The 72,089-nt window shown below is 33.9% G+C and overlaps 3 protein-coding genes and 1 non-coding gene across 5 annotated transcripts; 2 read left to right on the forward strand and 2 right to left on the reverse strand.

The window, feature by feature from the left end:
* The first annotated feature begins 9,691 nt into the window (after positions 1-9,691).
* Positions 9,692-9,798, forward strand: LOC131180499 (small nucleolar RNA R71). The gene has a single exon (XR_009149266.1). It is a non-coding gene; the product is annotated as a small nucleolar RNA R71 (small nucleolar RNA).
* Positions 9,799-19,296: 9,498 nt separating this feature from the next.
* On the forward strand, positions 19,297-21,381 carry LOC110671039 (uncharacterized). The gene is made up of 2 exons (XM_058147076.1): positions 19,297-20,528; positions 20,610-21,381. Exons 1-2 carry the CDS (start codon positions 19,873-19,875, stop codon positions 20,833-20,835), a joined length of 882 nt encoding a protein of 293 aa, XP_058003059.1. The 5' UTR covers positions 19,297-19,872; the 3' UTR covers positions 20,836-21,381.
* Positions 21,382-23,997: 2,616 nt separating this feature from the next.
* On the reverse strand, positions 23,998-26,086 carry LOC110662450 (NADPH-dependent aldo-keto reductase, chloroplastic). Its single transcript, XM_021821416.2, has 7 exons — positions 25,904-26,086; positions 25,737-25,787; positions 25,456-25,532; positions 25,221-25,308; positions 24,900-25,127; positions 24,440-24,673; positions 23,998-24,299 (listed from the first exon to the last, which is right to left on the reverse strand). The coding sequence occupies exons 1-7, from the start codon at positions 26,021-26,023 to the stop codon at positions 24,288-24,290; spliced, it is 810 nt and encodes a 269-aa protein (XP_021677108.2). The 5' UTR covers positions 26,024-26,086; the 3' UTR covers positions 23,998-24,287.
* A 42,304-nt stretch (positions 26,087-68,390) lies between these two features.
* On the reverse strand, positions 68,391-70,584 carry LOC110662455 (NADPH-dependent aldo-keto reductase, chloroplastic-like). Of its 2 annotated transcripts, none has more exons than XM_058147077.1 (7): positions 70,397-70,584; positions 70,234-70,284; positions 70,071-70,147; positions 69,823-69,910; positions 69,312-69,587; positions 68,847-69,095; positions 68,391-68,690 (listed from the first exon to the last, which is right to left on the reverse strand). In XM_058147077.1, the coding sequence occupies exons 1-7, from the start codon at positions 70,514-70,516 to the stop codon at positions 68,604-68,606; spliced, it is 948 nt and encodes a 315-aa protein (XP_058003060.1). In that variant the 5' UTR covers positions 70,517-70,584; the 3' UTR covers positions 68,391-68,603. The 2 variants fall into 2 exon arrangements, with proteins under 2 accessions (XP_058003060.1, XP_058003061.1); XM_058147078.1 differs by having other exon boundaries at positions 70,234-70,300; positions 70,397-70,564.
* Between the last annotated feature and the right edge of the window lie 1,505 nt (positions 70,585-72,089).

The raw sequence follows: 72,089 nt of genomic DNA on the forward strand, positions 1-72,089 counted from the left end.
GAAGAAAAAGGGTAAAAAGGATTCAAAGCATGAGAATATTTTCAATCTTGAAAACATAAGGTACACTTCTTACTTTTTTTATTTTTCTTTTTTTAGGAGAGAAATACACAATGAGAATTTTCAAGTGCTAGCATATTATATAAAATACATAAAATGGAGGGACACTTTGATACTTTAAACTTGAATCTTGTATTTTCTCTTGATGATTGTCCCTAAAAATGCCACCCCCAAACTCATTTTCTTTAATTACTTTTGGGTGGATTTCTTTCAATTTGAATAACAATAGTGAAAAGCATGTATACTAGCACTTTTACAAGATGACAAACATTTCTTCTCCTTTTCATTATTATATATATATATATATTGAATATGAGTATAAAGTGTACCTAATATTATAAATAATTATTCTCATGAAAAGGATTGGAGTGTTTGGTTTATTGGTTAGGTAGTAATAAGGGTTTCAAGAACAATTAGGAATATAAAAGCTCAAAGAGGTTTACAAGGGTTAATTTTAATTAGGAAAAAGGCTAAAGGTTTAAAATGAGAAAGTTTAAATCAAAGAATGCCTAATCATCTCTCTTTTCAAGTACAAGCTGGTATTTCGCGTTCAAAGGTTTAGAAAATTTATTCTAGGATTGGTGAAACATCACTTGACTACCTTATATCCAATAACTCTCTCTAAACACTCTAATCTCTAAAGGACTAGTTGGGTGGCTTTTTGGCTAAGAAGATATAGGCAAGAGATAAACACTTCAAAACTTTGCACCTCTTAGGAAACTTTCAATCTACAAACCCAACTTAAGGTAAGTCAAATCATTCTCATAGGCAACTTTTCAATACTCAAGGGATTTGGCAAAAGATTTTATTTCATAATGCATGATTTCTAAAAATGAGCAATGCATTAACTAAATGGTGGAAATCTATTTGTGTGCAATGTGTACAATTTATAAGTAATGTATAATGTGTATGTGAATGTGTTATGTATATGTATGTATGGATGTGTATGTAAATGGAATGGGATGAGATGTTCCTATACTCAAAAACTTGATGTGAAAAATGTAACAAAAATCAAAATACACACACCCCCAAACTCAAAATTGGACATTGTCCTCAATGTCTAAAGAAGTTCAGCATGAAAACTCAAAGCAAAGAGGAATAACCAGGAATAGTTAAATTTAAAAGCAAAAGAAAGAGTTACCTAGTATAGAGCAATGTTTTAACATCTAAAATGTGAATTCAAAAGATGATGGTGATGCATAAGAAAGTCGCATGTGTTATGCAGAATATATACTTTACAAAACAAAGCATAAAGAGAGTGCATAAGTCAGGCAAGATGGCATGAGTTGCGTAGGGATTGTATAGGCTATGCAGAACATTTCCATAAGGAGTTTCACACTGTAGTATATTAAAAAGTCAAAGATAATGATATATCAAGGAAAACTTGCAAACACCAAAGAGAGGTATGTAAATATATATAGTGTATTGACAAGTATGCACAAAAGGGCAAAGAAAGGCAATAAAAGCAATGAAAAACCAATGGAATAGCCATCCAATTGTACTTCAAGAAAATAGAATTCAAGACAGACTAAAATTGTTCTAGCACATCTAAAAAGAAAAGCTCCTAGAAGTTGAACAAAAGCAAGATAAAAACTAATCTAATTCTATGGTTTTGCCCTTGTCCAAAGGTGCTGCTAGAGGACTGGATGGAGCTGGTTGCTGCTGAAGGGGTGGTTCTGGAGGAGGTGATGGAGGTGGAGGTGGCATTCCTAGAAAAGCCATGAGCTGCTTCATCATATCTTTTAACTCTTTCTGTTTGTCTCTGGTTTCCATAACGAGATCAAAGAGTTGATCATGACGATCCTTAAGGGTATCTAAACCAGATTCAAGCTTCCTATCCACAAAATATACATCATCACTAAGCCTCTCAAGATAAGTGAATAAGGCTTTAGTGTTGAAAGGAGGAGGTGCTGTGGATGAAGAGGGTCCAGCTACAGATGGTGTTGGCTGTGCAGATTCTGCTGGGGTATCCTGTGCTGACTGAGTAGGTGGTGCAGGTTCAGCAGAATGCTGTTGGAATGCTAGTACAGATTGTGCCTCTGGTTGTGCAGATGGTCCTATATCTGCTACTGGTTGTGCAGTGTCAGATGGTGGCAAACTGAATCTAGTTTTGGATAAGTGAGTAGCATCAAAATATAGAGTGTTTGAAAGTGCTGGTAGAGGATGCTCTTCCGGATCAAAACCAAAATGTTTAGCTATAACAGTTATGAGCCACCCATGACTATATCACCTACAAATTTGGTAGCAATGTGCAACACATGTTCACAGAAGAAGTAACCAGGAGATATTTTGACTTTGTGAAAAGCACACCATAGCATGAACAAGTCAGATTTTCCAATAGCACCGGAATTAGTCCCTCGACCCAAGATAGTGCTAGTAATAAGCCTATAGATAAATCTAAGTGCTGGGTCTATTATTTGGGAGGTCTTGGATCTGCCAGCATAAAAACCCTGAGATTGGTTTGTAATACTTCTCCAAAACTAAACAGCATTCCAAACACTTTTATTTGCTACCTCTATGCCTGTATATGGGACCCTAAAAAAAACATCAATAGCAAACCCAAAGATACTGTGAAATTGGTCTAATGATAGCTCTCTATTTTGCCCCAAGCATCTAAATTTCATAGTTGGCTTGTAATCTATCTCATGCAACTTCAGAGTAGCAGAAAATGAGGAAATAAATTCCAAAACAAGGGCTGAATAAACTAATTCTTGTTTATGCACAAATTCCATCCAACCTAGACCATCAAGGTAAGCAACAACATTATCAAACAAACCAACAGATTGGAGGGCATCTGCAGAAATATACCTAGTGTGTTGCACTTTTCTGTCCTTTAGCCTCTTAAAAGTTGCCTTATGGGTTGCATCAGGAAGAGGCCAAGGTAGTTTGGATACCTGTGTTGCCGCTGCTGAAGGTTGCTTCTTGCTAGAGGAGGGAGATTTAGCTTATGGGGTAGAGGTAGAAGCACCAACCCCTTGTCATGTGGAAGCTGAAGTTCTGGGGTTTTTGGGTGTAGGCTATGAAAGTGGAGTAGCAGGTGGGTCTTTTCGTTTTGCGGGAGGTGGTGCAGAGGCCATGGGTCGGGTTGATTTAGACCGAATTCACCTTTTATAGGTGGATGTAGGAGGAGGTGGAGGGGTTGGTTATGGAGGAGAATCGGGATTGGGTGCTTGAATTGCTAGGGGCATGACTTGGAGAGGAGAGCCTTAAGGGGAAGTGGGAGGTGTTTCCATGGTGGTGGTCAACGATGGTGGGAATGGAGGAGGGAAGAAGAAAGTAAAAGAGATAAAGGGATATTAGGGTTTCGGTGGACGAAAAAGGGGTGTGGGGAGAAGGATTAATGCCGAGAAAAATGAACAGGAGGGAGGTTGTGAACAGAAACGACGGGAAGTGGGAGGTGGAAAAGTGGGGTTCCGAAAATTTTGATTTGCACAGGATGTATGATTTTCTGCATAAGGGGAGAATAGGTGTGCATAAGTTATGTAGGTTCTTATGCAAGTTTCGGTAAGAATGGGGAGTGTGAAAAGTTGGTCGTGCAAAAGTGCATAACTTATGCACTCTCTTATGCAATTTTCGGTAGAATTGAAAGTGTGAAAAGTTGGTCGTGCAAAAGTGCATAACTTATGCACTCTCTTATGCAAGTTTCGGCAGAAATTGAAACCCCAGAAAATTTGGTTATGCAATAATGCATAAGCTGTGCACTAGGTTATGCAAAATTCGGCATAAATGAAAATGCAGGATTTGAAGTTATGCAAGAGTGCATAAGTTATGCACAAACTTATGCAAGTTTCGGCAGAAATGAAAATTGGCAAAAATTTGGTTATGCAGGATTGCATAAGTTATGCACACCCTTATGCAGATTTCGGCAAGAAATGAAATGGAAAAAATTAGTTATGCAGGATTGCATAAGTTATGCAAGAGCTTATGCAGGTTTCAGCAGGAAAGAAAAAATGGCAAAAAATGAGACTTGAAAGCTGCATAAGTTATGCAGTTACTTATGCACATTTCAAAAAGTTTCAGACATAATAAAAATGTTTTGCAAGTTTGAAAAATACACTAGAATGAAAAAAATGTAACCTGTGAAGTATAAATCATGAGAAATTATCACCAAAAACACATCAATATATGTAGAATCCATCACAATTGCACCATACAAGCTTGTAGAAGTAAGTTCTGCATAAGAGACATTTGTGAATTATGCCATTTCAGCTCAAACCCTGCAAATCAACATTCTAGCACATTAAAGCTCAATAAAAATCTACACAAAGTTACACTTATCCACAAAAGAAAATAGACTCTTCAAGTTATGCCAAGAGAATGTAGCATGTGCACATTGAATCACACAACCCAAATAAGTTCAAAACTACTAAAATAACCCACTTACCATCATATTAACATGATAAGCACAAATATATAAAAGATACACACCCAACCTCAACAAAGAAGCAAATAGTATATGCTGCAGACCCTTTTTGCTAAAAAATTTTCTACATAAGCCAAGAAGGGGTCCTGCACAGGTTATGCAATGAAAATAAACCAATCTTGGGAGAGTTAATGGATAAAATATCAGATTAAGAGTTACTCCCCAGCAGTGCAACAACCTTCATCCATTGAAATACATCTACAAAGAACAAGATTCAACAATGTCAAAAATTGAATTTGGGGAGATTTAAGACAAAAATAAAAATAATAAAAGTAAATTAACAAAAGCAAAATAAAAGAACTTGGGGTGCCTCTTAAGAGCGCTAATTTATAGTCCTTAGCTGGACTCTTCATGCATTTCACTAAAAAGGAGGTGTGGAATCAGAGAGCTTGTAACAGCTTGCTCCCTTTATTGGGTCTCCAGTTATATAATATTTCAATCTATGCCCATTGACCTTAAAATTTCCAGATTTTTCACTCCAAATTTCAATTGCTCCATAAGGGAAAACTTTAGAAACTCTATATGGACCAGTCCACCTTGATTTAAGTTTTCCTGGGAACAATTTCAATCTTGAGTTGAGCAATAAAACTGAACCACCTTCTTTAAATTCCTTTTTCCTAAGATGCTTATCATGCCAAACTTTAGTTCTTTCTCTATAAATACGGGCACTTTCATAGGCATCCATCCTCAATTCTTCAAGCTCATTAAGTTGCAATAACCTCTTTTCACCAGCTTGCTTGAGATCAAAATTCAAGGTCTGAATGGCCCAATATGCTCTATGCTTTAGCTCCACAAGTAAATAACAAGACTTATCATACACCAACCTAAAGGGAGTAGTTCCTATAGGGGTTTTGTAAGCAGTCCTATATCCCCATAAAGCATCATCTATTTTGGTAGACCAATCTTTCCGAGAATTGCTCATTGTTTTCTCCAAAATATGTTTGAGTTCTCTGTTAGAAATTTCAACTTATCCTGAAGTTTGAGGATGGTATGGGGTAGCTATCTTATGCACTACACCATACTTTCTCATTAAGCTCTCAAATTGCTTATTACAAAAATGTGAACCCCCATCACTAATTACAGCCCTTGGAGCTCCAAATCTACTCAAGACAAATTTCTTCAAGAATTTCACTACTACCTTAGCATCATTAGTTGGAGTTGCAATAGCTTCTACCCACTTTGACACATAGTTGACTCCAACTAGAATGTATTTATTACAATATGAAGGAGGAAATGGGCCCATAAAATCTATTCCCCATACATCGAATAATTCCACCTCAAGAATATCATTTAGGGGCATTTCATTTATTTTTGACAGATTTCCACTCCTTTGACATTTATCACATTCTAACACAAATTTCCTCACATCCTTGAAAAGTTCTGGCCAAAAGAAACTAGCCTGCAGAATTTTACTAGTTATTTTTGAGATTCCAAAGTGTCCTCCATAATCAGAAGCATGGCAATGATGCATAACGCTCTCTATCTCCTCATCAGGAATACATCTTCTTATTAAACCATCACAACATCTCCTAAAGAGTAAAGGATCATCACATCTATAAAATTTTGCCTCATGCAAAAACTTTTTCTTTTGTTGCCATGTCATTCCTAGAGGTAAAACTCCACAAGATAGATAATTCACCAAGTTTGCATACCAAGGTAGTTTAGCAACAAGAGAGAAAAGTTGTTCATCCAAGAAAAACTCATTAATAGGGACTTCATCCATTTCTTCATCATCCAATTTCAACCTACTAAGATTATCCGCAACTACATTTTCAGCTCCCTTCTTATCTCTAATTTCCAAATCAAACTCTTGTAGCATCAGAATCCACCTAATAAGCCTAGGTTTAGCCTCCTTTTTACGAAGTAAATACCTAATAGCAAAGATGATCTCAAAATATAACCATCTTTGAGTCAATAATGTAAGGTCCGAACTTTTCCAATGCAAAGACAATTACCAAGAATTCCTTTTCATTGTTGCATAATTTGTTTGAACCTCATCCAGTGTTCTACTAGCATAATAAATAGCATAAGCCCTTTTGTCCTTTCTTTGACCAAGAATAGCTCCAATTGCATAGTTGCTAGCATCACACATAATTTTAAAAGGTAGACTCCAATCAGGCGGTTGCATGATTGGTGCAGTGATAAGAGCTTGCTTCAACCTACAAAAGGCATCCAAACACTCTTGGTCAAATACAAATATTGTGTCATGACTTAACAAATTAGACAAAGGTTTGGCTATTTTAGAAAAATCCTTGATAAAGCGCTCAGAGAACCTGGCATGCCCTAAAAAAACATCAAATTCCTTTGACATTGGTAGGAGGAGCCATCTTCTCTATCACTTCAACCTTGGCTTTATCAACCTCTATTCCTCTGTTAGACACCAAATGTTCAAGCACTATCCCTTCTTGAGCCATGAAATGACACTTTTCCCAGTTTAACACAAGGTCAATATTTACACATCACTGCAAAACTTTAGAAAGGTTAGCCAAGCATATGTCAAATAAAGATCCATAAACAGAAAAGTCATTCATAAAAACCTCCATTATATCTTCAATGAAATCTGAGAAGATTGCCATCATGCACCTTTGAAAAGTGGCTAGTGCATTACACAACCTAAATGGCATCCTCCTATAAGCAAAGGTTCCATATGGACAAGTAAAAGTGGTTTTCTCTTGATCATTTGGATGGATAGGGATTTAGAAAAATCCTGAATACCCATCTAAATAGCAAAAATAAGAATGCCTAGCCAGTCTTTCTAACATTTGATCAATGAAGGGAAGTGGAAAATGATCTTTTCTAGTGGCAATATTTAATTTTCTGTAATATATTAATTTTCGCCAACTAGTCACTGTTCTAGTGAGAATTAATTCGTTATTTTCATTTTTAACCAATGTCATTCCACCTTTTTTAGGGACAACATGTACTGGACTCACCCAAGTACTATCTGAGATAGGATATATGATCCCTGCATCATGCAACTTCAAAATTTCTTTTTTAACAACTTCTTTCACGTGTGGGTTCAACCTCCTCTGATTTTCAATAGATGGCTTACAATTTTCTTCCAAAATAATTTTGTGCATGCAAAAATGTGGACTTATTCCCTTAATGTCATCTATGGTATATCTTAAAACTTTCCTAAATTGTCTCAACACTCTTAACAGCTTATCAACCTCTAAAGTGCTCAAGTTTGCATTTACAATTACTGGATAAGTGTTATTGGGGCCAAGAAATTCATACGTGAGCTGAGAAGGAAGTTGCTTAAGTTCTACCTTAGGTGCATCTTCTTCCTTGAATGATGGTTGCTTAGATTCGACTTTTTCCTTTCGTGTGAGTTGAAAAACTGGAGCAGAAATGAATGGTGGACTACCCTCTAAATGTTAAGCATATGCAGCCACATAAGGGTTGTCATATTCTATGCTTCCTCCATGAACCAAGCAATTTTGAAGTGGATCTTCCGGATATCTCCTTCTAAAGTGTTCTTCAACCAGCTCATCAATGATATCAATTCTCAAACAAGTATCAGCTTCAGAATGATGCTTTTTCATAGTGTTATTAATATTGAAAACCAATTGATCTTCACCAACTCTAAGAGTCAATTTTTATCCCTTAACATCAATCAATGCTCCTGCTGTAGCTAGAAAGGGCCTTCCCAAGATAATTGGGATATTAGAATCCTCTTCCATGTCCAAGATGACAAAGTCAACAGGTATATAGAACTTCCCAACGTTCAGAGGCACATTCTCCAAAATCCCTTCAGGATATTTAATTGATATGTCAGCTAAATGAAGAAAAATGTGGGTTGGCTTAAGATCTCTCATATTAAGCTTCTCATAAATAGAGAAGGGCATAAGGCTAACACTAGCCCCTAAATCACATAAAGATTTTTTAGAACATGATACCCCAATGTGGCATGGAATTGAAAAACTCCCTGGATCCTTGAGCTTTGGAGGAAGTTTCCTTTGGAGGATAGCACTACATTCTTCTGCCAAAGCTACAGTTTCATGGTCTTCAAGTTTCCTCTTGTTTGAGAGAATTTCTTTTAAGAATTTTGTATAAGAAGGCATTTGTGAAAGAGCATCAATAAAAGGCACATTTATGTATAGCTTCTTCAAAACCTCTAAGAACTTCCCAAATTGCTTATCAAGCTTGGCTTTTTGAAATCTTTGTGGAAAGGGAAGTTGTGGTTTGTAAGGCTTTGGAGGTATATACTTCTCTTCCTTCTCTTCAATTTTCTCTTTACCTTTTTCTGCACTTTCTTTCCCACTTTCTTGTTTTTCACTCTCATCAATTTCTTTCTCATTTTCTCTCTTCTCACTATTTTCACTTTTCTCATTTTTTTCACTCTTCTAATTATTTACAACCTTCCCACTTCTTAAAGTAATAGCTTGACACTGCTCTCTTGTGTTTTTCGGTTGACTTGGAAGTTTTCCAAAAGACTTGGTACTTGAGAAAGATGCTTGTTGTGTAATCTGATTTTCCAACATTCTGTTATGTGTTTGCATCTGTTCTAGCCTTGCTTTCATCTCTTTCATCTCTTCATCATGCTTAGTTTGGTTAGCAAGAATCTGTTGTAATAAAGCTTCTGTGGTGGAACTTTGCTCTTGCTATTTTGGTGAAGGATTCATATGTCTCTGCTAAAAATTAGGCAATGGTTACCTATTTTGCTGATATGGAGTTCCTTATTGCTGTTGTGGTTGAAGATTCTGATTTGGGACTTGATTTTGCTGATTTCCCCATGAAAAGTTGGGATGATTCCTCCAAGTTAGATTATAAGTTTGAGAGTAAGGATTCCCCATTTGTTTGTTTCCACGATTACCAACATATGCAGCTTGCTCTCCATAGTTTACTCCATAGTTGGTAGTTCTTTCTGCATAAGCAACTTGTTGTGAACTTCCAGATGATGATGATGAACTAACCAACATACTTAAATCATCCATCTTCTTAGCCAAAACATTTGTAAGTGCATCAAACTTTGCATTAATCATGTTGAATGGATCAAGGTCATACATTCCAGCAGCTTGCCTCTTTTGAGTTGGAGCTGGTCCTTTTAGGCTACTCCAAAGATGAGTATTCTTTGCAATTTTCTCCAATAGCTCATAAGCTTCATCTTCATGCTTCATAATAAATTCTCCTCCTGTTTGAGCATCAATAATCCCTCTAATTGCAGGAGTAACATTGGTGTAAAAATTCTGATTTATCATCCATTTTGGAATGGCATGATGTGGACATTGTCTCTCTAATTCCTTCCATCTCATCCATGATTCATAGAGAATTTCATCTTTTCATGGTCTGCAAGCTGTCATTTGATTCCTCAATTCTTGAGTTTTTCTAGGTGGAAAATATTGTGCAAGAAATGCATTAGTCAGTTGCTCCCAATTTGTAATAGAGTTGTGAGGTAAAGAATCAAGCCAATCCAATGCTCTATCCTTCAAAGAGAATGGGAATAGCTTCAATCTTACTGCATCATCAGATACTCCAGGTTGTTTTTGCATATCACAAATCATAGCAAACTTCTTTAGATGTGTGTGTGGATTTTCAGAAGGATGTCCACCAAATTGGGAATTTTGAATCATTTGAAGAACCCCAAAATCCATCTTGTAGCTGTTTGCATCAATTCCTGGTCTTGCTGTACTCTCTCTCAAGTCATCAAAACGAGGAAAAGCATGATCCATCATACTTCCCCTAGGCACATTAGCATTTGCAACCTCTTCACCATGAGCTGCATTTTCATTGTTTCGATCATTTTCAGCATTATCACCACCAAATCTAATTTTTTCATCAGCCATTTCTGCTTCAATTTCAGCTACTCTCAAGGCTTCTTTTCTTTTTCTGGTTTTTTTCTTGTTGGCTCTATAAAATTTCTCAATTTTAGGATTAAACAATAAGGATGTGTCACTTGTGCTTCTAGCTCTTCTCCTAAAAGATTAAGAGTACCTAAAAAAAAAAAAAACAGACACAAAATGAAAAGATAACAAAGATAAAACTATAAACAACTAAAATAATAAAAAATTCAATCTTAAACAAACAACTCCCAAGAATACGCCAAAAACTTGATGTGGCCCAACCGCAAGTGCACGGTCGCATAAGTAATATAGAAAAAATATCATTCCCACGAGAAGTTGTGTTAATGATCGAATTTTTGATATAAAAATTGACTAATTTGAATATTTTTTGTGAAATTAAAGCAATAAATTGATAGATATTGAAATGTGAAATCTATATATATATATAATTAATAATCTATTCAACAATGCAATGATTTAACTAAATTTGTATCAAATTAAAATAAGCAAATTGAAATATAGCAAGATTTAAAATGGCAAGTAATTAAATTCAATTAGAAATTAACAATGATGAAAAAGGCGATTTCGGAGTTCGGGAGTTCATATTCAAGCTATTTTGGGATTTTTAAATTGGTTATCCAATCTTATGGAACTTATGGGTTTTAAGGAAATTAATTCTTAAATCCTTTGAATACGCTTTCGAGTTGGAAAAAGAGTGCCTTAATCAATATAATCCTACTTTCGTGGAGTTAAAATTAATCAAGACCCATTAAGTTCCTTAATTAATCTGTAAATCCTCTTAATCCTTAGTCTATTTCTAGATCTAAGTTAATTAAGTTCAATTTCTTGATTATCTATCACAAGGTTTTCTCCTTTCGGTGCTTCAACCATGGATTAAGAACAACACTTAATGGGATCCTACACTAAGCATGTCATTGAGCACACAAGAAATGAATAAAACTCATTAAAACCACAAATTATGGATTACCCAATCAAAATCTACAAAATATCTCAAATATTACATCCCTAATCTAGAATCTAATGAAAACTACTCACTATCCATAATATTTACAAGAAATTCTGAATTAATATGGAAATTAATCTTTAATCTAAGCTAAGAACTAAGAAACCCAATACAAGAAAGGTAGGAAATATGCAAGAAAGGAAGAAAACTCCAAATCTGGTCTAGAAATAGAGAGGTGACGTTTTGCTCTCTATTTTCTGACTCTTTCCCTCCTGCTGCTTCCTTTTATGTCTCCTCCTCTTTTCTAAAATGAGATAAGGGCCTATTTATATCTTTTTCTGACAAGTAGCCCTAAAATGGTGTGTTTGAGGTATAGTTTTCATGTGGAAATCTTCTGCCAGCTCAGTATGAAGACTCTATAAAATTGCATAAGTGGTCTGCATAAGTTATGCAGTCCCTTATGCGCTTTGCATTTTGGGCTTTCAGGTGAAGTCGCATAAGAAAGGAGTAAGTCCGCATAAGTCATGCAGTGACTTATGCAGATTTCGGTAGAAAAAGAAAAATTGCTTCTTCTTCCTGTGCAGAACTGCACAAGTTATGCGGCAATAGAAAAATTGCTTCTTCTCCCTCTGCAGAACTGCACAAGTTATGCGGCAAGTTATGCGCAATTTGGCCAATGCATACTTCAACTTTGAAACTTGTTTTTGATATCTTTGGCTGTAGAAATCACTCCTTATTGGCAAAATTTCTTTTTTTAGTCCCTCAAAAACACCATTTTTCCTACAAAATAAAGTAAAATTACAAATTAATCCAAAAATTGGCAATCATGAAAAACTATCTAAATAACTAATGAATTAGCTAAAAGTAACTAACAATCAAATAAAATGGCCATGAAATTAAACCTAAATGACTATGTAAAATGCATGTATCAGTACATATTACAAGTAGATACAACATGCAACGCACGTTTAAAAACTAGTGAAATATAAAATGATGAGAAAATAGTGGTTAATTTTTAATTTTTTTTAAAGGAATGGTCATATTTTAAATTAATTTCAAGTTAATTATAATATACAATAATCGAATTATAATATGTTTCACAATTGATTTGAGTATTAATTGAATTATAATAAGCAGTTGATGCGAGATCTACTTCATATTATTTTGATGTACTAATTATATAGAGTTAAGGTATATATTAGCACATTAAATTATATCTAATTTTTTTAAACGTACATTACATGTTATCTATACTCGTTGTAAATAATTTTATAACTTAATTTATTTGTATATAATTTTTTATTAATTTTTTGAATATAATATAATGTAATATTATATATTATTTTAATTACTAAAAATTTGAGAAGACATTTGAAATAATATAATTAAAAATATAAAATAATATAATATGAAATTCATTTTTATTTGATTTTTTAATTTTTTTTATTACATTGCTACATCAGATTTGTTGACATCAGTGTGTAAATTTATTGCAGTAATTAAATCATTAACAACATTCATGCGTCTATAATATATTATTGACTTATAAATATTTTAGTTTTGTAAAAATGTAAAATATGGTAAACATAATAAATTATTTTCACTAAAAAATAAATAAAAATAAAGAATAAATATAATTACCACTAAATATTAAATAAAATTAAATTTATAATTAATAAATATTATAGAAAATATTAATTAGGTTTTAATTTTCATATGAACTCTCTATGTATTATAGGTAGGATTCCATATAAAGTTATAAATGTATTATTATATTTGAAATTTATTATCTGATAATAAATTTTTAACAATTATAATAGAGTATATATTATATACTGTATGAAGTGTATATATATATATAGGGAAAAAAAATCTATAACTAAATTTAATATTTTTTTTATAATTAAACCTTCTTTAATTCATTAAGTTTTCTATATCTTCACATAAATAAAATATAAAACTTAATAGGCAAAACATGAAGTATTCATAATCGTAGACATGGGTTTTGCAATGAAAAACGATGAAAATATTTTCAAGAAATAGTTCCATTGTCATACAACCCAAAAATAAAAAAATTTGAAGCTGCAAACTTAACTTAAATGTTTGTTATTAGTGAGAAATTATTCGTTTTCAAATATTGAATTATTTTACCAATTCTCAGCATTTGCATTAAAGAATTTAATTCTTTTTAATTAAAAAAATAAAAATAAAAAATAATTATATGAGAATTCAATTAAATTCTTTTTTTATATAATATTACAAAGAAAACCAAAAGCACAAGCTACAAAGAAAGAGCTAGGGCTAAGAGTGTACAATGAAATCAAAAAACGACAAACTTGAGTAAACCAAATAAAACTAAACAAAAAAAAAATAATGGTTTTAGACGATTATATATTGATTTTGGCTAATAGAAAGCAATAAACCAAAGTTTTGATTTGATTTTCATGTCTGATAATAAAATTACTCTAACCCAACCCAAACTGAGTACCCTTCATTATAAGATTGCACAGTTTAGATTCTTTTAAATAATGACTTACTAAATGACACATACATAACCCTATTCTACTTCTACCTCTTGCCTCCATTCCTATTTCCATTTTCTCTCAACTGCAACCTATGTAGCACGGAAACGGCTCCGAGTGCCGCTTTCCTGTCAAAACGCTTCCGACAGTGGAAACGAATCGACACGGCTGAACGTTTCCGGCCGCTTCAAAAATCAAAATCGGAAACGCGTTTCTTTAAAGAAAATTAAAAAAAAAAATGGGTAGGTTAAAATCGATTACTTCACACTCACAGTTCACAACATTCACCAACAACAGAAAAGAAAGAAGAAGAAAAAGAAAAAGAAAAGGGAAAGGGGTACCTTCAAGGCTTCAACGGGCAGCGTCGCCGTCGGGTAAGAATCGCAAGATTCGCAACACCACATTTCTGATTTCTCTTCTTTTTTCTTTGATCTGCCATATTAACTCTTTTCTCTCTTATCAACACTCAACAGAAGAAGAAGAAGAAGAAGAAGAAGAAGCAGAAGAAGAAGCACCAGCAGCAGTCGCCGATTCTCCCAGGCAGCGTTTCCCTTTTTTTTTTTCCTTCCCGATTTCCCGATTGTGAAATGAATGAGGGCTGGGCTGGGTAATTAGGTTTATTATATTGGGGTGGTTTATTAATTTATTATTATTTAATTTATTATTTTCTTTATTATTATTTTATTATTTTCCTTTTCTAATTTTTTTGTAAAATAATTTTATCAAGTAATTTTTATTAATTAATTATAATTTTATTCTATTAATTAATCATAAATTAATCATATTTAATATCAATTTTTTTTTCTCTAAATGTATATTCCATAATTAGATTTTTCTCAAACTAAATTTGAGGAGTTATCATAAATATTTTTTTTAAAAAAAAAGATAAAAAAATTTTTCCCAAATTCACTAAAAATTTTCAAGATTTGCCATATTTTTACAATCAACATTTTGAAGGAAATTAATGACAAATGTAAATATATTTTTAAAGTTATTTTTAAAATTATAAAATTTCAAGTTTAAATTCTAATTAATGATAAATAAAAAAATTCCAACATTCAAAATTTGTATTTTATATTAATATATTTTATATTTTTGTAATAGTTTATATATAATGTGTTTAATATAATTTGTTTTAATGTATCGTTATATTATATATTAAAATTTTTCATAATATAGTCAATTTATTCAATTCTATTATTTAATTCTTTAATCATTTAATATATAATTTACATTGTGCTTTAATCCTTAGTATATAATTTGTTTAAATAATTTGTAAATTGTATAAAATTGCATTTTCTTTTTGTCATTTTGATAGGATAATATTTGAATGGATTCTTTAAACTCAAATTCTCCCCAAGCAAATAGCACTAGTGGCACTTCTTCAAAAACTAGGGAGGAAGAATTTAATCCTCTGTGGAGATATGTAACTAAACTAGAGAAAACTAGAGAAGGAGGGGGTAATTGTAAATGGATATGCAATTTTTGTGGACAAGAAAAGCAAGGGACTTATACTAGAGTGAGGGCTCATTTATTGAAAATCACTGGAAAGGGGATTGGTGTGTGTAAAAAAGTGATGAATGATAGTATTTCTGAAATGAGGAAACAGGAGGATGAGGCAACAAACAAAATTACCAGTTCACAATCTAGGCGAGTTTCTTTGCCTATTAGTATAACTTGTAACACCCCTAAGTTCTAGAGTGCTGCTCACTGCTCCATGACCAGTGTTGTCCTGACAGCTATGATCCCTAGAACCACACTTCAAAGATAGACACGAGACATACAATAATCAAAACAAAGAAAATAAAGTACAAGAAAAACAAAGGAAAAATGATTGCAAAGAAATGTGATCAAGTTAAACGAAATGAAACCTAGCGATGGGTGACCGCACCGGGAAGTCACGGCGTGGACCGTTGACTAGCCCTGGACTGCGTGGAACCCTGGGAAACATTTTTAGGACTTAAATAGACCATTGTTGAAGAGTAAATATCATTAGAAAGATCAAAGAAAAATTAAATAATTAGTACAAAGAAAATTTATAAATCGAAAAACAGACAAAATACTGTGTTAACGAAAAATCGTGAAATCCACCCTAACAGGGGCATTATGGTCATTTGACATCCCGAATTGTCTTTTGACCTAAATGTCCATTAAAAATAAATAGTATTACACTTAGAAAATGAAATGAAAAATTAATTTGATGGTACCTAAAATAAATAGTGGAAATAATGGGTTAAATGTGGATTAATAGAAAGTTAACTTATAATATGTTTTAATTTTAGTTAGTGGACCACTATAGGATTAATTTATCATTGAAAAATGGCTGATATGGTCCACTCACCATCTGAAATTCCATCTTCCTCAAAATTCTCTCAAATGGCCGAATTGAAGAAACCTTGAAACTCCATTGATGTTTTTCTTTGAGCTTCATTTCCTCTCTCCATTTCAACTCCATTCTCTTAGGTTCTTTCATGAAAAATGGTCTACACACCACAAGGAAGATATTGATACTAATTTTGAGAAGTTTGGTGAAGGTTTAGCAAGTTACAAATAAAGGTAAGTTTGCATTTTTGAGAAATCCTTTGTTAAAGTTTTTATGCATGTTATGGGTATTGGTTTGGTGAAGGAAAATTTTGAGTTTGAAGGGTTATTGTTGTTGCCATTTTGGACAGCCATGGGTCACGTTTTTGATGAGGTATTTGTGTATATAATTGATGAGAAATAATGTTAATCATGGTGATTTAGTAACCTAGTGATTTAATGCATGTATATATGGTGAATGATGCACTTTGATGGGAATTGGCATATGGTACGGCAATGTGATGTTGATGAATGAATTGTGGCAGCTTGTGGACACTTGAATAATGGTGTATATTGAAGGGAGTGTGGGCAGCATATTGACCTAGAAGGATTGATGATATGTATGTCAATTTACATTGTAAAGTGTATGTAAAGTTTGTAATGTTTAGGTGTGTTTGTAATGGTACTTAGAAATTGTAATTGTGAATGATATTTGGTGTGTTGAGGGTGATTGGAATCTGCCCAAAATAATGCTTATGTAATGTAGAAAATGTTGTTGGTAATGTGCCAAAACAGTTTGGTAGGGTATGGAAGTAAACCTTGCAAAGGTAAGTGTGTGTTTGAAGTTGGGATGTGAATTGCATATTGAGGGCAGTGTATATTTTAGCCTATAACCTTGAATGTGTAACCTCAATTGGTATGAGACCAATTTGAGGTGAAACTAGGCACAAAATGTGCCAACTTTCATTGAGAAACCATGCCAAAATTCTGCTTGCAAGGTGACCTAAAAATGACCAATTCGGATTAGGTGCAATTAGGACCTGAAAAATGACCAATTGGGCAGCAGTGAGTGTTTAGGCCATAACTCACTCAAACCAGGTCCAATTGACCTGAAATTTTGACCAAGAATAGTTAAGACCCATACCTACAAGTCTTATGAAGACACCAAAGCCCAGAAATGACCATAAGCAAGTCAAACAACTTGCACAAGTTCGGGTCCAAAAACTGGCCGAACCAGAATTGACCAATTTGACCTAAAATTGACCTAAAATGGTACCACTTGACCAGCAATAGTGTAATGACCATAACTTGGTCTACTTAACTCGGATTGACCTGAAATTTTGCACCGTGCAATAAGACCTAGATCTACAAGTTTGTAGTTTCGACCAAGACCGAAAACCGAGGAAACTAGATCGTCGGTTAGGTCAAACCAGTGTTCCGGAATCCAGCAATTTGCATTAAAATGCACTAAGCAAGGAAATGACTTTGGTAAAACATACCAAACCTAAAACCCTATCAAATGTGACATATTAACGACACTAAAACCTAATTTACCTAAAACGCAACGAGGGTCGGTATATTAGGTGATTAAGTGAATAATTGAGTTCTGTGCATTATTTACCAAACACCATCGATAGAGACAGTTTATATTAGTAATCAAACACTTCAAATTGTGTTTCTCATTACCAAAGACTCAGAAAAGGGAAGGAAACACCGAGTCCAGATCGGGGGACACCATCGAGGTTTGTGCACAACAACTGTTTCTTTTGAATTATTTTCAATGGAAATAAATATTGACTATTTGCATATCATTGTTTTAAATTGTGGAAATGTGTTTGGTGGACACTTATTGATTGAAAAACATTGTGAATGGTTTGAAACTGTGAAAAATTATTTGAATGGTATTTGATGGATACTTATTGATTGAAAAGCACTGTAAATGGTTTTTGTGGAAATTGAAGTGAATTACGAATTGTGTTGCCATTTTGTGAATGAAATTATAACTTTGGAAATTTATTGGATTCTTACGGATCATTTGAATAAAATGTTTGGAATTGTTTTGACTCACAATTGGCATGACACTGATAATATGTTCCTCCTCCATTAATGGGGTGAGTGTGATTATTCCTCCCTCTTTGACTTATTAGTCTGGGGTGAGTATGATTATGTTCCTCCCTCTTTGACTTCCCAGTCTGAGGTGAGTATGGATGAGTTCTCATTATATAGCTAGCGTCCTCCCTCATTGATTTCGATTATTGGGGTGAGCATGTCTTGTCGTGGTGTACAACACGGCATATATGGAAAAATTGTGTCATGGCCTAAATTGTGTTATAGATTGGCAACACTGTATTCTTCAGTTATTTGATCGAATTGTGTTATTATGTATTGTGAGATTGTGAAATTGATTTAAACTCTTATTGACATATACTGTCTATTGAATTCAACCATGATCTGACTTATTGAAAATTATTGTGATATTAATAAATGGAGTTTAAATTCTTGTTGACATTTATTGTCTTGAATTTAACTATGGTTTTAAGTATCCACTATTGATATGATTTATGAATTGTGATTTAAAATTTGTATTTGGTTAATGTTGTGCACCACTGAGACATTGTCTCAGCGATAGCTTTTTATTGCTGTCGCAGGTAGAGAGACAGACAGGGCAGCAGGCTAGGCTGCTAGTATCGCCAGCGAGAGATTTTTGGGTATAGTGAGTATACCACATGTGGCATTTTATACTATAATGTATATTCACTGTATGTATATTTTGTTCTTGGTTTTGAGCAGTTGTAAATTTAAGTTGTACAAAGAAAGTTGTAAAATAATTATGAGTTATTTGGCTTGTAAAAATTGTGTTATATCTTTGTATCTTAGTCTTTGAAAATCACTGTGGATTTGACTTGAGAAATGTGTTGTGTTGATAAAAATATTGGAGTTGAGATTTGAAAATATATTGAAGTGCTTTTACAGTGTTTTCAAGAACTGCTTTGTCCAAAATACAAATGGCACCTTGCCAAAATTTTTACAGATATTCCAAATAAATCAAATGAGTTAGTTGTTTCACTTGATTCACCAAAGTCTTTCACACTGTAAATAGTGCTCACCATCGTAAAAGAAGTAAGAAAAGTTTTTAAAATCCCTTGTAGTGTATTTAATGGATTATCAGTAGACGGAGTTGGTAATTCATTAGGTATACTACGGGATCATGTTATGCCTTACAGAGGGGTAGGGTGTGACATAACTTCTGTTCCTTCATTGAATATAACTGAACCAAGTATTTCAGCAGCTTTGAAGAAAAGAAGAGTTAATGATTCTCCTCTTGGTAGAGCTTTTGACTTGCAAACTAGAGCTCAATTAGATGCAGAGATTGCTAGAATGTTCTACACTGGGGGTCTACCTTTTAATTTTGCTAGAAATCCTTATTATGTGAGTTCTTATTCTTTTGCTGCTAATCATGTTTTGGGTGGTTATGTGCCGCCTGGTTATAACAAATTGAGAACCACATTACTTCAGCAAGAAAAAGCAAATGTAGAGAGGTTGCTTGAACCAATTAAAAGTACTTGGTTAGAAAAGGGTGTTAGTATTGTGAGTGATGGATGGAGTGATCCCAAGAGGAGCCCTTTGATTAATTTTATGGTTGTTTCTGAGTCTGGCCCCATGTTTATCAAATCTGTAGATTGTTCTGGTGAAGTGAAAGATAAGCAATTTATTGCTAATTTGCTAAAAGAAGTAATTGATGAGGTGGGTCATCAAAAAGTGGTATAAGTCATTACTGATAATGCTTCAAATTGTAAAGGTGCTGGAGAAATCATTGAGGGAATGTTTCCACATATTTATTGGACTCCTTGTGTTGTGCACACTCTTAATCTTGCTTTGAAGAATATATGTGCAGCAAAAAATTTGGAAACTAATCAAGAAACTTATGATGTGTGTCACTGGATCACTGAAATCCATGGGGATGCTTTGCAAATCAAGAATTTTATAATGAATCATTCCATGAGGCTTGCAATTTATAATCGGTTTAGCCCTTTGAAATTGCTTTCAGTTGCTGACACTCGTTTTGCTTCTATTGTTGTGATGCTTAAAAGATTTAAACTTATTAGGCGTGCTTTAGAAGCAATGGTTATGAGTGATCAATGGGCACAATACCGAGAAGATGACCAAGGCAAAGCTAGATTTGTTCGTGATAAAGTGGTAGATGAGGATTGGTGGGAAAAGGTTGATTACATCATTGCTTTTACTGGGCCCATTTATGACATGATCAGAGTTTGTGACACAGACAAACCATGCCTTCATTTGGTTTATGAGTTGTGGGATTCTATGATTGAAAAGGTGAAGCAAGTTATTTTTGATCATGAAGGAAAGCAAGCAGATGGGTTTTCTCCTTTTTATTATGTGGTTCATCGAATTCTTGTTGATCGTTGGGCAAAGAGCAACACTCCCCTTCATTGTTTAGCCCATTCATTAAATCCAAGGTAAATTTCTAACTTACATACTCATCTTCTTGTTCTAATTTTTTTTTATTATTTTCTGAATTTATTTTCTTATTTTTGAAGATTTTATAGTGAAAAATGGCTTCAAGAGGGAGAAGGTAGAGTGCCTCCTCATATGGATGGAGAAGTATCAACTGAGAGAATTAAATGCTTTAGAAGGATTTTTTCTAATGAAGATGAGCGAATTAGAGCAAATGATGAATTTGCAAATTTTTCTTTGAAAAGTGGACCTTTTGCTGATCCTGATTCTATTGGAAGTATGTATGTTACAGATCCTAGGAAATGGTAGGCATGTTTTGGTTCTAATGCACCTTTACTTCAAAGGTTGGCTTTTAAAGTGCTTAGACAACCTACTTCCTCCTCTTGTTGTGAAAGAAATTGGAGTATTTATTCCTTCATTCATTCATGCAGAAGGAATAAATTAACTCCAAAACGTGCAAAGGACTTGGTTTTTATCCATAATAATCTTCGTCTTCTGTCCAGAAACTCCTCCCAATATTATGATGAGAAGACAAAATTGTGGGATGTTGGTGGTGATCAATTTGGAAGTATGGAAGATGTGGGAGTTCTTGAATTTGCCAACCTTTCATTGGATGAACCAGAGTTAGAGTCTGTTTTGTTTGATGAAAATGCAACTACAAGCATGGAGAAGGAGAATGAGAAAGACAGTGAAGTTGAGGAAATATTATAAATTTTATTATCTTTTCTTTTTTAACATTTGAATGTGTTGTAGTTGATATTTATTTCTTATAAGTATGAAACTTCTAAATATGTATTTTTATAGTTGAATTTAAATGTTGATTTGAACTTTATTTATTATTAAACATCTTTCATGATATATATATATATATATATATATTATTTATTTATTTATTTATTTATAAATATACCTCTATATTTTTTATATTTACACGTTTCCCCCACGTTTCCGTTTCCTATGTTTTTTAAAATGCCATTTCCCTGTGTCCGTTTCCGCGTTTCCCCGTTTCCGCGTTTCCGTTTCCGTGCTACATAGACTGCAACCTTTCATCTGACTCTATTAAATACTAAATATAAATATATTTGTCTTCTTTTCTCTATCAAAGGTTGGGATTCTGGACATCTAGGGATCAACATATATAGCTAGGATTCTTCTTCTTCTTCTTTTTTTTTTTTTTTTTTTTTTTAATTGTTTTTGGTGAGACATGGCTAGGATTCCTTGTATTTACAATCGGCATGCATGTGGTATTTGTTGCTTTCACCTTACTGAGATTCTTCACAAATATCTCCGTGAAAATTCGATGACTGGATTGTGCTAACTTTGGTATTTGTACTTTCTCTTTTCAAAACCACTATTCTCCTCTTTTATTGATATAAAATTCGCTCTTTAAAGAAAATTGCAGATTTTTTGTGTTCTTATCTGTGATTGTATTTACTAATTTTAAGCTTTTGTTCTTGGTGCAGTTTTCCGTTTAAGTTTTTTTCTCTTTGAATTTTGTTCATGCTGGGTTGAAAATTGAATTTTTATCATTGAATACCTAAACGTGCAGAACACTCACAATGGGACTCAATACAATGAGTCTTGGGGCGTCTGCTTCTACCCAAAACTTATGGTTTTCATTTCTCAATTCTCGGCTTCGGTTTCAAGGAATATAAAGCCAAAATTATCGATTCAGTTGTGCATATACCTGAAACCCCGACCAACTCGAATCGTGTACACCTCTAGCTACCTATTGTCACATTTATTGATCCTTGGCTTCAGGAAGACACTACCATCCTCAAGCGACAAGTCATAATCGAATACAAGGTTACCTGGAACCTTTTCCACCTATTTCTCCATCGGTCACTCAACTTTATTAATTATTTCATTTTAGTTATTATACTTTAATTTGTTTCAATAAAATTACTCATTTTTTATATTTTTTTTTATTAGCAGTCACTTTTTTCACTAAACCTTGGAAAATAATCTGTAAGTTTTGTCAAACCTTAGAGACTAAATTATTTCATTTCGAAAATATAGTAAAGGGTATTTTAGTCATTTTAACTAAAATTAATGATAACTTAATTGTGATTCTAATGACAGGAACTATTATGTAGATTTATTAAAATATCAAGGACTAAGGCCATATTGGTATTGCTGTTGAAACTGTTGTTAAGAAAAATATATTTTTTTAAATATACTAGTTAAAGCGCGTTAAAAAATAATTTAAAATTAAATTTAGTAAGTTTTAGTCATAAAAACACATAAGTAACAAAATAATTTTTTTCAAAGACATGTAAAATGGTTTTTTTTTTTTTCCTAAAAAGCAATTTTGGCTCTCTAATCTCAATGTTAAACAATTACTAAATAGGTAGCTTTTAAAAATATAGAGATTAATCTATAGGTATTGTTAAACCTAAAAAACTAAACTTTAATTTACCTAATTTCTTTTCACTAATATGAAAAAATTGTAGAAAATTTCTGGAGCATATGCTCTCTCTTATAAAAATGTAATTCATTCTCATACTATAAGGTGTAAACTCCACATGATTGTGAAACAAGATAAATATTAAGTAGGAACACCTAATAATCTCTCACTAATGAGTTAACTCTTCTAGTCGAAAAGGGAATGGATTATTCAATACTTTTGAAATGCATACTCCCTTGCTTACGCATGCACTGATCTCACTCTTTTTACAAGGGGGTAATAGAATTTTTTATTTTTATAGAAAGTATTTTTTATGTTTATAGAAAGCAACTCTTTTAATACTTTTTATACTCCTGAAGTTTTGTGTTTATAGAAACTTTTTTAATACTTTCTATGTATATTATAAATTTATCGAAGAGAAACATTTTAGCCGTTAAACATTGAAAAGATGTTGTTACACTGCAATATCATTAAATTTATCCAAATTACGAGATTAATTTTTCTTTTTTTTTTCCCTCTGCCTCAGCCCATCTCTCTTTCTATCACATTCTTCCTCTCCCTTGCGCTCTCCCCTATTTAAAAACTAACATTTTATTAAAAAAAAAATCAATTTAATTGATCTTTTTTTTTTTAATTCTCATGTTTTCGAAATCTCTTGTTTTGTCCATGTTCTATTTATAGAGATTCTCTCTTCCCGTTTAACGTTTAGAATTAAAAATTTTAATTTTAATTAAAAAAAATCCATTTTAAAGATATAAAAATTAAATATAATTAATTATGTGAGAATTTTATTAAATTATTTTCTTACAAATAATTTATTTCAGCCAAAACTAAAACATATGCTGCACTTTCCATAGGAAGCGATCATAAGGAAATAGCTAGGGCCTATTGTCACATTTATTGATCCTTGCCTTAGCATCCTCATGCCACGAAGTCATGATGGCGCAAAGGTTAGCTTGGAAACGCACCCACCTATGTCTATTTTTATACGTTTGAGCTATTGAAATTTTGGTTTGTTTCAAGAATTCAAACAAAAATGCATTCTGAAAAGATAAGACTCAACATGATAGAGAAGATTTATTAGTTTGAAAACAAACCTTTTATAACATCTTTGTCGACAGTCTACAGAACATTAACTCGGTTCATTATTTCTATCCCAAATTCCTTTGGCTATATCTATCTGCTTATTCTCTAATTGCAAGAGGAAGAAATATTTGACATCTGTGTATACAAGATAGAAGAAGCCAAAAAGGAAATCTAATTTGAAATATCTGTCTGCTTACAGTTCACAATCCCAGAGTTCTTGCACTGTCTTGTAAAAGCCGTTAGTCTTGTCAACTAAAAAACTGCCCCTTCATAGCCTCATCTGCAAGATTAAAAACAGCATTTCAATCATGTAAGGTAGATTTGAATTAATTACACCACAAAAACTTGAAAGCTCTAAAAGATTCCAACAATTTATCATGTGGGAACTTGCCAAGATTAGAGAGAACCACCAATACTTGCCTTTTCACTTTCAGAAAACTTGGCAAACAAATTTTCAGGAATAGACCAGTCAAAAACATCAAAGTTTTGCTCGATCCTTGCCTCATTCGTGCTCTTAGGCACTACACTGTGACCCATTTGAAGTCCCCAACGAAGAGCAACTTGTGCAGGAGTCTTGCCTAATTTCTCAGCAACTGTAGTGACAATAGGATTCTTGAGAATCGGTGTTCCAGAGGAACCTAGTGGCGAATACCCCTAAAAAAAACACCACAATTCTTATTTGGATAATCACCCAATTGGGGGTTAAGGCATACACACATGTGCGCACGCTCACACACCCTATTTCCCTCTATCTGAAAAGGATTTGCACGACTTACATTATTTCATTCACCACAACAAACCTACCATGAGCCAGTTTATTCAACAGAAGTAACTCGAGCATTTACAGTAAAAGTAAACCACCTATGTTTTGAATACTCACGGTTAAATGAATTCCCTTGGATTTAAAATACTCACAAAGCCGAGGCTGCTGCCATACAGGATGAATCTTCACTTGGTTAACAGCGGGAGTAACACGAGCAACAGCTAGCAGGTCTTCAAGCTGCTTTACAGAGAAATTACTAACTCCAATCGCTCGAGCCTTGCCAGAATCAAACAATGCTTCCATTGCTCGCCATGTGCTGGGAATGTCAGGGCCTGGCCAGTGAATCTTTAACAAAATAATAAAATAAAATTAATTCAAGAATTTGTTTTCGCGAGTAAAATTAAGTGAACAGGTATAGATTAGTTTCGGTATGCATACAAGGTACAGATCAACATAGTCAAGTTGCAGGTCTCGCAAAGTTCTGTTCAATGCCTTTGGAACATCTTCTGGTGCATGATCAGTGTTCCTGCAGGTAATTATAATGTTTAGTAGAATACAGCATTGAGATTTGAACATAACTTCGATAATTTCAATTTTCACAAAAGCCTCATAAAGCTCAAAGTCAGGGCACATTTCAAAATATTTCTTAACAAATAACTAATAAAATAAATACCAGAGTTTGGAGGTGATCCATAAGTCCTCACGTTTCACTAAACCATCTTTAAAAACCTTCTTCAGAGCAACACCAATCTGCAAGAATTGAGATAGCAAGGACAAGGAGGAAATTAGTTCACAAGGCATAAGTGCAATTGGCTCTGTTAGATTACAAATTCAAACCCACAAAATAAAATCAAATAGTATGCTAGAAACTTTGTAGCCCCATTGGAACAAACATACATTGGGTGAGGCAAAGAGAAGCCAAACAATCAATTCATAATTATGCAAAATGATCACCTGTTTCTCGTTCCCATACATTTGAGCGCAATCAATGTGTCGATATCCAACCTGCAAATCACAAAGTACATTAGCAGACCAAAATTATAGCCAATATAGCGGGCAGAGCATCAATCAGTGAATTAATTCAGTTTTCGAGATTTCTTCAGAAAATGTAAATACAGTACCTTAACAGCGGTGGTGATGGCCCCTCCGACGGCGTTAGGGGCAGCCGCCCATGTGCCTAACCCAACGGAGGGGATTATGGCTCCTGTGTTTAACTCAAAGAATTTAATTGATTTCGCCATTTCTCAAGAAAAACTAGAAAATTTATTTGATGAAAACATTATTCTTTCTCAATATATATCTTCAAGTTCCTCTTCCTCACATACGCACTGACGTCACTCTTCTTTAAATAAGGAATCAATCAATTTTTACGTCTATAGAAATTACCATATTTTAGTACTTTGAATATATATATATATATATATATATATATATATATATATATATTATTTACAATAAAAATATTTATTTTATTTATTAATTATTTTTTGGTCTAAAGATTAATTAAATTAATTTTTTTATAAAATTAATTTAATTAATTTTATTTTATTAATTTAATTAATTTCTGACATGAGATAATTAATCAATGAATTAATTGTGGTTATTAGATGATTATCTGGAATAAGAAAGTTGAAGCAATTTCAAGAAGTGGGCAGTAACTGCACGCAATCACAGAATGTGTTTTAGGGTTTTCCAAGAGCTTACCAGATACCTGCATAGCAGTTTATAGCGATTCTAAGCAGTTTAAAGAAATAGGCAAGTAACTGCAGAACGTGATAGAGTGTATTTTAGAGTCTTTCGGAAGTCTTTTAGATACCTGCAGACAAAATTATAAATGTTAAATACTCTACAACATGAAAAAGCTCAACCACTTAATCAATCAAACAACAACATAACCTAGTATATTTAATTTTACCTTCATTTTTATTTTTCCAGCCTTACATTTATTTTTCAAGCCTTATACTTAAATTTTCAGTAATTAATATAATTTTCAGTTGCCTTTAATTTTTCAGTTCAAGTGAGATTTTAACGGTCGCTGTCACCTAGTCTAGTTCCCACAACCATATCAGAGAAGTCAGAAAAGCGCGCAGTTGATATACTCAGTATCTGGCATGCCCGCAATTCTTAAGCTGTTAGCCAGCCAAATTATTTTTCAATGAAACAATTTTTGGCACGCCTAATGGGATGATTATCGTCATTCATGTTCTTGATAACGTATTACAAAATGCCTTATAGTGATGAAGAAAAACTTACATCAACCATGGCTGATGACTTGGAAAAAGACATAGGAAGGCGGATGGATGCCTTGAAGAAGATTATTTTGTTGATTCAGTCATTGGCTGAAAAGTTTAATTTGTCTAGGCTAGAAAAGTTTGACTCGATAACCAAAGGTGTTAGGGAGCCCAGGAGGCAGTCCAGTCTCGAACTCCTCAAGGCAATACTGAGGGAAGCCTTGCCAACAGCGAGGAAAGATACCAGCCACTCCACAAAAGAGAAGAACAGGTGGCTAGCTAAACAAGAATACCAGTTTAACTCAGCCACCCCAGCGGCAAACTGTTATTCCCACCCAAGTTTTCAGTAATACTAACTTGGTCACTCACATTAGTATTGATCATGTAGTTGTAGGTCCTCCAATGGTATCAACCTCTCAACAGGTGTAGATACCCTAGGTGACATTCGACTCAAGGGGCAACAGTCACAAAGGAACTAACATATCTACAGTGCAGGTACCTTAGCCAACTGCACCAATGTCCCAGGTGATGGAGGAAAAATCTAGTCTTCAAGTTATTGTAGCTTATAATGACCAATTCCTTAAGCTGGAGGAGCCAAACTTGACTTCCAGGAATATTGGAGAACTCGAGGGGCACCAGCCTGAAATTTCCCTAGGGGGCAGTATAAAAGGAATCGATGTTCCCGTAATATAGATTCCTTTTATGACCATTATACTTGCTTTTGTTTTTAAGGTACCAATTCAAGTGACGTGATTCTACAAGTCCAAAGCCATCATACTTGCAGGAAATCAATGGGATGACACCGAGCATAAAATAGCCAAGGCCGACCCATCGCCTCAAATAGCCAACTTTACAACTTTTCATAAGGACCCTATACAAAAGGAATAGACAAAGTTGACATAACAGCTAAAGTGTAATTGAGTGGGCATTGCTGCCACTTATGCAAAATAAACAAAGCTAATGTAACAAGTGGGCCTTATGGCCACTTTCATTAATAAATAAAAGTCAAAACACTTCTTATTGTTCAACAAATATCCAAGCATGTTCATATATGCTAAATTTATTATCTCAAAATATTATGACTATAGCATGAAGAAAAATTCTTGGAGGATGCTTAGAGTCGGTAAGTAGCTTTAAAACAAGGCTGGATAGATAACTCCCCAGTATTTGATATTAGCAATTATGAAAAGTACCCGAAGAAATTAGCTCTTCAAGTGTACTACGCTCTTAGGAGGCCACAAGTACTTACAAGAACCTTAACAAGGGCAAATGAAGGCTAAGTACCTTCAGAGGCACATGTAGAGACACTTGCAAGACAACAAAGGTACCTGGTCAGTAAAGAATTTGACAAAGTCTCCTCTGTAATACAAACTTCTAGAAAATTGGCTTTTCAATATTTAGCCAATTTCCAACACAACAATCAACACAACCTACAGGAGAATTACATAATATAAAATAGATCAAGACTTATCCAACAGGCCTAGATGTTGGTACTTAAATGCAAGACCCTACCCAGGTGTCGAGGTACTTCAGCAAAGGAGTTGACACTCAGTGGAGCTGCAGGTACCTATGAAGTGCTGGTATTTACGAGGTGGCAAGTGCCTGGGTAGGTACCTTGGTACCAACCGATACCTACGAACCAGAAGAGGGTCCAATTCTATATCTACAAATACAAGGGATATAATGAGCATTTCCAAGCAACAATAATCAAGCAAGAAATGTAGATATAGGCATATAAGTTTTATAATACTTATATTTAATAAATTCAGGCAAATGGCAGGTACCAACTATAGGTACCAACCAACACATTTGTAGGTATTAACCTACACATTTTAAGTATCGACCAACAAATTTGCAAGTATCGACTATAAGTACCGACTTACACATTGCAGGTACTGTGACACCCCTTACCCGTGTACAGTATACCCGAGTAAGTAATGCCACACGGTGTACCGGCACATTCTAATATACCTTAATTAATTTATACCATGCTTGTGAATATAATTTATGAAATATAATTTATTTTAGCCATTTATCAAAAGTTTATTTATTTGAGGTTCCGAAGATTTTAAAGAAAATCCGGCTGAGTACCGGCTAAAAATGGAGAAAACAGTTCTTCGGAACCTGTTAAAAACACTTCCAATATTTGTATTCCATCATCTCAAACTCCAATATCCAAAATCTCAACAATATTTCTCAATTTTAGTTCTCAACAACCTTTTCATTTCTCAAACATCCATCACATGTGATAATCAAGTATAAATCACAAATAAACATTTACTTTTCCATTCGCAAATAAAATTTTCATAATTTACATGAACATTAATATACATTACACAAGTTTAATTACATATGAGAAAATCAAAATTTATTACAGAATGCCAAAATGACACCTAGTGTCCTACCAATGCACTGCAGAAGTTGAGGTGACACGGACACTGTGCAGAACTGCAGGATGAACTCACCCAGTCTGCGGTCTACTGGGCTCATGATCTGTATCTCCAGAACCTACGCGTGGCAAAAGCAACGCGCTAAGCAATAATGCTTAGTGGTGCAATAATAAAATAAAAGAAATAGCAAGAAAATAGATATGTAGTGAATGTATATGTTTCATTTGTTTTGAATTTGTATATCATTAACTTTGTCCACTTTAATTCATTTGGTTGCCCAAGTAACCTACACTAGACGACTGGACTGGATAAATGGGTAAACTGGCACTGGGTATCAAGTACCTCGGGCCGTCACACCATCGGTCACATATGCATCTCCCGGTGTGCAATGAGCGACTAACAAGCTGTAAATAATATCAGGCACAAGGCCAAATCTCAATACAAGGTCAGAATGGCTAAAAACCATAAAATCACAGAATGGCATATTGCCATGTGCAGTACTGCTAACTGAACCCTATTGGCATGCCAAACTATCCAAATCAATCTTGTTAGGTATACTAGGGCATTTGAAACTTTTAAATTCTTCAATCTTTGAATTTCAAATTTCGGTGTCACTATTCACCTCTTTGGTCAACTAATATGTTGACTTTTAGGTAGAAATTAGGTACATTGGTTTTGGCACTCCCAACATACCACATTTTGCCTTTAAAACTTGTTGGAATTGGTCACCATTACCATTTCTAACTTAAAACCAAGAGGGCAGAAAATTTCAGTTTTTGAAGCATATGTTTACTGTTCCATTAAACACTGTTGCAGTGGGAATTTGAAGAAATGACAAACATGAAAGTTGTTCCTTATTTTGTCTAGTTGAATTTCCTTTTTTGAATCACTCCATTTGGAGTTTTTTAGCTCCAGATATGGCTCAAAAACCATAGTTGGCCGGATTGCCAATCTGCAGAATTGACCATATCTATAGTAACATGAACAGTGACTGTGATTGCATTTTTGAATTGGTTCTGGCCATAATTTGGGATAGGTTTCTTCATGAAAGTTGTTTTTCTATGTCTTAACCTGTTGCTGTAAAAATTTCAGGTCAATTGACCAAATCTACAGTGAGTTATGGCCAAATGAACAGTTACTGTTCATTTGGTCATGCTGCAGAATCAGTTGCAGGGTATCCGGATTGGGGCCAAGTTTTGGTCCTCTTGCTTTGGTCTTTTGGGCATGGTTTCTTCAGCAAAAATGTGCCATTATAAGCCTAGTTTCATGTCCAATTGGCCAAACACCAATTGGACCAACACAGCCAAAGTTATGACTGTGTAATTGGACTGGAATCTCAGTCACCATTCTACTGTCTTTAGGTAGCCTACCATTCCACTTTGCCATGCCATTTTTCAGTCCAATTTATGGTCAACATACCTCAAATGGTCACTAATTGACCATTAGAGTGTTCTTTAACAGTTTCATAAGCCAATTCAATTTTTACTTCTCAAAACCCTAATGTCCAATTCAATTTACCCATAAACCTCAATTAGCACACTAGTTCAACATCCATGCATATTCATACCTTAAACATCATTTCTAGCCACTCTAAATTCATTAAAACAATCAAACTTATCCTTCCTTAGGGCTGCCGAAAATTGAAGATACCCTAACATATATGATTTACTTCAAATTCTTACAATTTCTTAACTTAAAGTGATGCTCTAACAAGGATTAAAAGAGTGAGAGTGAAAGTATAGCACTAACCTCTTTGCTCAACTTATTGAGCTTGTTAAAACTCTAGAATTCCTCCTCTTTGTGGCTGCCTAGAGACACCTTGTGATGTGGGGATAAGTTTTAGTGAATAGAGTAGGGAAATTTATGGTGAAATAAGGGGAGAACTTGAGCTTTGGTTGAAGGATTAATGGAGGTTTAGGGCAATCAAGGTTTCGACTGGCTTTTTGGGGAGGGAGATGGCTGCTGCATTTTTTTTTTATTTTGGTCTTCTTTTAGTCTCTTTTATTTGTTAGTCAAATAGTTACTTAATTGTGATTGGTTGGTAATTTTAAATGACATCACAATGATGTCATAAATTGCATATATTGTATTTTTCTTTTCTTTCCTCCACTACTCATTTTCAATTTAATTTCTAGTAATGTTTCTTCATATTTTATGTCATATTAATTATTTACTTAACTGGACAAGTCGGCCAAAAATCACCTCTGAAGGCGAAATGACCAAAATGCCCTCCGTTTGGCTTAACGGGTCAAAATTGTCTGTACCGATTGAAAAATTTTTCTAGGTATTTTCTTGGCATTCTAATGCCATAGGAACCTCAGTAATCCTTCTCTGGAGTTCCAAAAATTATTTTATAATTTTTCCCCCGGGTCTAGGGCTCCTCGTTGCGAGAACCGCAACTTCCCTCTGATTACCCATCGCTTGGGCACCGGCTCGTTTAACTCGGTTGTATTTTATTTCTAAAATTTTTACCAAATTTTTCTTATTAATATTTGAGTTAATTATGGTTCCTGACTTTAGTTTAAATATTTTTCCTGACGTTCTAGCTGTTCGGACAGACACCGGTCACCGGAACAGTAGAATGTACGGAGTTGCTACCGGGAGGGTGTTACAGGTACTGACTGTAAGTACTGACTAATATATTATAGATACCGATCAACATATTGTAGCTACCTGAGTAGGTACCTGAGAAATTTTCAAATCCAGAAATAATCAACCTGACCACATTAATATTCTCAACCATTATATAGTAAATTAACATCAAGAAGTAATGGAGAATGCCAAATTTACCTAAAATCAAATGAAGCAAAAACCCAAGAAGGTAAAAGAAAGTGTCGCGCAAGGAAGGACATGAAATCTCGCAAGTCTAGTCAACATTGGAGCTTTACCACCAATGATAGGTGGGCTGGTGAGATACAAAACGACAAGAAGATGATTGAATGGCATGAAAAATTGACTGATGAATAATGGCCAATGAAATCTACATGGCGATGAAGAGCAATGCCAGTAGGGATTGATCAACGAAGGTGGGATCGAATGATAATGGGATGAGACACCGACAAGATGAATAGCAGTAGCTTGTCAGTGAGGAGCAGAGTTGCACATTGAATGGGAAGAGGTAGAAGAAAAGAAAGGAGAAAGAAAAGAGAGAAAGAAGAGAGAGAGAGAGAGATGGCACAGAAGAAAGAAGAAGGAGAGAGAGAGAGAAAAAAAAAAAAATATATATATATATATATATATTAATTGGGTTTCTTTAAGTGATTTGATTGGGGAGATAAATCCGCAATAATAAGAGACTTGTAGTTATTAGAAGTCTATGGAATGATAATTTGTAAAGATTAGAGTTCCAATGGAAGTTAAATTCTTATTAGATAGAGTTAGCTTGAATTTCAAATTCTCAAGAGGATTACAAGTGATGATTGATTATTTTTTGAATTTTAAATAGCAAAAAAGTGGGCTAAAATTAGATCTTATCTACCCAGAATGGCTTACCTTATCAATCCAGGTGCGAGGGGCAATTGTTTGCATAAAAAATTTTCATTTTATTTATTACTTATTTTTAGGCCTAAGGATTAATTAAATTAATTTTATTTTATTATTTTAATTAATTTGTGGCTTGAGATAATTAATCAATGAATTAATTGTGGTTACTAGATAGTTATTTGAGGTAAGGAAGTTGGCAGCAGTTCGTAGTGATTCCAAGTAGTTCCAAGGAGTGGGCAGGTAACTGCAGAATGTATTCCAGAGTCTTCCAAGAGCATTCCAGATTGTTGCATGGCAGTTTGTAGCAGTTTTAAGTAATTCAAAGAAGTGGGCAAGTAACTACAAGTAATCGCAGAACATGGTAGAGTGTGTTCCAAAGTCTTCCAGGAGTTTTCTAAATACCTACAGGTAGAACTATAAAGGTTAGATACTCTCCCATGTGAAAAGGCCCAACTACTCAATCAATCAAATAACAACAGACTCCAATAATCTATTTATCTTCAATTTTATCTACCTTTTTATTTTTCTAGCATTACATTTATTTTTTAAGCCTTACATGTAAATTTGCAGCAATCAATACAATTTCTAATTACTTTAATTGTTCAATTTAAGTGAGATTTTGATGAAGCTACATTCAGTTTAGTTAGGTTTCCATAACCACTTAAGAGAAGTCAAAAAAACATACAGTTGATCCACTCAGTATCTGGCACGTCCGCAATTCTTAAGCTGTTAGCCAGTTAAATTATTTTTCAACAAAACATAAATTTCTCAAAAGAGACTATTTGTTGTAAAAATAATTTGGCTGACAAATAGCTTGAATACGACCGTGTCAGATATTGAGTGTATCAATTATAGAATTTGTGCTTTTTAACTTCTGAATCAAATGGTTGCTCAACTATGGGATTTGTGCCTTTTAACTTCAGATCAAATGATTATGAGAATTGATTATACTGAATGCAGCTTCAGCTTTAAATGTAATGTGAGCATGAAAGATTATATTGATTGTTGAAAGAAATTACAAGGCTTTTGCAAAACTAAAATGCAACAGTTTGGAAATTAAAAATCGCTTAAAATTGAAATTAATAATAAATATAAAGGACTAATTGACTGTTAGAGTCTTTGATTGATTGCACCGGATTGTTGGAGTCATCGGATTGTACATTTGTGTTTTTGATTGAGTGGTTTAGCTAAGTTAATGGGATGTTGGGACTATCACGTTGCTGCTCATCTTACATTATAGTTCTCTTTCTAGATACTTGGAAGATTCTAGAAGACCCACCTTAATGTTCTACAGTTGTTAGCAGTTACTAGCCTACTCCCTTATAACTTCTTGGAACTGCTGACCAGATAACTTCCCAGATATTTATCTAATAATTATCTTAGGCCATTAATTAACCAAATTAATAAAATAAAATTAATTAAAATAATTATTCAAAAAATTAATTTAATTAATTCTTAGACCTAAAAATAATAAATAAATAAATAATTTTGGTATAAACAATTGCCCCCCACACCTGAACTGACTGCCTAAACCATTTCAGGTGGATAATTAAAAATACTAGATTTGGCTTGTCCTTGTTCAAAATTTGTAAAAAATTTCTCAATATCCCCTATGCTTATTCAAATAAATTCTATCCCATAAAGAGTTCTATTTTCCATAAGACTTTGTTCAATGTCCATCACTCTCTCTCATGTCATTAATGACACTTAATAAAAAAACATTTTCTCTTTCTTCTTAACCATTTCACTTTCATCTTCTATGCCCACTTCAACGTCTTCTAACAATCAGCATTATCAACTTCAAATCTCTATTACCATCACAAAACCACCATTATCAAGACATATCAAACCCATCTTTTTTTTCCCTCTCTTTGTCGCTCTCTTTTCTTTCCTTTCCCTTTCTCTTTCTTTTTGGTTCTTCTTCAACCCTCTACACTTATCATGTGACTCTCATTCGTTCGTTATGCAAGATCATTAACTCTTCTTCTCGTTGACCCATATCTCATTGTCAGCAAGCAGATAGCCATTACCTCATCACCGACCCAAGCCAAGACCCGAAGGCCCTTCCTTGCTCGAAATGCCTTTATTACCATTTTTATGTTTTGTGTTTCTTCAACACCAAACCTAATTTTAGGTAGCATTAGAACCATCGACTACTTCCTTGATGTCAATCTTTCCATAAAATTGTTGGATTTTAAATGGGTCTTATTGATTTTTACTAGAATTGAGAAATTCGCAGGTACCTATTTATTGCTAAGTACCTGCATTTATTGCAGTATGATGTTAACTACCTGTGTATTGAATTGCATGTTGGTAACTGTGTTACTTGCTTGATTATTGTTTAGGTATGCATATTTGATATGTCTCTTTGTACTTGTAGAGATTGCGTCAGACTCTCCCTCCAGCTCGCAGGTACCTGCCAATTTCTAAGAACCCACTAGTTCTCAAGTACCTACCACTTTACAAGAGATTGCATCAGACTCTCCTTCCAACTCATAGGTACCTGCCAGTTTTTAAGAATCCGCTTGTCACACCTTACCCCTCCGTAAGGCATAACTTGATCCGATAGTATGCTTAATGAATTACCGAACTTCGCCTATCGATAACCCATTAAATACATTACAATGGATTTTAAAACAATTTTAAAATTCTTTGTAAGGTGGTAAGCAATTTTGACAGGTATTAAAACTTTTAGTTGGAGTTTAAATACGAGGTGAAAATTTTGGTAAATTTTATTTTTCTGTAAATTTTATGAAAATTTCAGCAGAGTGCCATCTATATTTGGAAAAAACAGTTCTTTAAAAACCTATGAAAATACTCCCAATAAATTTTCAATCTCAACCCCAACCTTCAAGATATCTCAACACAACTCAATTTCACATTCACCATTCAAACTCAATTCATAAAAAAAAAAAATCAAATCTAAAAAAAATAGTTGAGCATTTCCTACATTAAAATAAAAGGTTTATATTACAATATTTTTACAGAACAAAATAATTTACAACATTACTGTACAACTGCTCAAGACCAAATACAATACATACATACAGTCATATATATTAAAATAAAAATGTACATAGGGGTATAATTCAAATACCCGACAAAATCCAACTGCGTAGTATTTCTAGTCACAAGCAGCCTATTCTGCTACTTTATCTGTCTCTCTACCTGCGACAGCAATGAAAAGCCATTGCTGAGTAAAAATACTCAATGGTGCACAACATAACGAAAATAGCAATTTATGCCATAATAAATCACGATCTTTCCAAATGCAACAATTAAACTATTAAACAGGTACAAATCATATTTTAAAATTAAAGTCAAAGAAATTCTCATAATTACATTAATTCTTCCTTCATAAATTACAAATAACTTTTGTAAAATCACACAATCATATCATGACACCAATATACATTTCATCCCAATAGCCAATGGCTAATGAGGAATACCAAGGCTAGCTAACACAATTATATGAGCACTCATCCAAATTCCTCCTCTACTGGCACACACCTTAACACTTCAGTTAGAGGGGGAATATAAAACTATTTCTTCTCACTAGGCAAGCTAGTGAGGAATTCAAACATCTAGTCATGTCAACTGTGGTTTCAAACTATTTTAACAATTTTCTAAACATTTAAAATAACCATAAATTCATATACAATTTAACTTCCCAAAAATTTGGGTCAATAGCATATATTTCTTTGCAATTAAATATTCAATACAATGGAAGTCATAAATAAATTTTTACAATTCATTCAACACCATTTCAAGAGAAATTTCAAAGAGAAATTCTATGTTGTGCACAAACTTTTATGAGTCACCGCTTGGCCTTGACACACTATTTCTTTTTCCTTCCCAGTGTCTTTTCCAACTGAGACATATAATTTTCAGTGTTTCAGTATCAAGTCACAATATTAATCCAACAAATAATTTCATGCCTACTTAATTGCACCCATAAAATTGCTTAAAATAGAATTCTTTAGACTTTGCATTTTGGAGTTACTATTCATTGTACTATTCAAGTCAAAATGTTTGCTTTTTCATGCTTAATAGGTATGTGAATTCCAATTACACCTACATACCACATTTTGAGTGTCAAATTGGTTAGCATTAGTTGCCATTTCAATTTTTAAGCTTCCTAAGAGAAATTTTAAATTTTCAGTTTTGGATCACTATTTTCTACTGTTCCATTGGTTTGGTTACAATGGAAATTTGGCCAACTTTCCTTCATCAAAGTTGTTCCTTATTGTATTAGCTTTAATTCCCTTTTTGAATCACTCTATTTTGAGTTTTGTAGCTCAAGTTATATTAATTTCAAGGTGGTTGGTAGGATTTGTTTTAACCCAGAATTCTGGGTACCAATTCTGTTCTGGCAGTTTTGGTATACCGACTGCAGCTCACTTTTCAAATGGGTTATGGTCAGAATTTGGGTTTGTGTTCTTTATAATAGTTGTAGTGCTATGTCTCATCTTTCCATCGGTATAAAATTCAGATCATTTGGACCTTCCTACACCAAGTTATGGCCAAATAAACAAATACTGTTCATTTGGTTATTTCTGTACAGTGACAGTGTGCCAATTTTGGGTTTGACCTAATTGTTCATTAACTTAAAGTCAACATCGAAATTATGGTATTATGTGTCTATTTTCATCTCCAATTGGCCTCACACCAATTGGGATGACAAAATTACAATTTTGGTCCCTGAAATGGATCTAGGTCTGGCTGTCCAGAACTGGACCCCTAAAATCCGAATTGCATTTTAATTCTCATCACTCCAACACACTCCAATTAGTCCCAATTGACCATTTTGAGTCTCAATTTGGTCAATTGGTCTCAATTTCAAAAACCCTTAATTTTTTCCCCTAATTTTCCCTTCAGTCAAGAACCCTAATTTCTATAATTAATTCAATTGATACAATTAAAGTGTTTAAACATTATCTACACTCTTAATTAAGCTTAATTACACTTCTAATTGCATCAAAATAAATCAAACCCTAACACTTCTTAAGCTGGCCGAATTCTTCCTTAGTTCCTAACATGTTGTTTTTGTTTTATTTCTTAAATTCTAACTTAATTCAAGTAGATATGCATGAATATAAAGAAAAATCAAAGAATTAGTGACTAACCTCTTTGTGTGTCTTTTCTCTCTTCCCAAATTCCCCTTCTTTCCTCTTCTTTTTATTGTCAATGGGTGAATCAAGGTTCAAGGACAAGATTTACTTAAAAAACCTTAGGGAAATTATGGCTAAATTAGGGTTTATGAAGCTTGGGTATGGTTTATCAATGGTGGAAAATGAATGAAGAGAGAGAGAAGTGAGAGGGTGGCCACGCCAAGAATGAAGAAGACAAGTCCCAATTAATTTTTTTTCTTTTATTTGTGTATATTTATCTCTTATGTTGACTTGGTCAAATTTTTAATTAATGGAATTTAATTATAAGGTCAATCTTATGTCATTTTTCCATTTTTCATTCCTTTTCTTTTTCCTTTCTTTTTCCTTACTTTTTTTTTTAATTTAAATCTACATTTCAAAATTTTCATTTCTCAGATTTTTTTGGACAGTTAGGCCATGAGTCACCCTAGGGGTGAATTGACTAATTTGCCCCTCGCTGGTCCAATCCGGTTTGCCAATAATTTAGTATTCCTTCTGGAACTCTGACATAATTATTTGACCTACTTATCAACTCCTTTATGTGATTTTTTCTTTTCCACTAGTTTCGCAATAATTCTTAGGAGTGTGGTGTCACAATGTCTCATTCAAAATTAAGGTTACAATTGACCTCGCAATCACTTCCCGGTAAGGTCACCCATTGCTGTGACCCCCGGCTCATTTAACGTTTTATATTCTATTTTTCTTATTTATACTTGACCTTCTGATAATCACTATAAATTTTCATTCAGGGCTTTTCTAGGTGTCTTAAACATGGTTCTAATCCTTTTAATTGTCCGGACTGACACCGGTCACCGGAACAGTAAAATACACAAACCTATGCATATAGGGGTGTTACACCGCTGGTTCTCAAGTACCTACCACCTCATGGGTACCTACTACTTCATAGGTACCTACTGCTTCACAAGTACTTGTAGTTCAACAGTTACTCCTAATAGTATTGCAGGTCTTAACCATCAACAGCATGGACTAAGTGCTACTCCTTCCTCTACTACCTTGCATGTCTATACTCTACCAGTTTTTCCTATGCCTAATGCCAACTTGTTTTCTCACACTACTGGAGGTAATTTCTAGACTTTATTGTTATATATTTGAGCTTCTGTAGGTTGTGTTAAAAGTTGGCTAAGTGTTGAAAAGCCAATCTTTTAGGTGATTTTATTATAGAAGAGACTCTGTCAAAATCTTTACTAATCAGGTACCTTTGTTGACCCCGCAGATGTCTCTACAAGTGCCTCCGTTGGTACATATATAAGTGTCTGGAACCTAGTACCTTAATAGGTATTTTTGTAGGTCCTTAGCCTTTATATGCTCTTGTTAAGGTTCCTGAAGTACCTGCGGTCTCCTAAGACTATTGTACACTTGAAGAGCTAATTTTCTTAGTTGCTTTTCATAGGTGCTAGTATCAGATACTGGAGATTTGTCTATCCAGCCTTGTTCCAGAGCTATTTATTGACTCCATGCTTCCTCCAAGAATTTTTTTGCATCTGTAGTCATTATGTCTTAATGTAATAAATTTAGCATACATATAAATACTTAGAAATTTATTGAATAATAAGCTGTGTTTTGGCTTTTATTTATAAATAAAAGTGGCCATAAGGCCTACTTATTATAGTAACATTTGTCTACCTGATTACGTGTGAATGAATGCTATAACATGTTAGCCATTATGTTGGCTTCGTCTCTATTCTACTTTATTGTAGGGATCCTAAGGAAAGCCGTGTGATCGGCTATTTAAGGCCATGGGTCAGCAAAGGAGAGGTCGTGAATTGGCCTTAGGTGCTTCTTCATGCTTAGTGCTTCCCTACCAGCCTTTTGTAATGCATAATAACTAGTGACTTGGTGCATTCTTCTATAGGGGATTCATTATCATCACTTTGTTTCTCATCCTTAAAGGACCCATGGTCAGAAGATATGGTAAACATTATGCCAATAGTATGAACCTCTCTTGGGTAGTTATGAGCTAGTGCCCCCCGAGTTCTTTGGTTTATCTTCTCTATAAGGAGTTAAATTGGACTCATGACCACATCAACGTGTTGGACATGAATACATGCAGGTACCTTGGTCCTCCTAGGGAAGGCAACATATTATGAATATAGGTGCAACTTTCTAAGTTCTTTGATAACCCCTCTGAGATCTACGTTAACCGTGTTAGCAAAGGCTCCTGGAAAGAAAGGGTCCTTATATAGTAGCATCTTTTCATTTTCTTCAGTGAATTTAAGAACGCCCTTATTGATACGATCTTGTATTACATTCCTAAAAGCACAATAATTATTAGTACTATGGTCCTGAGAATCATGATACTTACAGTAATATCTCCCTTTCATCTCTTCTTTAGTTAGGAGCTTGTGGTCAGCAAAAAAAGTGATGAATTTCTACTTCAATAGGAAATCAAAGATTTCTTCTATTTTTCTTATGTCGAAGGTGTATATGGAATTCATATTTAAAGACGAGTGAGATTGAGTTTCCTTCTAGGGAACCACCTTATTTGGGGTACATGAGGCAAGAAAAACACAAGAACCATTAGTAACCATGTCAGCCTTAGGTAATTTACGATTACCTCTTAGAAGTAAGTCCTTATGGCAACTCTCTTTTTATTTGACTCCTCCATGAGAAGCTATTCATACTCAGCCACTTTAGTGGTGAGTTCATAGAAGTCTCTGAATTTCATTCTCTAGAACTTCTTCCTTGGTTTGATGTCAAGTCCATGTTGCACCATCTTGACATATTCTGCTTCAAGTAAGAAAACCTTGCATTTATTTCTTATCTTTTTGAAACTGGTGATGAAAGCATCTACTGATTCTTCGCTTCTTTGTGTCATCCTTGACAGTTCTGCTATACACATATCAGGTTCGACTTTGAAGAACTGAGTATGGAATAACCTCTCTATCTCCTGCCAAGAATAAATAGAATTCCTTGGTAGGGTAGAGTACCAAGTGAAAGCAGCACCAATAAGAGAATTGGGAAAATGTCTTAGCATAAAATTGGCAAAGTTATTTTAAACTTGCCAATTATCGCATTAAATAGTGAACTTTGCTATGTGCTCGAAGGTAGACTGCTCATTTTCACCTAAAAATATAGTAAAGTTAGGAATATGATAACCCCTTAGATATGGATTCTCCCTGTTAATGGCATCTGGGTAAGGTTTATAGAACTCTGGGTAGTAGATCTGCCTTAAGCCAAGCCCATAAAGCTCCTCAATAACATCCTTTACTACTTTTATATTTATCTAAGGAGCTATTTGTGACATAGGTACATGATGTGGCCCAACCGCAAGTGCACGGGTCGTACAAGTAATATAGAAAAGATATCGTTCCCACGAGGAGTTGTGTTAATGATTGAATTTTTGATATAAAAAGTTGACTAAATTGAACTATTTCTGAAATTAAAGCAATAAATTGATGGGTATTGGAGTATGAAATCTATTTGTACAAAATTAATAATCTATCCAACAATGTATTAATTAAACTAAAATTGCATCAAATTGAAATAAGCAAGTTCAAATATGGCAAGATTTAAAATGGCAAGCAATTAAATTCAATTAGAAATTAACAATGCTAAAAGGGCGATTCCGGAGTTCGGGATTTCATATTCAAGCTATTTTGGGATTTTAAATTGGTTATCCAATCTTGTGGAACTTACGGGTTTTAAGGAGATTAATTCTTAAATCCTTTGAATACCCTTTCAAGTGAGACAAAGAGTGCCTTAATCAATCTAATCCTACTTTCGTGGAGTTAGAGTTAATTAAGACCCATTAGGTTCTTTAATTAATCTGTGAATCCTCTTAATCCTTAGTCTATTTCTAGATCTAAGTTAATTAAGTCCAATTTCTTGATTATCTATCACAAGGCCTTCTCCTTTCGGTGCCTCAACCATGGATTAAGAACATTACTTAATGGGATCCTATACTAAGCATGTCATTAAGCACACAAGAAATGAATAAAACTCATTAAGACCACAAAATATGGATTACCCAATCAAAATCCACAAAATATCTCAAATATTACAACCCTTACTCCAGAATCTAAGTAAAACTACTCACTATCCATAATGCTTACAAGATATCCTTAGTTTGTATGGAAATAAAGCTTTAATCTAAGCTAGGAAACAAGAAACTAAACACTAGAAATGTAGGGAAAATGTAAGAAAGGAAAGAAATCTCCAAATCTGATTGGAAATGGTGTGAAAAATGAATATGACTCTTCAGCTGCTCCTGCTCCTCTCCCTTTTTCTGCTCTCCTTCTTCTTGTCCCCTTTTCTAAAATGGGAAATGGGCCTATTTATAGCATTTTCTGACATGGAGCCCTAAAATGGTGTGTTTTAGGAGGAATTTTTTGAGGGAATCTTCTGCCAACTCATTAATGAAACCTTTGTGGGACTGCATAAGTGGACTGCATAAGTTATGCAGTCCCTTATGCAGTTTTCGGCTGTTTCTGGTTCACTTATGCGAAACTGCATGACTTGGCGCATAGGTTATGCACAATTCTGTGAGACTTGCATAAGGGAGGTGTGAATCTGCATAAGCTATGCACTCCCCTTATGCACCATTCGGCAGGTATTGGAACAGTGATTTTCCTCCTTATGCAGATCTGCATAGCTTATGCGGCAAGTTATGCACAATTTGGTCAATGCATATTTCAGCTTGAAAACTTATTTTTGACATCTTTGGCTGTAGAAGTCACTCCTCAATGGCAAAATTTCTCTTCAGTCCTTCAAAAACACCATTTTTCCTACAAAACAAAGTAAAAATTACAAATTAATCCAAAATTGACAATTATGAAAAACTAACTAAATAACTAATGAAATTAGCTAAAAATGACTAATAATAAAATAAAATAGCTATGAAATTAAACCTAAATGACTATGCAAAATGTATGCATCAAATACCCTCAAGCTCAAGCTTTTGCTTGTCCTCAAGCAAACTTTAAAATGTGATGCAAAAATTTTTAGGGGTGCCTTATCCAAAGAGCTATGAAAATCACCTACTAAAGCAACTTAACACACCTTCAGCCATACCATCAATCCATATACCCATCCTTCAAAATGCAAAGAATCTAATGCTTATCCAAGTTTTCACTGCTTAGCCATCAAGTCAATTATCGTTCAAAATCCCCAAACCAACCAATCAAAAGAGAAAGTCATGCTCAAAAGGAATTCTAGGACAATCAATAGTCAAAGTGTCTCTATATGGAATGATGGAATTGAATGAATGAATGAATAGTTTTCCAATCCCATAGGCAAATTCCCTACTCCCATCTCCACTAATGTAGCTAGTACTATCAAGAGATCAAAGGTCTTTTTAGGGGTGTAATGGGGCCATGGGGTTCAAAATGAGGCTAAGAAGAAAAATAGGTAAAAAGGATTCAAAGCATGAGAATATTTTCAATTTTGAAACATGAGGTACACTTCTTATTTTAATATATATTTTTTTTCTCTTTTTTTTATATATATATATATGGGGGAGAGAAATACACAATGAGGATTGTCAAGTGCTAGCATAGTTTACAAAACACATAAAAATGGAGGGACATTTTGATACTTTAAACTTGTATTTTGCATTTTCTTTTGATGCTTGTCCCTAAAATTTACCACCCCCAAACTCATTTCTTTTAATACTTTGGGTGGATTTCTTTCAATTTGTATGACAATAGTGAAAAGCACATATACTAGCACTTTTACAAGATGACAAGCATTTCTTCTCCCTTTTATTATATATATATATATATATATATATATATATATATATATATATATATGTATGTATATATTTATATGTACCTAATGTTATAAATAATTATTCTCATGAAAAGGGTTGGAGTGTTTGGTTCATTGGCTAGGTAGCAATAAGGATTTCAAGAAAAATTAGGGATAAAAAGGCTCAAAGGGGTTTGCAAGGGTCAATTTTAATTAGGAAAAGGGCCAAGAGTTTAAAATGAGAAGGTTTAAATCAAAGAATGCCTAATCATCTCTCTTTTCAAGTACAAGCTGGTATTTCGCCTTGAAAGGTTTAGAAAATTTGTTCTAGGATTGGTGAGACATCATTTGACTACCTTATATCCAATAACTCCCTCTAAACACTTCCATCTCCAAATGACTAGTTGGGTGGCTTTTTGGCTAAGAAGATATAGGCAAGGGATAGGCACTTCAAAACCTTGCACCTCTTAGGAAACTTTCAATCCACAAACCCAACTAAAGGTAAGTCAAATCACTCTCATAGGCAACTTCTCAATACTCAAGGGATTTGGCAAAAGATTTTAATGCATGATGCATGATTCCTAAAATGAGTAATGCATTAACTAAATGGAGGGAATCTATTTGTGTGCAATATATACAATTTCTAAGTGATGTATAATGTGTGTGTAAATGTGTAATGTATATGTATGTATGGATGTATATGTAAAATATTTACAATATATGTAAATGGAATGGGATGGGATGCTCTATACTCAAAATGTGAAAAATGAAGCAAAAATCAAAATGTGCACCCCCAAACTCAAAATTAGACATTGTCCTCAATGTCTCAAGCAATGCAATATCAAAACTCAAAGCAAAGGGAATAACCAGGATTAGTGAAAATTAAGAGCAAAAAGAAAGAGTTACCTGGTATGGAGCAGAGGAGAATTCAAGATATAAAGGGATGCATAAGAAGCTGCACAGGTTATGCAGAGCAAAGTGCTGTCCAGAATAGGTGCATAAGTAGGGTGCAAAAGCTGTGCGGTTCTGCATGAGTGGCAATAAGGACTGCACAGGCTATGCAGGACATTTGCATAAGGGAATTACAGCCTGTGCAGTTCTGCATAAGTGGCATAAAAGGGCTGCACAGGCTATGCAAAATATTTGCATAAGGGAATTCACAGCCTGTGCAGTATATTCAAAAGCTGCTGCATTATGCTAAGCCAGGACAAATGTGCAACCACCAGTAGAAGCATGCAAATATAGACAGAGTATGGACAAATATGCACAAAAAGGGCAGTAAAGGCAATGGAAATCAAAGAAAACTAATGTAATAGCTATCCAATAAAACTTCAAGAAAAACAGAATTCAAAACAAACTAAAATTGTTTGAACATATTTACAAAGAAAAAGTCCTACAAGTTTGAACAAAAGTAAAACAGAAACTAATCTAGTTCTATTGTTTTGCCCTTGTCCATAGATGTGGCTAAGGGGCTGGTGGCTGCTGCTTGCTGTCGAAATGATGGTGCTGGAGGAGGTGATGGAGGTGGAGGAGGCATCCCCAGAAAGATCATGAGCTGCTTCAGTATCTCCTTCAATTCTTTCTGCTTATCTCTGGTTTCCATGACAAGGTCAAATAGGTGATCATGACGATCCTTGAGGGTATCAAGACCAGTGTCAAGCTTCCTATCCACAAAGTATATATCATCACTAAGCCTTTCAAGGTAGGTGAATAAGGCTTTAGTGTTGAATGCAGGAGGGGCTGTGGATGAAGAGGGTTCAGCTGCAGAGGGTGTGGGGTGTCTGAAGGCTGCTTTGGGGTATCTGTGCGGTCGAGGGTGGGGTAGGTTGATGAAGTCTTTGTGGGAATGGTGGGACAGGTTGGGCTTCTGGTTGTGCAGTGGGTTCAGTTTCTGTTGCTGGTTGTGTAATGTCAGAATGTGGCAAACTGAATCCTGTTTTGGATAGGTGTGCAGCATCAAAATATAAGGTGTCTACAAGTGCTGGTATTGGGTGCTCTTTAGGATTAAAACCAAAATGCTTCGCTATTACAGTTATGAGCCCACCCAAGACAATGTCACCTATGGATTTGGTGGCAATATGCAACACATGCTCACAAAATAAATAACCAGGAGAAACCTTGACCTTGTGAAAAGCACACCATAACATGAATAATTCAGATTTCCCCACAGCACCAGAACTAGTTCCTCTGCCCAAGATAGTGCTAGCAATCAGCCTATAAATAAACCTAAGTGCAGGGTCTAGTATTTGGGAGGTTTTTGATCTGCCAGCAGAAAAAGTCTGAGGTTGGTTGGTGATAATTCTCCAAAATTGAGCAGCATTCCAAATACCCTTGTTTGCTACCTCTACCCCTGTATATGGCACTCTAAATAGCCCATCAATTGCAAAACCAAAAATGCTATGAAATTGGTCCAATGATAACTCTCTATTTTGCCCCAAACATCTAAATTTCATAGTTGGCTTAAAATCTATATCATGCAATTTCAGGGTGGCAGAGAATGAGGAAATAAATTCCAAAACTAAAGCTGGATAAACAATTTCTTGCTTGTGCACAAATTCCATCCAACCCATACCATCAAGATAGGCAACCACATTGTCAAATAAACAAAGTGACTGTAGAGAATCTACAGAAATATACCTAGTGGGTTGCACCCTCCTTTCCTTAAGTCTCTTAAAGGCTGCCTTTTGAACTGCATCAGGAAGAGGCCAAGGTAGTTTTGATACTAGTGAGGCTGCTGACGTTTGCTTTTTGCTGGAAGAGGGTGATTTGGCTTGTGTGGAAGCTGAAGTTTTGGGGTGTTTGGGTGGAGGCTCTGACATTGGTGTGGTGGGTGGTTCTTTGCATTTTGAGAGAGGAGGTGCAGAGGCAATGGGTCGCGTAGATTTCGACCTAATTTTTCTCTTGTAAGTGGCTGTGGGAGGTGGTGGAGGTGTTTCTTGTGGAGGGGAATCGGGGTTGGGAGGTCGCATGGACAATGGCGAAACTTGGAGAGGGGAGGTTAGAGGGGAATGGGGAGGCGATTCCATGGGTTCCCGATAGTGTGGATGGAAGAGATGAGGGCGGAAATGAAAAATGCAGGGAGAAATTAGGGTTTATGTGACGAAAATACGAGTGAAGAAGAAGGGGAGAGGAAGAGGTATGCCAGAATAAGGGTCGTGGGGGGGAAAAGGGAATGAACAGGGATATCGGGAAGTGGAGGTGGGAAAAATGGTGCCGAAAACAAATTTTTGATTTGAACAGGGCATGTGTTAAGGCTGCATAAGTGAAAAATGAGTGTGCATAACTTATGCACTCTCTTATGCATGTTTCGGTGGGTGATAAAAAGTGTGAAAAACTGATTATGCAAGAGTGCATAGCCTATGCACTAACTTATGCAAGTTTCGGCCTGTTTTGGATTTCAGAAAAACAAGTCATGCAGAAGTGCATAAGTCATGCACTCTCCTTATGCAGGTCTCGGCAAGTTTTGAATTTTTAAGGGTTCGGTCATGCAGAAGTGCATAAGTTATGCACCCTGCTTATGCACCTGTCGGCATGTTTTGAATTATGGGGAGTGTGGTCATGCAGAAGTGCATAAGCTATGCGCTCTCCTTATGCAGATTTCGGTAGAGAGAGAAAATGCAAGATTTGAAGTCATGCAGAAGTGCATAAGTTATGCACCCTGCTTATGCACCTCTCGGCAGGTTTTGATTTTTGGAGAGTTCGGTCATGCGGTAGTGCATAAGTCATGCACTCCCCTTATGCAGATTTCGGTGGAGAGAGAAAATGCAGGATTTGAAGTCATGCAAATGTGCATAAGTCATGCACACACTTATGCAAGTCTCGGTATGTATGAAATTTGACAAAAATGTGGCTATGCAGAGTTGCATAAGCTATGCACTACCTTATGCAGTTTGCAACAGAGGTGAAAAATGACAAGAAATTTGGTTATGCAGGATTGCATAAGCTATGCAGTTACTTATGCACAATTCAACAAGATTGAGAGAACAATTGAAAATGATTTGCAAGTGTGAAAAATACCATAGAATGAAGAAATATAATTCTATAAAGCATAAATCATGAGAAATTGTCATAAAAAACACATCAATATATATAAAGTCCATCAAAATTGCATCACACAAGCTTGTAGAAGTGAATCCTGCATAAAAGCCTTTGTGAACCATGCTATTTTGACTCAAATTCTGCAAATCAACATTTAACACATAAAACTCAATAAAATTTGCATAAAGTTGCATTTTTCCACAAATGAGAAATGAACTCTCCAAGTTATGCCAAGAAAATGCAATATGTCCACCTTGAATCCCACAACCCAAATAAGTTCAGAACTGCAAAAATGACTCACTTATAACCATATTAACATTAAAAGCACAAATACTTAAAAGTTACACACCCAACCTCACCAAGAACATAAGTCATCTGCTGCAGACTCTTCCTTACTGCAGAATGTCATTTTTTTTCTCTGCATAAACCAGATAGCAACCTGCACAGGTTATGCAGCAAAAATCAATCAATTTGTAGGAGATTTAAAGAACATAATTTCAGGTTAAGGGTTACTCCCCAGCAGTTCACCAACCTTCCTCCATTGAAATACATCTACAAGGGACAAGATTCAACAATGTCAAAAATGGAATTTGGGGAGATTTAAGATAAAAATAAAAACAATGAAAATAAAAGTAAATCAACAAAAAGGAAAATAAAAGAACTTGGGATGCCTCCCAAGAGGGCTAATTTATAGTCCTTAGCTGGACTTTTCATGCACTTCACTGAAAAGAGGTGAGGGATTGGAGAGCTTGTAATAGCTTGCTCCTTTTATTGGGTCTCCAGTTATGTAATGTTTCAATCTATGCCCATTGACCTTAAAATTCCCAGATTTTTCACTCCAAATTTCAATTGCTCCATAAGGGAAAACCTTAGAAACTCTATATGGACCAATCCACCTTGATTTAAGTTTTCTATGGAACAATTTCAATCTTGAGTTGAACAATAAAACTAAATCACCTTCTTTGAATTCCATTTTCCTAAGATGCTTATTATGCCAAACTTTAGTTCTTTCTTTGTAAATACGGGCACTTTCATAAGCATCCATCCTTAATTCTTCAAGCTCATTAAGTTGCAATAACCTTTTCTCACCAGCTTACTTAAGATCAAAATTCAAGGTCTGAATGGCCCAATATGCTCTATGTTCTAGCTCCACAGGTAAATGACAAGACTTACCATACACTAACCTAAAGGGAGTAGTTCCTATAGGGGTTTTGTAAGCAGTCCTATATGCCCATAAAGCATCATCTAGTTTGATAGACCAATCTTTCCAAGAATTGCTCACTGTTTTCTCTAAGATATGCTTGAGTTCTCTGTTAGAAATTTCAACTTGTCCTGAAGTTTGAGGATGGTATGGGGTAGCTATCTTGTGCACTACACCATACTTCCTCGTTAAGCTCTCAAATTGTTTATTACAAAAATGGGAACCCCCATCACTAATCACAGCCCTAGGAGCTCCGAATTTACTCAAGACAAATTTCTTCAAAAATTTCACAACCACTTTAGCATCATTAGTTGGAGTTGCAATAGCTTCCACCCACTTTGACACATAGTCAACCCCAACTAGAATGTATTTATTACCATATGAAGGAGGAAATGGCCCCATAAAATCTATTCCCCAAGCATCAAATAATTCTACTTCAAGAATACCATTTAGGGGCATTTGATCTCTTTTTGACAAGTTTCCACTCCTTTGACATTTATCACATTCCAACACAAATTTTCTCACATCCTTAAAAAGATTTGGCCAAAAGAAACCAGCTTGCAAAATTTTACTAGCTGTTTTAGAGATTCCAAAATGTCCTCCATAATCAGAAGCATGGCAATGATGCATAATACTATGTGTCTCCTCATCAGGAATACATCTCCTTATTAAACCATCACAGCATCTCCTAAAGAGTAAAGGATCATCCCATCTATAAAATTTTACCTCATGCAAAAACTTTTTCTTTTGTTGCCATGTCATTCCTAGAGGTAGAACTCCACAAGATAGATAATTCACAAAGTCTGCATACCAAGGTAATTTAGCAACAAGAGAGAAAAGTTGTTCATCTAAGAAAAACTCATCAATAGGAATGTCATCCATTTCTTCATCATCAAATTTCAGCCTACTCAGATTATCAGCAACTACATTTTCAGCTCCCTTCTTATCTCTAGTCTCCAAATCAAACTCTTGTAGCATCAGAATCCACCTAATGAGCCTAGGTTTAGCCTCCTTTTTACGGAGTAAATACCTGATGGCTGCATGATCTGAAAATATAACCACCTTTGAGTCAATAATGTAAGGTCTGAACTTTTCCAATGCAAAGACAATTGCTAAAAATTCCTTTTCAGTTGTTGCATAATTTGTTTGGGCCTCATCCAGTGTTCTACTAGCATAATAAATAGCATAAGCCTTTTTGTCCTTTTTTTGACCAAGAACGGCTCCAATTGCATAGTTGCTAGCATCACACATGATTTCAAAAGGTAGGCTCCAATCAGGTGGTTGCATGATTGGTGCAGTGATAAGAGCTTGCTTCAACCTGCAAAAGGCATCCAAACACTCTTGGTCAAATACAAATGGTGTGTCATGACTTAACAAATTAGACAAAGGTTTGGCTATTTTAGAAAAATCCTTAATAAAGCATCTGTAACCCAGCATGTCCTAGAAAACTTCGAATTCCCTTGACATTGGTAGGAGGAGCCATCTTCTCTATCACTTCAACTTTGGCTTTATCAACCTCTATTCCTCTGTTAGACACCAGATGTCCAAGCACTATCCCTTCCTGAACCATGAAATGACACTTTTCCCAGTTTAACACAAGGTCAGTATCTGCACATCACTGCAAAACTTTAGAAAGGTTAGCCAAGCATATGTCAAATGAAGATCCATAAACAGAAAAGTCATCCATAAAAACCTCCATTATATCTTCAATGAAATTTGAGAAGATTGCCATCATGCACCTTTGGAAAGTAGCTGGTGCATTACACAACCCAAATGGCATCCGCCTATAAGCAAAGGTTCCATATGGACAAGTAAAAGTGGTTTTCTCTTGATCATTTGGATGGATAGGGATTTGAAAAAAACCTGAGTATCCATCTAAATAGCAAAAATAAGAATGCCTAGCCAGTCTTTCTAACATCTGATCAATGAAGGGGAGTGGAAAATGATATTTTCTAGTGGCTATATTTAATTTTCTATAATCTATGCACATTTGCCAACTAGTCACTGTTCTTGTGGGAATTAATTCATTATTTTCATTTTTGACCACTATCATTCCACCCTTTTTTGGGACAACATGTACTGGGCTCACCCAAGTACTGTCTTAGATAGGGTATATGATCCCTGCATCAAGCAACTTCAAAATTTCCTTTTTAACAACTTCTTTCATATTTGGGTTCAACCTCTTCTGATGTTCAATAGATGGCTTACAATTTTCTTCCAAAATAATTCTATGCATGCAAAAGTGTGGGCTTATTCCCTTAATGTCATCTATGGTATATCCTAAAACTTTCTTGAATTGCCTCAACACTCTTAATAACTTATCAGCCTCTAAGGTACTCAAGTTTGCATTTATAATTACTGGATAAGTGTTATTGGTGCCAAGAAATTCATACCTGAGCTGAGAAGGAAGTTGCTTAAGTTCTACCTTAGGTGCATCTTTTTCCTTGAATGATGGTTGCTTAGATTCGACTTTTTCCTTTTGTGTGAGTTGAAAAACTGGAGCAGAAATGAATGGTGGACTACCCTCTAAATGTTGAGCATATGCAGCCACATGAGGGTTGTCATAGTCTATGCCTCCTCCATGAACCAAACAATTTTCAAGTGGATCTTCTGGATATCTTTTTCTGAAGTGTTCTTCAACCAGCTCATCAATGATATCAACTCTCAAGCAAGTATCAGCTTCAGAATGATGCTTCTTCATAGTGTTATTAATATTGAAAACCAACTGATCTTCACCAACTCTAAGAGTCAATTTTTCTCCCTTAACATCAATCAATGCTCCTGCTGTAGCTAGAAAGGGTCTTCCCAAGATAATTGGAATATTAGAATCCTCTTCCATGTCCAAGATGACAAAAACAACAGGTATATAGAACTTCCCAACCTTCAGAGGCACGTTCTCCAAAATCCCTTCAGGATACTTAATTGATCTGTCAGCTAACTGAAGAGAAATGTGGGTTGGCTTAAGATCTCCCATATTGAGCTTCTCATAAATGGAAAGGGGCATAAGGCTAACACTAGCCCCTAAATCACATAAAGCTTTTGTAGAACATGATTCCCCAATGTGGTATGGAATTGAAAAACTCCCTGGATCCTTGAGCTTTGGAGGAAGTTTCCTTTGGAGGATAGCACTACATTCTTCTGTCAAAGCTACAGTTTCATGGTCTTCAAGTTTCCTCTTGTTTGAGAGAATTTCTTTCAAGAATTTTACATAAGAGGGCATTTGTGAAAGAGCATCAATAAAAGGCACATTTATGTATAGCTTCTTCAAAACCTCTAAGAACTTCCCAAATTGCTTATCAAGTTTGGCTTTTTGAAATCTTTGTGGAAAGGGAAGTTGTGGCTTGTAAGGCTCTGGAGGTATATACTTCTTTTCCTTCTCTTCAATTTTCTCTTTACATTTTTCTGCACTCTCTTGTCTTTCACCCTCATCAATTTCTTTCTCATTTTCTCTCTTCTCACTATTTTCACTTTTCTCATTATTTACGACTTTCCCACTTCTTAAAGTAATAGCTTGACACTGCTCTCTTGGGTTTTCTGGTTGACTTGGAAGTTTTCCAAAACACTTGGTACCTGAGGAAGATGCTTGTTGTGCAATCTGATTTTCTAGCATTTTGTTATGTGTTTGCATCTGTTCTAGCCTTGCTTTCATCTCTCTCATCTCCTCATCATACTTAGTTTGGTTAGCAAGAATCTGTTGTAATAAAGTTTCTGTGGTGGAACTTTGTTCTTGCTGTTTTGGTGAATGATTCATAGTTTTCTGCTGAAAATTAGGCAATGGTTGCCTATTTTGCTGATATGGAATTCCTTGTTGCTGTTGTGGTTGAAAATTCTGATTTGAAACTTGACTTTGCTGATTTCCCCATGAAAAGTTGGGATGATTCCTCCAAGTTGGATTATAAGTTTGAGAATAAGGATTTCCCATTTGCTTGTTTCCATAATTACCAACATATGCAGCTTGCTCTCCATAGTCTACTCCACAGCTGGTAGTTCCCTCTGCATAAGCAACTTGTTGTGAACTTCCAGATGATGATGATGAACTAACCAACATACTCAAATCTTCCATCTTCTTAGCCAAGACATTTGTAAGTGCATCAAACTTTGCATTAATCATGTTGAATGGATCAAGGTCATACATTCCAGCAGCTTGCCTTTTTTGAGTTGGAGCTGGTCCTCTTGGATTACTCCAAAGATGAGTATTCTTTGCAATTTTCTCCAATAGCTCATAAGCTTCATCTTCATGCTTCATAATAAATTCTCCTCCTGTTTGAGCATCAATGATTCCTCTAATTGCAGGAGTGACATTTGTGTAAAAATTCTGGTTTATCATCCATTTTGGAATGGCATGGTGGGCGCATTGTCTCTCTAATTCCTTCCATCTCATCCATGATTCATAAAGAGTTTCATCTTCTCTTGGTCTGAAAGCTGTCATTTGGTTCCTCAATTCTTGAGTTTTTCCAGGTGGAAAATATTGTGCAAGAAATGCATCAGTAAGTTGCTCCCAATTTGTAATGGAGTTGTGAGGTAAAGAATCAAGCCAATCCAATGCTCTATCTTTCAAAGAGAATGGGAATAGCTTCAATCTTGCTGCATCATCAGACACTCCAGGTTGTTTTTGCATGTCACAAATCATAGCAAACTTCTTCAGATGTGTGTGTGGATTTTCAGAAAGATGTCCTCCGAATTGAGAATTTTGAATCATTTGAAGAACTCCAAAATACATCTTGTAGCTATTTGCATCAATTCTTGGTCTTGCTATGCTCTCTCTTAAGTCATCAAAATGAGGAAAAGCATGATCCATCATACTTCCCCTAGGCACATTAGCATTTACAACCTCTTCACCTTGGGCTGCATTTTCATTGTTTCGATCATTTCCAACATTACCTCCACCAATTCTGATTCTTTCATCAGCCATGTCTGCTTCTAATTCAGTTTCTCTCAAAGCTTCTTTTCTTCTTCTGGTTTCTTTCTTGTTGGCTTTACAAAATTTCTCAATTTCAGGATTGAACAATAAGGATGTGTCACTTGTGCTTCGAGCTCTTCTCATAAAAGATTAAAAATACCTGAAAAAGAACAAATAAACACAAAATGAAAAGATAACAAAGATAAAACTAAAAACAACTAAAATAATCAAGAATTCAATCTTAAACAAACAACTCCCCGGCAACGGCGCCAAAAACTTGATGTGGCCCAACTTCAAGTGCACGGGTCGTACAAGTAATATAGAAAAGATATCGTTCCCACGAGGAGTTGTGTTAATGATTGAATTTTAGATATAAAAAGTTGACTAAATTGAACTATTTCTGAAATTAAAGAAATAAATTGATGGGTATTGGAGTATGAAATCTATTTGTACAAAATTAATAATCTATCCAACAATGTATTAATTAAACTAAAATTGCATCAAATTGAAATAAGCAAGTTCAAATATGGCAAGATTTAAAATGGCAAGCAATTAAATTCAATTAGAAATTAACAATGCTAAAAAGGCGATTCCGGAGTTCGAGATTTCATATTCAAGCTATTTTGGGATTTTAAATTGGTTATCCAATCTTGTGGAACTCACGGGTTTTAAGGAGATTAATTCTTAAATCCTTTGAATACCCTTTCGAGTGAGACAAAGAGTGCCTTAATCAATCTAATCCTACTTTTGTGGAGTTAGAGTTAATTAAGACCCATTAGGTTCTTTAATTAATCTGTGAATCCTCTTAATCCTTAGTCTATTTCTAGATCTAAGTTAATTAAGTCCAATTTCTTGATTATCTATCACAAGGCCTTCTCCTTTCGGTGCCTCAACCATGGATTAAGAACATTACTTAATGGGATCCTACACTAAGCATGTCATTAAGTACACAAGAAATGAATAAAACTCATTAAGACCATAAAATATGGATTACCCAATCAAAATCCACAAAATATCTCAAATATTACAACCCTTACTCCAGAATCTAAGTAAAACTACTCACTACCCATAATGCTTACAAGATATCCTTAGTTTGTATAGAAATAAAGCTTTAATCTAAGCTAGGAAATAAGAAACTAAACACTAGAAATGTAGGAAAAATGTAAGAAAGGAAAGAAATCTCCAAATCTGATTGGAAATGGTGTGGAAAATGAATATGACTCTTCAGCTGCTCCTGCTCCTCTCCCTTTTTCTGCTCTCCTTCTTCTTGTCCCCTTTTCTAAAATGGGAAATGGGGCTATTTATAGCATTTTCTGACATAGAGCCCTAAAATGGTGTGTTTTAGGAGGAATTTTCTGAGGGAATCTTTTGCCAGCTCATTAATGAAACCTTTGTGGGACTGCATAAGTGGACTGCATAAGTTATCTGATCCCTTATGCGATTTCATTGTTCTGGTTCACTTATGCGAAACTGCATGACTTTGCGCATAGGTTATGCACAATTCCGTGAGACTTGCATAAGGGAGGCGTGAATCTGCATAAGCTATGCACTCCCCTTATGCACCATTCGACAGATATTGGAACAGTGATTTTCCTCCTTATGCAGATCTGCATAGCTTATGCGGCAAGTTATGCACAATTTGGTCAATGCATATTTCAGCTTGAAAACTTGTTTTTGACATCTTTGGCTGTAAAAGTCACTCCTCAATAGCAAATTTCTCTTCAGTCCTTCAAAAACACCATTTTTCCTACGAAACAAAGTAAAAATTACAAATTAATTCAAAATTGACAATTATGAAAAACTAACTAAATAACTAATGAAATTAGCTAAAAATGACTAATAATAAAATAAAATAGCTATGAAATTAGACCTAAATGACTATGCAAAATGTATGCATCAGTACCTAAGCCACTGGTGCTTGTACTTGAGGCACTAGTGCAGTTGTTATTTGTACTTGCGTCGTGGTCATGTTAATTTCTTTATAATTGTTGCCCTTTGAGCCAAAGGTCCCTAAGGCATCCACACTTGTTGGGGCACTAGTACCACTTGAGGACCTGTAATGGCCTTTGCATTATAAACACCTGAATGAGTTACAAAGTTAACATTACTTAGAGTTTGGGTATGAGCAATGGTCTTGCTGCTGGGGTGACTAGTTTGCACTAATGCTTCAGACTTGTTAGTCACCTGTTCCTCTCTCCTATAAGGTGTTTGGTACCATTTTTCACTCTGAGCACAGTTTGCACTGGTTACACCCTGGAAAGTTCTTGATTGAGGTTGCCTCCCGAGCTCCTTAGGGCTCCTGGATATAAAATTAGACTCCTCTGGCCTGGTGAACTGGCCATCAGACAATTTAAGCATTAAAAAATTTAACTTTTCAACTAAAAGATAAATTGCATCAGCAAGTTTATTTAATGTTTGAACATTTTATCCAACCACTCATTTAAGTCCTTTTTCAAGACCTTAGTAATAGATGGTGCATTAATATCTTCAATAACAGTAACAGGAACTGACTCACCTTGTCTCTGTTTTGGATCAGCAACTAATGTTGCTATGAAATAGCTTCCACAAGTGCACGGGCCACAGTAGTATAGTTTCAAAAAATCGTTCCCACAGGAAATTGTGCTCAAATTGAAAATAAAGGAATAAGCTAATTAGAATGCTAAAATGTGAAGATATTGATAATGAAATTTAAAATTAAAATTGGTATTTGAGGAATTTAAGCCAAATCAAACAATTAATTAAACTAATTAAACTAAATGACTAAAATTCAAATTGAAATCACTAATTATGAAATTAGGAGGAATTAAATCTAACTTCAATGAAAATTAAAATGATTCTAGAGATAGGGTTTTCAACATTATTTGCATGTGGTTTATCCCCAATTTAGCCAAATACATGAGAATTGCAATTTTGAGGGAAATCAATTTTTAGTTCTTTGAAACCTTTCTCAAGCATTTTAAAGTTAGTATTCATCAAATTAAACCTTGTTTTCATGATATTTCAAACTTGATAAAAGCCCAATTAAAGCTCTAATTGATTTTAAAAGTCCCTTTAATTTTCTTAGCTTATCTCTAACACCAAGAAAACTAAGTTTATTGCAAGATTATTTATCCCAAACATTCACTTTTCAGTCCATCTGTTAAGGATTAAAACTTAATGTAATGAGGGCCCTTTCATCAAGCAAGGCAACAAGCTCACAAGCAATAAATCAAAATATAACAAATCTTATTTAAATGACTAAATCAAATAAAAATCACAACACAAAGCAATATTTACAGATCCATCTCTAGAATCTCAAAGTTCTACTCATAAATCATGATTTCAAGATAAACTTAAGTAGAGAAATGAAGAAGAAGAAATGAAAATGCAAGCTAAAGGATAGAAAACTCAGTGAAAATGGTGAAGAAATTACTGCTGGAATGTTGAAGAAGGCGTCCCTTTTGCTGCTGCAAAACCAGATCTCACGTGCTCCTCTTTCTTCTTCTCTCTCTTGCAAAATCTCCCTCTTTTTCTCCTTGTAGAAAGAAAGAGAAAAAGGTGTTTATATATGGTTCAGAGGTCTACTCTAAAATGGTTTAAAAGACAGAAGATTCTGTAGAAAATGATGTATTAAATCAAAGGAGCAAAAGTGCCACATCAGTAGTTTTCATTAAAACGTCACAAGCTGAATCGGTTGATTTGCATCTTACATTGCAAGTTGTGTAACTTTCCGTCTGAGAAAAACTTCATATCTAACAATGACACAACCTGTGACACAAGCTGTTTCATAGGTTGTGCAACTTTCTATTTCTTTAAAACTCAATTTCAAAATTCTCTTATTAAAATTTTGTAATTCAACTCTAATTTCCTCCAAATGGCTGCTCTGGTCAAAATATCACCAAAATTCTTCAAATTTAACCTATAAAATAAATAAATCCCAAAAATTAAACTAAGAAGTGTAAAAAGGTAAATTAACTAAATATAGGCTAATATCTATAGTAAAAGCTATAAACAAGGATAAATTATGTGCAAAAATTATACCTAAATGATGATATAAAATGCTTGTATCAACAACTAAGGTATGTATAGACTCTGTTTGGTTGAGATTCTAAACCTCTTCTCCCTGGGAAATTGGTCCCTTTTCAAATTGTTCCACCATTTGGGGAAACTGGACGTTGAGTCCCTCCGAGTCCTAAGACACAATAGTGTCTTTGCCTAACAGGCTTCTTATTTTTGGAGGCATTGGAAACCCTGTCAAAAACAAATACTGAAGAAAAAGTGAGATTTGTACCAAAAATTATTTGCAGTTTTTGGTTGAGAATATTGGTGAAAAATGGAAATTGTTAACATAACATAGTAAAATCCATCCCACTAGGTGTGCCATTTTTGGGTAAGAATGGTGACGTAAAATGAATGTAGAAAGTTAATGTGAGAATCTATCCTACCGAGCATGCCAAAAATTGTTTACTGTAAAAACTATTTTGCTGATAAATAATTTGAATGTGGGCGTGCCAAATACTGAGTATATCAACTATGAGATTTGTGCTTTCTAACTTCTAAATCAAATAATTATGAGAACCGATTATATTGAATGCAGCTTCACCTTTAAAATGTAATGTGAGTGTGAAAGATAATCGGAATTAAAAAGTAAGATTGTATTGATTGCCGAAGGAAATTACAAGGCTTTAGGAAAAGTAAAATGCAACCATTTAGAAATTAAAGATTGCTTGGAATTGAAATTAACAACAAATGTAAAGGACTAATTAACTGCTAGAGTTTTAGATTGATTGAATTGCTGGAGTCACTGGATCGTTGGTTTGGGTTGTTGATTGAGTTGTTTGGCTGAGTTGTTGGGTTGTTGGGGGCTTTCACATTGCTGCTTACCTGACATTTATAGTTCTCTTTGCAAATACCTAAAAGATTCTGGAAAACCCACCTTCACGTTATGTAGTTGTTAGTAGTTACCAGCCCACTCCCTTGTAACTTCTTGGAACAACTGATAACCTCCTTTATCTTAACTAACCAATAGATAACTTCTTAAATATTTATCTAACAATTTTATTAGGCCATTAATTAATCAAATTAATAAAATAAAATTAATTAAATTTGTTTTAAAAAATAATTTAATTAATTCTTAAATCTAAAAATAAATAAATAATTAATTAATTATTTTGGTGTAAACGTAGACATTTTAGCTATTAAAAACATTCAAAGATGTTATTATCCTTCAATATATTTAAATTAAAAAACTTTTGTGTTTCGCACATGATTACTATTAATGTTTTGTAATATATTTTTTTAATATTTATATTTAAATATATTTTAAATTTAATTTACATATATTAATTAAATTTTATTTTAAAATAATTTTAAAGAATAAACTTTAAATTTTTTTATTAAGTGAAATTAATATAATAAAATTTCACTCATTAATTATAAAATTAATTAATATTTAAGAATTTTACTTTTTCAAATTATATTTATTTTTTATACATTTAAATTTTTATGCTTTGTATTAGGGTTGTGCACGGTTTTCGAAGTCTCAAACCGAATCAAAGAACTATACCGAATTGATAGGAACCATATCAAACCGAAACTATTTTGATATTTTAGTTTAGTTCTAGTTCTTCACTAAGAATCAAACTGGAACTGTATCGAAATCAAACTCAAACCAAAAACTGAATTTATATATGTATTTTTCATATTTTTTTAGGTACATTATATACTTTTAATATAATTATATGTTCTTATATATGTATATTTAATTATAATTAAATATAATCTAATATTATATTTTATTTCTCTTTATTTTCTTAATAATTTTAATTATAAATATATTAAATTACCTTATATATATATATATATTGGTATCTTGTAGTTAAATATTATATAATTAATCAATTATTAAAATATATATTATATGATATCCTTATACTATTATATTATATAATATACTTACTTTTAAATTATATATTCACTTTATAGTTAAGGATTACATATTTATAAATAGCTAAAAGATATATTATATATTAATAACCCAATTCAAATCTTAAATATTAATTTAAATATATTTTTTTAAGGAAATGACTATATAAAATTATTTAAAGAATTAAGAATCGAATAGGAATCATTTCGAATCAAATCATAATTAAAGAACCAAGAACCGTATTGAATCAAAACTGAACCATAATAGTTTTAAAATTTCGGTTTGGTTCCCGTTCTTAGCCCGACCACGAACCAAACTGGAATCATACACCTCTACTTTGTCTAATAATGAATAATTTATTTTATATATTTAATTTTAATTAAACTATTATATAAATATATATTAACATATAAAATAAATATTATTTTTAATTAATTAATTCATATCTTATTTTTATGATCTATTTTATTTATATCTAAATTATATTAATTAAAAATAGTATGTTCTAAATTTATTAAAAAAAAAAAGATATTAATAATGATCATGTGAAATGTAAAATGAGGATAGAATAATGATTTTTTTTAGAAGGAATCGTCAAATTTTAAATTACTTTTAGATTAATTACAATATATAATAATACTTACATATATAGGAAATCAAATTTTCTACTAATATAAGTGAGAAAATAATTAAAAATTAAATAAAATTATTATACAATATAAAAATAATTAAAGGAAATATTTTATATGTAAGTGAAAATTAATTTATTAATTAAGGGAAAAAGGAAATTAGTTAAGAATAGTTGAGGAATTTCGTTTTAAAATAGGTGAAAATTAATTTATTAATTAAGAAAGGAAAGAAAATTAGCTAATAATTAGTTGAGCATTTTCTTATTAAAATGGATGAAAATTAATTTATTCAGTATTTTTAATATTAATTAACAAATATTAATTAAGAATGGGAAATCAATTAAAAAATGATATACATATTTTTCATAGGCATGTTAGGATCATTTTGTATTCATTTTGCCCTTTTATTTTAGTATTTTATAACATTTTAGTCTTTAATTTAGTTAATTTGTTAATTTTAGTATTTTATATTTTATTTTTAAAAATTTTATATTTTTAATAGGTTTTAAGGTGAATTGAAGATAAAAATGTGCAGATGGAAATGATTTGATGTGTTTTGAAAGTCTAAAGTAGTAAAGAAATTGAAGAAATTCTGCTTTAAGAGAGACAACAATTTTCTAACGAAGTAACATAAGGCATGTTACTTCATTAATCACAAAAAAAAAAAAAAAAAGTTAAAGGAGGTAATAATTTTTAGATGAAGTCACATACCCCATATTACTTCACAAGTTTTTCCACACGGGGCATATTGAAATCCAACATGAGGCATGTTGCCTGATAGATTTTTATGCTGACTAGGATTATTTTTTATACCTCACTACTTTTGTACCTTTTGTCTTTATCCGCTTTTAGCATATTTTAGGATAGATTTTGAGAGACATATAAATACATTATTTTCTCCTTTTAGAACGGGAAGCCTAAAAATGAAAAGAACAAGCCACAAAAAAAATAAAAAATAGAATAATGAGGAAGAGAGAGAAAGAGACCACGACAAAGAGAAGAAGAGGAAGACGCCATTGCTGAATTTTCTCCTTCAAAAGTAACATTGCAGCAGTAGATTTTGTAGGTTTTGAGACTTTTTTTACAAGGATTTTTCTACTCTTAACTCCATTTCATGTTTCTTTTACTTATTTTGATAGTTTTCATTGTAAATATCATTACGAGTAAGTACATTTTTTAAAATTTCAAAGTTGGGCTGTAATGTTTTGAATTAATTTATGGATTTGGATGGGTTTTATTCAGATTTATGATTTTTCTACTCTTAACTCCATTTCATGTTTCTTTTACTTATTTTGATAGTTTTCATTGTAAATATCATTACGAGTAAGTACATTTTTTAAAATTTCAAAGTTGGGCTGTAATGTTTTGAATTAATTTATGGATTTGGATGGGTTTTATTCAGATTTATGATATGTATGAGTTTTGATTCATTCCTTGTGTACTTTATTGACTTGCTTAGGGTTAGATCCCATTAGTATAATTTTTAATATTTGATTGAAGGACGAACAGGTAAAAAATCATTTATAGATAATCAAGGTTTTGAACTTAATTACCTAATGTTAGAAATAAACTAGGAATTAAAAGGATTTATTAGCTGATTAAAATGCTTAATAGGTTTTAGGTAAATCAAACATTGTACGAGAGTGTAGTTTGGTTCTTTTAAAATACTCTTTGATTTGCTTGAGAAAGAAATCAAAGCAGATTAGAATTAGCCACCTTCAAACCATGAATTTTTTAAAAAATTGGATGAATCTAGCCAAATTCTATTTTGTTTAAAGCATGAACTCTGGAATCACTTTTATCATTAATTGACATTTGTTCTTGCATACCCATCGCTTATTTTCTCTATTTTCCATTTAAATTGTTGTATTTAGTTTTGTTCAAGTTTCATATATATATATATTCATTAGTCTAAATAATCAAAATAACCATAATTTAGTATTTAAACAAAATTTCTTGTGGGAAAGATACTCTACTCATCATTCTATTACTTGATACGACCTATGCACTTGCAGAAAATACATATTAAGTTTTTAGTGCCATTGCAAGAGAATTATTTATTTAATATTAAATGAGCTGGTTGTTTAGTTAATATATGCACTTTCTTTTTTTACTTTCTTTTATTATTACTTTATTTTGTGTTTTTCTTTTGGAATTTTTTAAAGGTTCTTTTTGTGTTATTCTTTTTAATTTTATTCTTTTATATTTTTAATTTATTTCTATTTGTCTATCTTGTGATGTACATTACAATGTTTCATTGTCAAGTCTTCATAAGTTTTATTCAACATCAGTGGGAACCTTTTTATGTTGCTTGGGTAAGATTCAATGACTTGATAAAGAGATTTCCTCATCACAACCTTTCAAATCAGTTTCTAATTCTTTGTTTTTATGATGGTTTGCATAAGGTAGATAATGGAGTTAGGGCAACTGGTGATCACATTTTTCAAAGAGGTCATGAGGATGCCATTTACCTATAGAGTGACATGGCAAATTTTAATTACCATTGGCATTGTCCTTAGAGTCACCAATACCCCCCACACCTCTACCAACTAATATTTCGCACCAACCATTTGAGATTCAAGAAGAGAATGGAGTGAGATTTGAAGAAATGGTAACTAAATTAGATGATGTTGAGAAACCAAAGAGGAAAAATAAGCCATCAATCAATCAATATGATAAGGAAACTTTATGGGGAGGAATTAAAGAAGTAAGGTGGGAACACTGAGATGAATTATGAAAAAGCTTCATGGGAATCTGAACATGTAGAAGAAGTAGAACTTAAATTGGAAGACAAAAATTCCTTTGAAGATGAGTTAATAGGAGAGTTCCCACAAGAAAAAGAGCTAGAAAAGATATTAGTGAATGAAGAAATTAATGAAGTGGAGCTTAAAGTTCAAGAAAATAACTCCTTTCATTAGAGGATTTGAAAATAAATTAGGAGAGAAATTGGTGGATAATGAAATTGGTAAAACCATCAATTTGAGCTCACTAATGGCTCTTACACATACACTATCAGAAGATCCTTTTCTCTCATAGACAGACCATCTTATGTTCTTTATGAGCTAAAGCAATCTTCATTCGAAGCAAATGATTCCACTCCAAGTGTTTTTAGAGTTAAATGCAAAGCCTTTTTAGATTTTGACAATCTTGAGGCATTCAAAGTTAAGGCCCATATGTGGTGTTAAATGACACTTACTATGGGCGTCAACTACTATTTGATTAGCAATTCTATAAGCGGTCAAGCTAATGACCTAATATTAGCACTCTTTGGGAGGCACCCCAAAACTTTCTTTTAGTAGTTTTTAGAATTTTTATCTTTACTTATACCCCATTTGACTCAAATATGACATTAATTTCTTTCTTGTAGTTCAGTTGTGAATTTTTGGGAAATTTTGTTTAATGGATAGGGCAAATGCAATACAAGGAAGACTCTAGCCTTTTCTCCATCTATTATGTTTTAATTTTCCATGTTTAGTGTTGATCTCCTCAAAATTATCTTTAGATTCTGCATTAATTTGTCTTTTCAAATTAGTTGCTGCAGTGAAGCATTGTTTAAGGTCATTTGAAGATGCTGAATTGAAATTCTGTAGTGGGTTGTTTATGTCTATCTCATTATGCAAGGTTGCATTGCTGATGAAGGTTTTCTATAAATTCTTCTATGAACAGTGAAAAATTTTGCTGCTTCATTCATTTTCTAGTTGTTTACTTGCTATATGACTTGAGCTAGTATGATGGGATTGAATTTTAGTAAGTGGAATACTTTCAATCTGAAAAGGAGTTTCTGCATATTTTTGTTCATATGAACAGTAGCAAATCTGCTGCTGAATTCATTTTATGGTTCTTTACATGCTTTGTGGCTTGATTTGGTATGCTTGGGATAGATTCTGATCATTTGAGTGAATTCAAGCTAGAAATAAAATTTTTGCATATTTTTTTCATGTGAACAGTACTTTCTGGTTGAATTTTTTCTTGAATTTTTAAAGTAATTAAAATGCAAACTTTCTTTTGCTTAGTTAGCTATGAGTTAAATGTTTGGTTAGTTCTTATGTTTAGACTGAAAAATGAGTTTTTCTGCATGTTGGTAATGTAAATAGTGCTACTATTTTCATTTTCTGCAAAATTTTTGAAGAAGGGTTTGAAAACTGAAATTGCAAAAATTGTGATTTTATTGTGTCTCAGAATTTGGATGCTTTTTGTGCTTACATTTGAAGTGTTTTGGGTGTTGATTTGGTTCGTATTTTGTATATAAAAAGTAGTTGTATTGAAGTTGAAGAAATTGTCAATTTTTAGGTTTAGAAAATAGTTGGGTTTCAAATCTGATATGCTACAATGAACAGTACTTACATGTTGCATATACTGCTACAAATTGAGTTATTTTTGCTTGCTTTAATATGTCAATGTGCATTTGTGAATAATGATTTTCAGCTAAAGTGACACGCTACATGTCACTCTTACCAGTTTTGCTCTTTAGTGTTGGCATGCCTCATGTAAGCACTTGTTCATAAGTATTTTTTATTATTTAAATTGCTATGCACAATTTTGGGTAGTGATTTTCAAATGGTTTGACATGCCCTATGTTTCTTTTCAAGTTTGTTTCATTTTATGCTTCTTATCTTTTAATAGGATGCATGTCAATTTACTTGAGAAGTCACATACCCTATATTACACTTACACACAACCTGCTTTCTTTTTTTTAGAAAAAAAGGAAAAACCTAAACTTGATTTTCTCAAATCATTTTTTTTTCTTTCCTTCACCTACGACACTACCCATTTTCTTTTCTCTCAATTTCTTGATACCCAAACACTTTTCCCTTCACGTTCTTGTTTGAATGGTAAAGACTTTTATGCTTTTGAGTATATTTTGTCTAGTTTTGCAGTTTCTATTCTGCAATTAGGTCATGGTAATTTTCAGGTACTCTCACCTTCATGGGGCATGTTCCTTTTTAACATGCCCTGTGTCATGTCACTAATACTTCAACATGCCCCATGTCACTAATACTTCAACATGCCCCATGTCATTTCACAAGTCTATCAACACAGGGCATGTTCTGATACTTTTGAGATTTCTTTTGAACACATTCACTTATACTTTCATGTTTATATTCTTTTAAGCTACAATTTCTTTATCTGTTGCATTTTAAGCATTTTAAATTCCCAATTATAAATATTTGATCTATTTGTTTTTTCATATTCACTTTTGCCATTTCATTTGAGCCGATGAGGACATTGTCCAATTTAGGTTAGGCGGTGGGCAAAATTTTTGACCTTTTTGGAGCATTTGCATTATTTCATTGCATTTCAATCATTTATATTTAATTAGTTTATATTCATACACCTATACTTATACCTTGTAGATACACATATAACACTTGCATATAGTTTTCTTATAGATTGCATATAGCTTTTATTAATTTATGCATTCATTTTAGGATCATAAATATCTTGAAAATAAAATTTTTACCTAATTCTTAGAAGAGTAAGAGTTGCTTTGAAGAGCAATTGAGCTTACCTTTAGATGGTTTTGATGGATTGAATGTTTTGGATAGGTTCAAAGTTGTGAAATTCTTGCCTAGGTTTATATCTTCTTAGCCTAGGGTTATCCAATCAATTGTGTTGAGTTTAAGTGCTTAGAAAAAAACTCTAGAGTAAGAAGCAATTAATTGTATCTCACCAATCCTAAAACAAACCTTCTAAAGCATTTCAGGCGAAATCCTAGCATATACTTGAAAAAGAAATGATCTAAGTATTTTTTGGATTTTTGAATCCACAGTTTAGCCTTAGCCACCTTTACTTAAAAATTCCCTTTGGAACCAAATTTGAGCCTATATTTATATCCTTTATTTCCTTGGTAGCTATAATTTTACCTAGCCATAAACCTAAACACTACCTACCCTTCATGAGAATGATTGTTTGAGTGATGAATGCACTATTAAAAAATAAGAGAAAACAAAAAATAAATAATTGAATGGGAGAGGTAACTAAAGTAAAAAAAATATATATATATGCTAGCTATTCAGTGATAATATGAAAAGTGACTCACCACTCAAATATACAAAGAAATGAGTTTAAGGGTGAAAGGGATAAGTAAAATTCAAATTCAATGTTATTTATGTAGTCTCTCAAAGAATTTCAAATTTGTATGCTAGCAATTGTTAAATTATTGTAAAGTTCTTCTCTCCATAAAAAAAAATGTGCATCTTGATCTTTTAATTATGTAATTGTTTTCATACTTTATTTCCTTATATCCTTTCCTTGTTGGCCAAATCATTACCCCTTAGCCCCCACTAGCTACGATAATAACCCCCTAGTCAGGGTGTTACAAATATGGGCTCTTCGATAGTTGTGAGAAGATTCTCATTCGGCTTGTGTATGGGCTAGCAATGCAAAGTTCACATCTTTTGCAATTCAACTCATACTAAAAGCACTAGCATGTCATGAAGTATAATGACTGGCAATAGACAAAGGCTATAACAAATTAATAGTGGAAGGAGATTCTCTTACCACTATTATGGCCTTATAAGGAGCTTCAACCTCCAATCAAATCCAATGAATAGTAGAGGATATTTTACACTTAGCTAGCACACTCCATGAATGTAATGTCCACTTTGCAAGGAGAAGTGCTAATACTCTAGCTTATTCTTTAGCCATTAGCACTCTCAGGAATCCTTATTTTATCTGTAATCCTAGGGAGCAAGTTCTCCTTATAACTTCTTTGCTTTCGGCGAATAGCCTCTAATGAATCTTCTTTTTGACAAAAAAAAAAAAAATTTATTATGTCCTTGGCTATGAATTTAATAAATTAATCATTATCATTACTTTTGTTGTTTTCATTTTATTCTCTCTTTCTCTCTCATTTTCATTTATCAATCTTTAAATTACATTTTTTTGGGGGCACTACATAGATAGATTTACTAAAATTACTAAATTAGGGTACATAATTTTTTTTCTCTACCTCTGGCAATCTCTCTTTCCCTTTTCTCTCTACTCTAGTGAATCTTCTTTTTGAAAAAAAAAATTATCATGTTCTTGGCTATGAATTTAATAAATTAATCATTATCATTAGTTTCGTTATTTTCTTTTCTCTCTCTCTCATTTTCATTTATCAGTCTTTAAATTGCATTTTTTTTGGGGCACTACGTAGATAGACTTACAAAAATTACTAAATTAGGGTAAATATATTTTTTTTTCTCTACCTCTTTTAATCTCTCTTTCCATTTTCTCTCCACTGCAGCCTTTCATCTATCTTTATTGAAGGCCAAATATGAAGAAATATTTGCTCTTCTTTTCTCTATCAGGGGTTAGGATTCTTGATATCTAGAGATCAACATGGCAGGGATTCCTTTTTTTTTTTTTGTGAGACTAGGCATGCATGTGGTAATTGATGCTAATTTTGGCATGTGTACTTTTTCCTCTTATGTAGTATTTGATAGTAACTTTGGCGTTTGTACCTTCGCCTCTCAAAAAATTATTTACTCTCCTTATTGATATAGATTTTTCTCTTCAAAGAAAATTACAGATTTTTTTTTTGCGTTTTTATAATTGTATTTGCTAAGTTTGAGCTTTTGTTCTCGTTGCAATTTTTCATTTATTTATTTTTTTAAATTAGTCCTAAGGTGCCTAACTGATACAAATGGAAGACAAAAGGTTTTAGTGTAAACTAAACATGCTATTGTTGAACTATTTCTAAATTTCATTTTCTTTAACCGAAACCGTAATTGAACCCGAAGTGATAAGTTCGGTTGAGCATATTCCCTTCAACCGATCAACCCAAACCATGCCTCGAACCTATTGTCACATTTTTTTATCCTTGGCTTTAAGGAAACAAAATCATCCTCATGCCACAAGTCATAATGAAATAAAGGTTAGTTGGAACCTTGTGTGCCCACACAAAATTTTCAATTTGTTTCGTGAATTGAAATCTTTTTGTTGGTAAAAAAATATGCATCTTGAAAAGAGGATGCAATAGTCGCTGTTGACTTTCTAACAAACATTAATTCAATTCAGATAAACCTCAAATGATCATCAAAATTTGTTCCTTATTTCTATCCCAAGTTCCTCTGGCTATATCCATATGCTTATTGAGTGCGCTCTCAATCTCAAATTGAAAGCAGAGACACATGACATTTGAGTATACGAGATAGAAGAAGCCAAAAAGGAAAATCTAATCATTGAAACATCTGTATGCTTACAATTCACCATCCCAAAGTTCTTCCACTGTCCTGTAAACGCCGTAAGTCTCATCTACAAATCCACTGCCTCTTATTAGCCTCATCTGCATGATTAAAATAATTGTGTCAATCATCTAAGGTAGAAATGAATTAATTTCACCAAAAAAACCCCAAACCTCTAAAAGATTCCAACAATTATCTAGTGGTTTTATGAAACAATGGAACTTGCTGACAGTGCAGAAAGAACTACCAATACTCGCCTGCTCAATTTCAGTAAACTTGGCAAACAAATCTTCAGGAATAGACCAGTCAAAAACATCGAAGTTTTCCTTGATCCTTGCCTTATTCGTGCTCTTAGGCAATACACTGTGACCCATTTGAAGTCCCCATCGCACAGCAACTTGTGCAGGGGTCTTGCCTAATTTCTCAGCAACTGTAGTGAGAACAGGATTCTTGAGAACCTGAGTCTTGACGGTTCCTGTTCCTGGAGAACCTAGTGGCGAATACCCCTGAAGAAAAACACACAACAATTCTTATTTGGATGATCTACCAGAAGATTTGAATTAGGCACAGGCGCGCGCACATATATTTTCCATCTTTGTGAAAGCGGTTGGCAGAACTCATCTTATTTCATTCACAACAAATCTACCAGAACCTACTTTACACAACAGAAGTAACTCGAGCATATAAAGTAAAAACAAACCACCTCTGTTTTGAATGCTTACAGTTAAATGAATTCCCTTGGATTTACAGTATTCATGAAGCTTTGGCTGCTGCCATACGGGGTGAATCTCCACTTGGTTAACAGCAGGAGTAACACGAGCAACAGCTAGCAGATCTTCAAGCTTCTCTGTAGAGAAATTACTAACTCCAATAGCTCGAGCCTTGCCAGAATCAAACAATGCTTCCATTGCTCGCCATGTGCTGGGTATATCAGGGTGTGTAAGGTTCTCGGGCTTAAAACCAACCGACCCTTTCTTCATGCTGGCTGGCCAGTGAATCTTATAATAATAAAAAAACAAAACAAGACAAAACAAAACTTTTGGTAACTATAAATGTTATGAATAACAAAAAAAGAACGCTTGTATGACTCTCAAATTTCCCATTTCTTAGAATTTCAAGCTGACAACAAATCCATACCAAGAAAAATAATTCAAACTTCAAAGAATGAAAAATGAGTACTGGTTAGCAAGGGCGTATCAAGCAAAAAATAAGTTATGATTGCGATGAACATACCAGATACAGATCTACATAATCGAGTTGCAAGTCCTGCAGAGTTCTATTTAGTGCTACGGGTACATCTTCTAGTGCATGTTCAGTACACCTGCAGATCATTATAAACTATGTTAATAATACACAGTTGATTCAAATCTACGATTTAACGCCTAAAAATAAATTACCATTAAATATTTGAAATTCTTTTTACGGATGATCCCAACTTCAGAATCAATATAAAGGATTAGGACAGAACACCTAACACCTACCAGAGTTTGGAGGTGATCCACAACTCCTCACGCTTCACTACGCCATCATCAAACAGCTTCTTCAATGCCGAACCAACCTGCAGAAACCAGAACACATTTCTTAAGAGAAATAAACATTAAATCAAGCATGACAGATAGAAATGTGGATCAGAAGAATCATCACCTCCTTCTCATTGCCATAAACTGCAGCACAATCTATGTGTCTATATCCAACCTGCATCCACAGACCACTGTAAGCACACTAATACCCAAACCCGAATTCGAATACCAATTATAGCCAAAAAAAATATCGAAAGCAATTAGCAAAGGCTGTGCGCCGCTAATACCTTAACGGCAGCAATAACAGCATCACTAACAACACCAGGGGCAGACTGCCAAGTACCCAGCCCAACAGAAGGGATTTTGGCTTCGGTGTTCAACTGAAAGAAACGAATTGCATTGGCCATTTCTTTCAAAAACAAACACTTTGCAAATCAAGATTTGAGAGAAAATAAGCAATGAGTGATGTATTTATAGCACGAAATGCCAAGGGCAAAGCAAAGGATCTTTAAAATTCTAAAATACATGCACCGGCCATAATCTTTTGGGTTGGGGAGTTCTCTCGTGAACCATCTTGAAAATGCGACAATTGCTGACCTATTTTCACACGTATGCATCCTTTGACTGGTCAATATTTTTTGAGTTCTGCACACATGAATGGTTAATAAATTTTACTTTCTATTGAGTTGGCCCTACACGTAGACAATTCCGTGCGCATCAGTTGCATATCGCCGTTCACTTTTGCTATTCATTGATTTCTTCTGGAACCTTCTTAACTCTTGGGTCCGGCATGACGTGGCTTTGTATTTTTTAAATTTAAATTAAAAAAAAATGAATTATCAGTATTTATTACTTATAAATGCTCTTTACAAATTTCAAATTCTGTACCCTCCTAATTAGAGAATTATTATATACACTGCTTCTTTAGAAATAAAAAATAATAATTATAATTTTCTTGATTTTAAAAAAGTAAATTCAAGTATTTAGAAAAATAATATTTGTGCATAGATACTCAACTCAACTCAACTAAGCCTTTATCTCAAAAATTTGGGGTCGGCTATATGGATTCGTTTTTTCCACTCTGAACGATTTTGGGTTAAATCCTCAGAAATGTGTAATACTTCTAAGTTATGTTGTACTACTCTCCTCCAAGTCAATTTAAGTCTACATCTTTTTTTCTTTCTATCCTCTAACTTAATGTGCTCTACTTGTCTAACTGGAGCCTCCGTATGTCTACGTTTCACATGACCAAACCACCTTAATCTCCCTTCTCTCAATTTATCTTCAATTGGGACCACTCCTACCTTTTCTCTAATACTTTCATTACGGACTCTATCTAGTCTAGTATGGCCACTCATCCACCTTAACATTCTCATCTCTGCAACTCTTAACTTAGATGCATACGACTCTTTCAGTGCCCAACACTCACTACCATATAACATAGCCGGTCGTATGGTTGTACGGTAAAATTTTCCTTTTAATTTATTGGGAATCTTACGATCACATAAAACTCCCGTGGCACGTCTCCACTTCAACCATTCGGCTTTAATCCTATGACTAACATCCTCCTCACATCCCCCATCTACTTGAAGGACTGAGCCTAGATATTTAAAGTGATTACTTTGGAACAGTACCACTCCATTCAAACTAACTCCTTCCCTATCACCAGTTTGGCCTTCACTGAACTTGCAATGCATGTATTCTGTCTTCGTTCTACTTAACTTAAAACCCTTTGACTCTAGAGTACTTCTCCAAAGTTCTAGCTTCCTATTGACTCATTCTCGTGTCTCATCTATCAGAACAATATCATCCGCAAACATCATGCAGCAAGAAATACTCTCTTGTATATGTTTCGTCAGTTCATCTAAAACTAATGTAAAAAGGTAAGGGCTTATGGCTGATCCTTGGTGTAATCCAATTGAGATTGGAAAATCTCTTGTGTCCCCTCCCACTGTGCGCACAATAGTACTTGCTCCTTCA

The sequence above is a fragment of the Hevea brasiliensis genome, chromosome 5 (genome assembly GCF_030052815.1).
Source record: "Hevea brasiliensis isolate MT/VB/25A 57/8 chromosome 5, ASM3005281v1, whole genome shotgun sequence".
NCBI lineage: Eukaryota > Viridiplantae > Streptophyta > Magnoliopsida > Malpighiales > Euphorbiaceae > Hevea > Hevea brasiliensis.

Bases quoted from the DNA above. Each gene is read 5' to 3' on its own strand.
- LOC110671039 (XM_058147076.1), top strand. From the start codon at position 19,873: ATGTTTCCACATATTTATTGGACTCCTTGTGTTGTGCACACTCTTAAT. The intron at 20,529-20,609 runs GTAAATTTCTAA...TTATTTTTGAAG, and splicing joins GCCCATTCATTAAATCCAAG to ATTTTATAGTGAAAAATGGC.
- LOC110662450 (XM_021821416.2), bottom strand. From the start codon at position 26,023: ATGGCGAAATCAATTAAATTCTTTGAGTTAAACACAGGAGCCATAATC. The intron at 25,788-25,903 runs GTACTGTATTTA...TGTGATTTGCAG, and splicing joins CCATCACCACCGCTGTTAAG to GTTGGATATCGACACATTGA. The intron at 25,309-25,455 runs GTATTTATTTTA...AATTACCTGCAG, and splicing joins TGGATCACCTCCAAACTCTG to GAACACTGATCATGCACCAG.
- LOC110662455 (XM_058147077.1), bottom strand. From the start codon at position 70,516: ATGGCCAATGCAATTCGTTTCTTTCAGTTGAACACCGAAGCCAAAATC. The intron at 70,285-70,396 runs GTATTAGCGGCG...CTGTGGATGCAG, and splicing joins CTGTTATTGCTGCCGTTAAG to GTTGGATATAGACACATAGA. The intron at 68,691-68,846 runs GCGAGTATTGGT...TTAATCATGCAG, and splicing joins AGTTTACTGAAATTGAGCAG to ATGAGGCTAATAAGAGGCAG.